This window comes from Anguilla anguilla, chromosome 3 (assembly GCF_013347855.1).
Source record: "Anguilla anguilla isolate fAngAng1 chromosome 3, fAngAng1.pri, whole genome shotgun sequence".
Taxonomy (NCBI): domain Eukaryota; kingdom Metazoa; phylum Chordata; class Actinopteri; order Anguilliformes; family Anguillidae; genus Anguilla; species Anguilla anguilla.
In genome coordinates this window covers 56,614,046-56,683,695 of record NC_049203.1, presented here as the reverse complement: position 1 = coordinate 56,683,695, position 69,650 = coordinate 56,614,046, and the positions used below count along the sequence as shown (strand labels likewise).

Genomic DNA, 69,650 nt, shown 5'->3' with positions numbered 1-69,650 from the left:
ATAGATGCTGATGCACATCGTTGTATGGCTGGACAAAAGTTTCCAATTAATTTGTGTGTGTGTGAGAGAGAGAGAGCGAGAGAAAGGGGGGGAGAGCATAGAGAGAATGTGCAGTTAAATATATGCACAGGAACTATTAGCTGCGTTGTCCGTAGAACATGTGGTGTGTTTGCATTATCCTCACAGTTCTTTAACAATACATAGTCTGGTTAAAATGTTTCTCATCAAATGGCCAGCTCAGCACTAACAGAGGAAGGGAGAAAGACTGGGGGGAGGGACATAATGCCAAAAGAGAGACATAGGGAGGGATGAGTGAGTCTGCCAACAGAGGTATGACAAATAATAGGTAGAGGCTGGGAGAGGAAGGAGGGAGGGTTCTCTGGTACTGTGTCCTAACATCACATAGACTTTCAGGTCTCTTGACGACTGAGCATTGGAGGGAGTCCTTGGCCAGTGAGACTAGAATGGAGTCGTGCTGACAGATTAGAATTTTCCACAATGTTTTCTCAGTACCTGAGAGGGGGGCCCACTATTTATACTACACAGCAAACAATTACAAAAGGTAAGACTTGCATGTAGTATTAACTATGCATGTAGTATTAACTATACAAATAAAAAACAAATAAAATCAGAGACCATACAGTGTATTTTGCTTACAGCATGTACATGCTGACCAATGACTGAACATGATATTGCGTTTCTACAGTACAGACACAGTAAAGTATGTGTCTGTACAAATGCAATAATCCTTAAAACAGATCAAGATTATATTTTTAAATGATGGTGGTGTGATAAGTGTACTTTTTTATTAGGTCCCTAGATGGTCACATTAATTAGTTGACAAATTAGCATGTTTCTAGGTTAACTGTGTTCTTTATTTCAGAGATGTATTCATTATCATTCATAAATATATTAATTTATTTTACAGCTAAATGACTGGGAAAATTACTGAAGGGAAAGACAGCAGCAGAAGAAAGGAGGTGAGTGCTGTATGAATCTTAATTTTTCATATAATGGCCTTCAATTGTCTCTATTATACATTTTTTTTCTTTAAATGTGACAAATAAATTACTCTGCAAAAACTTGCAGAACAAAATCTTAATTGTATATATGGTTTCCAAACAATAATTGTTTGGTTGAGATTTCCCAAAAACTATGAGAATCAGTGTGGGTTTATTGTCTTATTTTACTCCAATCCATCGGTTATCTGTGAGATAAATATGACATATATGAAATTATATTGTATTCTTCTTTTAATGACCATTCTTTTTATTTCTTTGACTTGAAGATCCAAAATTGCATGTTCTCTGTTTGCACATATAATTATTATTTGCACAGCAACCCATGTGTGCCTTGAAGGGAAGACCACTCATCAGTTTCACATAAACTGCAGAGACACTGTGAGTCCAGAATTGTGTTGTATGCTCAAATTAATTAGGATATAGTAATGCCAGTATTTTGTAACCTATAAAGCAATTAGGAAGAGTACTTCCTGCAAGGGTTGCTTTTTTGTATCAGGCACTGATACATATACACACACAACACATTTTCATATTTTTATTCATGAATTCATAAGTAACAAGTGTGACTAGTGGCTTACGTATGTAAGCCATACGTTATATTCCATTATATGTAAGCCATAAATACTTCAGATGTATAAAGTGCATTCATAGGCACTTCGTTTCCAGAATTCCTGTTCTACATGTAAAAACTTCTGCATGTTAAATCATTGTGTGGTAAAGAAAGTAATCTAAGAAAATGGGTTTAAATGTGACAAAGTAAAAAAGAGATGCACTCTAATTCTGAAAGCCAAGCTTCTGAATGATGGCAGACTTGGAAGGAATAAAAACTGGGGCAGAGTAACAAAGGGAGAGAGAGAGGGATGGATAAGTTTGGAGGAAGTATGGTTACTGATTGAATAGTTAATGGAGTGAGAGAGCAACTGAATCAGCAACATACACTCATACTGGTAGACAAACAGCATCAGAGATTGTGTAAGGCTAGAGGGAGGGGTGGAGGGGAGAGTGAGGGAGAGGCGTACAGAAGCAACTACCTATGGAAAAAATATAAAATGAGAGAAAATGGAGTGAAAGGAAAGGAGATTAAATACTTTAACACAACTTTCTCTCCAGGATCAAAAGGAAAAGTGTGAGCATATACAAGCCTTGGAAAGAAAACCAGACTATTGCAAAAAAGGAGACCTTGGAGAAGGCAAGCTTGGACCTCAGAAAAGGCTGATAGAACTAAAAGGGATACAAGAAAGTGGAATAAAGGAATGGGAGGATGAGACAGACCTTTCCAATTCAATGGAAAGGGATACGGCCAACGCTGACAACGGAAACAACAATGTCAGCAGAAGAGAAAGAAAGGAGTGTTAACTTGACCTCCTCTATCTACCCCTCACTCTATCCATCTTGCAGCATTGATGAATCCTATAAATACATCTTCCTCCCTCTATGCTACTCCTTCACCTGTGTCTTCAGCATCTCCCTAAACTCTGTAGTCCTGTACCGCTCCTTCCACCGCACCAAACGCTGGAATGCCTCCCTCATTTACATGGTCAACCTAGCCTCCACTGACTTCATGTATGGCCTCTCACTGCCTTTCCTGGTGGCAAGTTACATCATGCGAGACCGCTGGGTGTTTGGGGACTTTATGTGCCGCCTGGTCCGCTTCCTCTTCTACTTCAACCTATACTGCAGTATATTTTTCCTCACCTGCATTTCTGTGCACCGCTACTTGGGGATCTGCCACCCTATGAAGACTATTACTATGGAGACCAAACGGGTGGTCAAGGGGACCTGTGTTTTGGTATGGGCTGTTGTGTTCGCCTTGACGAGTCCAATATTCCGTTTTGCCCAGACAGGTGATCTCACAAGGGAAACGGAAGGGAGTGCTGGGGGCAATGGAGTTAGTAACAGAGTTAACACAGGAGTAGTGGAAGCCTTCCAGAACTGCTGGGATGATGCCATTGACAAGGAGTTTTCAGACTATGTTCCTTATGGGATAGTGCTCCACCTGTTAGGTTTTTTTGTGCCATTCACTATCATTGCCTGGTGCTATTCCCATGTGGTCTTGACAATCTTCCGAACCTTGCGTACACAACCTCCACTTGAGGCAGGTGGACGAGGAACAAGTTGGGGCCGTGGAGGAGGAAGGGAGGGAATGTCTGTTGTTTTGGGACCCCATTCGCCCTATGTCCACAGACGTCGGAAGTTCATCAAAACCATCATTACTATTACTCTATTGTTTGCACTCTGTTTCTTCCCCTTCCATGTAACTCGAACCATTTTTCTGATACTGAAAGTGACTAAGGGAGTGAAGTGTCACACCATGCGAATGGTCTCCATCTGTTACAAAATCACAAGACCACTGGCATCATTCAATGCATGGCTAAATGCTTTACTGTATTTTCTCACTAAGGACAAGGGGGGACCCTGTTGCCCTCCACCTGACCCTTCCCATCATGGCCTCCTCTGGCCACTTCGGATGCTGGGAAGAGCAGGAGATGAAGAGGATGGTGTTGGAGAAGCAGCAAACAATAAGGAAAATGAGTCCAAATCATCAGGAAATAATATCTTTTGAGTTATGCTCAAGAGGGCATGTAGGGTGGAACTTGTGATCCTCATATGAATGGGGAGTATGTTAAATGAAGAGGATTCTTAAGACCTCACAGCTTAGTTGTCTACTCAGGAACTCATTTGAAGAACTATGAAACAAAAGTCATGTTTTACTTAAGTGTATTATGTGTTAAACCAACAGTTGTTCCCAGTCTTTGGTACCAGATGAGTTTTATTAAAAGTAAAAATTTTAAAAAAGAAACTGATGTATTTTGGCCTCCATGACCAGGGTTCAGAATCTCTGAAACAATGGTATAATTCCAAAATCATCTGTAAAAATCAAATGTATAAAACTTGAGCACTGCTATACTTCAGGCCACGTAAATGCATAACCTTCAGAAATTATTGTGACATTTTCCAAAGACTGTAAACTGTTGTACAAGTAATAGTACCTATATTTAAGTTCAGCTTTTTGAACCATGTTGAAATGTGTAGTGTAATGTATTTCTTGTACACCGTTTACTTGCTATGATGAAATGGATTTTAATTACATAGGCTACATTAAACCTGTTGATTGATCTTATTTTGTTTCCTGACATGATTCTGTTTTCTGGTGTGATCACTGACGTACGTGAGTGAGTGAGTCAGTCAGTCAGTCCGTCAGTCAGTCAGTCCGTCAGTCAGTCAGTGAATGTAATTACAATCCAAATTGAGGGGTAATGTTAATTTCACTTGATCTTCCTAAACCCAGACATAGTCATGGCATAGTATAACTAAGTATTTGAAAGTACACAAGACACATATTTCCCATAATACAATATCCTCCAAAAACGGTGCTGTTTTTGTTAGTTCGTAACCCCCACTCCCTTCACTATATGAGGCAAAATGCTGTTGTAATCAAATTCTTTGAACCCTTGTGACATTAAAAGGCACAGGAACTGTTAGACCAACTTTGCCCTTCCAATAGCTTAAATAACTAATGACCCAGTGATCCATGAAGACCTCGACCACAAATATTATTGTTGCCTTTGCTCTTCACTGGTCAATGATTAAACTTCCCATTAATGTGAAATTGTGTTTCACCATATAGCAAGGCAATCCAAATCCAATCCAAACAATCTCTAAAATGCATAATGGTGTGTTATGTATTATGTGTAGTAAACATTTACATGCTGTGGTTTTAAGCACTGGTACAATGTGGTTAGGCAAATGAATGAAATGATATGTACAGAATGCCAATGCAGATTTAACTAAAATTTCATTTTAATTATCAAATCTGTCTACTAGTCCTGTCACTTTCACTAAGCATAAATTAAATATTTGTTTAGCTTTGACACACACACGAACACACATTTATGTACAAAAAAACATTCATTAAAAAACTTTTTTGTAATTAAACTTTGGTTAAGAACAGCAACAGATGAATCCGCTTTACACTATCAATATTTACCTCGTTTATTGCGCAGTACAAGAACCATCCACAAAGGAGTAAGTTTCACTTGTTTGTAACCTATTACGCGGTTGTTACAAAAAAAAAAACCATGCATCAGTCTTAGATAACAAGCGATTTATTGTTCATAACCTACATGTTGCTACGTAGAAACCAAAATACGCAATTGGTAAAATCTAGAGTGCCATGCTAATAAAAATAGGCTACGAGAAAACGCTCTCTGCACGCTATTTCCCTCCATTCATCTATGGCTGCAGTACTTTGACTGGTCAACGTGAGGTGTTGTTGTCCCGACAGCGAAAGACGAACGAATACATTTTTCTGCAGACGAGAAAAGACACATTAAATGGCTGATTTTTGGAAACCGTCAGACTTAGGGTCCTGGGTTTTTGTGAAGAAAGCCGCGAGTATAAGAGGAATCGGCTACTTGCCTTCATAAACTTCAACGTATGTGTAGGATATTTACGGACTTGGTTAGCTACTGGGGTAGAGTGATGTTTCACAACATTTAGCTAACGTTAGCTAGCTATCGAACATTGATTTGCGAGCTACCAAACTAGCTAACCACGAAAAATAGCTAGCTAGCTTTACGTTACCAAGCTATTCAACTTGCAAGCTAGATTGCAAAGTTAAACGGATTTAGCTAAACTTCACACGAGATTGTGGTTGAGTGGTATTGAGTTGATTTGTTAAACCCCGTTTCTGCCGTCGTGGTACTAGTTAATAAGTTATTTAGACTAGGTATCACTGAAGACCATACTTGGGTGCTTGTTAGCCAGTGTTGCCTTAGCTATGCAGATCGGTGGTGCTATCTAGTTTGCGTTTGGTTTCCAATCTATGTTTCCAAGTAGTAGGGATATTTATGTTCAGCATGAAAGTTAGGTATGGTTAATTGGTTACGCTGTCTTTCAGATCACTATGGACGGGTTGGTTAAATACATGGGAATGTTTAGCCAACAAGATGGCAGTAATGGAAACGAACTAGCTTGCTAACCAGTTGTCAGTGTAGCTGGCTAGCTAATATCTTTAGAGTTGGCGAGCTAGTTAATTGGTCACCTAACCTAGCTAGTTAGCTTGCTAACTATAGTTATACACTCGACCTTTGCTTTCAGCTTGGGTCTAGCTTCCTCAACCGAAAATGCGATAAGGGACGGAAACGGGGGGAGTGTCCCGCTCGTTTGGATATCTAGTGGTTCCGTTTGGACCGCTGGGTCTAGGTGAGGCCTGCAGGGTGGGCTTTCACTGGATAACAATCCACAGTACCTCGCCGGGTGCGTATGTGCTACGGTCGGGTTCAGAAGTTCCAGCAGACGCCAGGGCCCGGGGAAAAGGGATGGAGCGAATGGAAGTTGACCAATGCACGGGCGCGGCTAGTGGAGGCGGGGCTCTACGAAGGTCGAATAGCGCCCCCATGATCACTGGCGTCAGGTTGGTGTATGATGCGATGAGCAATTGTAGTAGGACAAAAATGGTTTAAAAAACATGGCACATTCTTTACACTATTCAGAACTTTAGATGTAATGATAGTTTGTCATGGCCACCACATACATTTGTGGTATATGGCCACGTTTACGGTTGATCAGTGACTATAATATGGATTTAATTCTTGCGAGTCTTCTTCTGTTTGCCTACTTGGTTATTGAGCCAGTAAGTAACCTATGAATGAAATCAAATCTGTGAAATTTCTTATGAAATATTGACAATTCACTGTGCCCAGTGCTTGCTGCATCCATTTTTACTTTATCTTTCTCTTCCCATTCTCACTCTTTTTGTCTGTCTGTGTTATTCCTCACACCTATCTCTTTATATCCCTCAATTTTTGGTTTCATCTGTCCAATCAGCGACAGTATGACGGTATTCAGCTCTGCCAGCTCGTCTCGATACCGCCGGAGCAGCATGTCCGTGAATCCTAGCTGTCCTGGACTGGTCAGTCGGTGTGTGTGTGTGTGTGTGTGTGTTCCCTATGTCACTTGGGGTGAAACGTTGTGGAGTGGGTGTGGGGAAAATAAATGAACCCTTTTCCATATCAACACAAAATAATGGAGTCCACTGTCCAAAGGTCTGTTTTGTCATTATAGGTCTTCCCCCTGGCCCCGTTCTCACTGGTCAGTGAGAGGTCAGATCACCAAAGGCAGGTGAGTGAAAATAAATAGGCTATTTAATATGGTATAGATGAGATAACATAGGCCTGGAAATCATAACGGACTGACAAATGTTTACATCTGTATTTCAGGATGAAAGTATGGAGCTCAGCATGAGAGGAAATGGTGCCAGAGAGAGGTACAGGCTAAGGCAGTGATATTTGTGTTATCAGTTCTTCATGGGTAAAGCTACTGTATGCTGGTACTGTGCCATGAAAACGTATTTTCCCCCTTCCTGATTTCCTGTATAATTGCATATTTGAATGGTTTTAGATCTTTAGATAAAATGTAATATCAGACAAAGGACCTGACAAAACGCAAAAGATGATTTACATTATTATTTCAGTTATTTAATGAAAAAAGTTATCAAATGCCCTTATCACCCTTGTGAAAAAGTAATTGCCCCCTTAATAATGGGTTGCACCACCTTTAGCAGCAATAACTCCAACCAGTCTTTCACATCGCTGTGGAGGGATTTTAACCCACTCTTCTTTGCTGAACTGCTACAATTCAGACAAAGTTGTAGGTTCTCAAGCATGAACTGCTTGTTTGGACCTTGACTAGGCCACTCCAAAACTTAAATTTAGTTTCTTTTCAGCCATTCAAGTCCGAACTTGGTTTTGTATTTTGGATCATAGTCTTGCTGCATAACCCAATTATGTTTCAGCTTCAGCATACAGACAGATGACTAGATATTCTCCTTAAGAATATTCTGGTGCCGAGTAGAATGCATGGTTCCTTCAGTAATAGGAAGTCATCAGGTCATGAGGCAGCAAAGCATCCCCAAACTATCATACTACTCCCACCACATTTGACTGTTGGTATGATGTACTTACTGTGAAATGCTGTATTTGCTTTACACCAGACATAATGGGACCCATGTTGTCCAAAAAGTTAAACATTTGACTCATCTGTCCAAGTGTTCTCCGTTTGGAGATTAAGGCTCTCGCTGTGTGGTTCAGTTGAATCCCAGAGCTATAGAAATGACTTTGCAACCTTTTCCAGACTGATATATTTCAACAACTTTTTTATTTCAACAATATCTTCTGGAATGTCCTTTGATTGTGGCATAATGTGCTCTGATGGTTGTGGTCAGGTTCAATACGAGTGAGGTTTAGATTCAGCAGGGCTGCCTGGAAATCGTGCCTGGTTGTGTTCAATCGGCTGAATATAATTAGAAATCAAATTGGGTTTATTCATTGATTGGGTAACTAAGGGGGGGGGGGGGGTTGTTTAACTTTTTTCATTGAATAAATGAAATTTTTAAAAATTAAAAATGTGTTTTGTGTTTACTCCGTTTCCCTTTGTCTGATATTACAACACCATTCATTGTGACAAATATGCAATAATAGAGGAAATCAGGAAGGGGACAAATAATTTTTCACAGCACTGTAGATCTGTTGGTCATAGCCCTTGCTGATGATGGAGCTGTGAGACTCTGGAATTACTAGTAAAGCTGTAGTATTATGTGTGTGGTTATGGATGCCACAAGATATAGATGCATTCCCCAACACTAATATGAAACATTGTCATCTCCATAATGGCTCTCTAAACATTTTGTGCTACTAGAGGCTCACCTAAATGTAAAAATGGTCACAATCCAACTCCATATGCACTTATGTCTTAAAACCCCAAAAGACTGCTACCTACATAGGATACTTGTTGAAATAAGGCTAAAGTTATATTTTTCCATATTTCTACAGTGTATCTTCTCTTATCCCCCTTCCACCTATAAATCCATGGCAAGATCACCTATCTCTGGTGAGTGCATTAATAAAATTGACATGGGAGTAGACCAAAGTGTATTGATTTTGCTTTTTAAAAAAGCACATTTATGACTCTTTAATTCCAGGGAATCAGTTCTCTGGACAGTGGTGTTACACCCAATTCATCCCCAAGTCCAACACGGAGGTACAGAAAGTAAGTTCCACTGTCAATTATAGTCTTTTTATTGATTGGTTTTCCTTTTGATATTTTTGTCTCAAACAATACACTGCACCTTTTAAAGACAGAATGTACAATCCTCAAAATAAAATTTTGGTGTTTTATTTGGAGTCCTGGTGTAACTGCTATGCTGGTGTGAGACTGCACATGCACTTCCTGATCTCTCCAGCAGGGCAGCGTTGAGCACTGCTGTGAGATCACCCGCTTTACCACCTCTCAAGAGGAAAGGTGAGCGCTCTGTTGCTTATTAATTCCAACTGCCTGATTTTTTTTTTTTTTAATAGTCCTTTCTGCAATGAGCTACTAGTTCCAGACAAAGAGATGTCTGTAATAGTTGCATAAAAGCTTTTGCTTTAAAAAAAAAAAAAAAAAAGCATACACTTATATAAAGACAGCCCAGCGGCTGTTATAGCAAAGTGCAGCTTGCTGTCTCAGTAAGATTATTTCTAACTGAATGGCATAACATGCAGGTTTGTTTTGTAAGATGTTAATGTGTATCTGTGCAGTGTTTCACTTATCCTGTAAATGACTGGCCTTGATATTGACTTCATCATTTGTCTTAATCTGAATTATACAGGAGGAGTCGAGTCTGATGCCCCACCTAAGAAGCTGTTTGTTGCTGGGGTATCTGACTCTCCCCATCACACTGGATACACAGTCAGGTCAGAACCTTTGTTCAGAGCCCGAAATGACTCGGTATTTACAGGTATTCCTCGAGATGCATATGGATGTGTTACTGTAAAATGCATCTTAATTAAAATTAAAATGGATAATTTTTTCCATGTACTTGATGTTATAATTGGGGGGTGCGTTCTCTTTTGTTTGGACACCCTAGCCAACTGAAATATAACTTAATTATTAGTACTTCAAATGAAGGAACTGAATGTTTAACTAGACCGTGCAATAATCATAGATACTGGGGGCCGTATGCTGCAGGCCAGCCTGCCTTGTCCCTTGAACACACTGTCGCGCAGTCCTTTTTAAAAGATGGCTATGGAGAAAAGTGTATCAAAACTGTTTTGTCCATTTTCACCTCATTCAGCTTGTAGATGAAGCTGTATGAGGTGTAGATTGCAGCTTGTATGTACATCTCAGCCAAAGCATTTAGCCCACTGGTATTCTTCCCTGTGATGAAGCTTCCTTAGCTAGGATTTATTTTTGACACATGGGCTTATCCTTGAAGATTGCTTTCAAAGACGGTTAGACAGAAGTGTACAAAGGTGTGCATATTAATAACTGGTAATAGTGAACTGATAAGTATCATCTATGTACCACCACGTGGTACCAAGTGATGGAAACACCCATAATGGTATTCCCGTATGCTGCAGTGTGCTACTATACATTTAATGTACTACTATACATACACATTTAATTTTAAAAATGGCTGCAGCTGTGTTTAATGCTGACTTGTTGACAAATGTTGGAAACATTATTATTAATGATGTGTTTATTGTGATGCTGTTTGATATGTTAAAAGGTTATGCGACTTGCAATGTATTTTCTCTGTCTGTTTTACATTTCTCTCTGTATGTCTGCCATCCTCTTTCTGTCATTATGCTCAACTCAAACCTTGCTCCCTCCACATCTCTTCCTTTCCCTCACCAGTGTGTCTCGGGCGACAAGCTCTCCTCCAGAGGCTGTGTCTGTACGTGCCACCACACAGGGGAGCCCCCTGTCACTTTCACCCCCACCTTTCACCTCCCACCACCACCCCACTATATAGACATTCAAACCAGCCGGTCACAGCCCATGATGAAGTGGTTATTGTAAACACAAAAACACATTTGACCAAACAACTGAGGACTTTGTAATGGTGGACAAACTATTATCCAAGCCAATCAGAGATTGCTGTTACACCTAGTAAAGGAAGAAGGGTATGGGTCTCTTAGCTCTGATCCATTCCAACATAAATACACAAGTCAGACCTGGACTGAAAGTCATGAAGAGATCTATTCATGGTAAAGATGTCTTGTAGAATACATAAGGGTTTATAATACATGGTGATTGTTGTGCAGTGCTTTAAAGAACTGAACTTATACCAGAGTTAAAATCCCATATGACACTGTTGTTGTACTCATTAGCATGGTACTTCATCGCAATTGCTTTAGTATATATGTCCAGTTTAAAGATTTGATTGTTTGTAAAAGTGGAAGGAAAATTACAATGATCTCATTATGAAATAAAAATATCATAGCGTGCATATGCCAGCGAATCAGTGACTATAGCAACAGTGACAGAATCTGAATGAAAAGGAGAAATGGGAAAATGAGTATGTGGGGACTGACCACATGTCTACATAGTAACAGTGTAGCTTTGGAAAACGAGCATGAAAATGTGGTCTATCACCATTTCCCAATGAAGTAGAACAGTATGAGCTCAAATGTTTAAATTCTCTAATTTGCATGAAATATTTAGTACTGTTTGCAGGTTTAGAATGGTGTGATTATACTTGACATGGACTCATGGCCAAACTGGGGTTTTCTAGGCTTTAACCACTTCCTGAAGAATAACATAAGTTCTAAGCATACATTTTGCTTTAATGCCTTCTGTTATACATGCGGTTTACGAACCAGTTCCAACCAGTTGTGAATGTAAATTACATGAAATATATTTGAAGTTCTTCCATAAATATGCAAATATGAATATAAAGTAAATTGAAGGTGATACAAATTATGTTTTTGCATTAAATGCATTTTGTAATATACATTGTATAAACATGACAGAAAATCATGAAGGGCTGGTTTCCCGGGCAAAGATTAAGACTAGTCCTACGCTAAAAGAAATATTCAACGAAGATCTCCATCTAAAATATTTTTTTAGTCTAGGACTAGGATTAATCCATGTTTGAGAAACGAGTCCTAAGTGTACATGCAGGACTTAAACTGCATAGCAGTTTGGAGTAATATGCTTATAAGCCATTGGTCATCATTTTGAATCCCAGGTTCTGAAACCTGGTTGTGTGTGGGTACTATACTTGTGTAATATGTAAATATTAAACATTGTAGGTTCACTTAAAGAAATTTGTCTGTTAAGTGAATAAGTAATTGTAACGTATGCAATCTCATGACATGTTTTCCATGAACCCTTTAAATAAGATGTTAAATTAATAATTTCTATTTTTTTCTCTCTGTATTTGCGTACAACTTCACAAATTACAAAGAGATGAGAAATGTTTTCTCGATCATTATTATCTGTTTTACATTGGAGACAGCCTGTTTGATATTTGAATCTAGGTTTTTGTTTCAGATGGATTAAATTTTGAATTCATAATACTTTGACAGGTATTTGTACAATTCATATAGACAACAGTGAAATTGCTTCAATTATAGACATTGTTCACCATTCAGTGTGCCTGTATTGTGTTCATGATCAAAACACAGAATGTGATTGCCAAACTGAAGTCTTTATCACACACACATTGAAAACACATGTATGTAACTCATATGAATCTGTAATTTTTTCATAGATGTGGTGTTAACCTATCATGAAAGTAATACACACACAGTTAAGACATTCTCTCTGTTTTTGGATCTGTCTGTGTTGAAATTATAAATCATGATCACAATTCTGTTTCTGCTCTGAGCTAATTAATTGCATTGTCTCACTATTGCTGCAACTTTATCAATGCATTCTGTCATTGTCAGAGTGTAAATAAAATATTGTGAGATTATAGTTTTTTTAAGTATTAAATGGGTTGTGGTCATTCCGTGGTGTAGTAATGGGTACCATAAGAGATGAGAGAACAATCTGTGCAGACACTAGTGGAGTTTTCATGATTGCACGTTAATGAAAACTCCTCTGGAGCATGAATTTCTACCTGTGCTGTTGATTGGCAAAAAATATACTAGACCTCTTAAAGGGCCATTTTTACTGGCCCAATGTTTTTTTATTTAGCTCACTACATATGCTTTGAAAGAGGTATTCATATGTGTAGAGACTTTTAAAAACCCCATATATGGAAATTCCATTGTTTAGTGTTGGAATGTAAGCACATTTAATTGTCTTTTTGTTTGCCACCAAAAGTGGTGCTTTTAAAGTCTTTGGGAGTTGTAAATAGATTATTACAAATAATTATAATCAAAGAAGTATTTTTATGACTTGTAAGATAAATACTATATATTCATTCATTTTGAGTTTTACATAATTGTAAAATTGATGCAAAATGTGTTTCATTGTAGTGGAAAAAATACTGTACACCTTTTAAATATATAAATATTCTATATTAATAAAAAAAATCTGTATTATACCTACAACTGTTTGATTGATTTCCTTAAAGTTGTGATGGGTCTGGGTTATTGCAAGTCAAATGTCCATTATATTTAATGCTTCATCCTGGTAGAATAGTGCAATTGTAGTTTATGTAACACAAAAATGGCTGTGTATGTTTTTCAACCTAATCTGAAATGAACAAAATCTACAGCTTTATTTGCCTGTGCTTCAGCGAAATGATCTATCACTACGGAAAAATAAGCTTAACCCTGTCTTCGGTAGTAAAAAAAACATTTTAAGTAACACAAATTTGCATCACACTGACTTTAGCTAAATTGGACATCTTTAATGACCCATTCCAGTTACGCGTCGACCAACACAAATTCTGGGCTATGCAGTAACGTTTTCGGGCGCCAGAGGGATAAAAATCAGTCAACAAGCGTTCCCGGTTGGGTCCGGAGATATTCAAAAGAAAACTGCAGTTACATCCCGTCCTGCACCGCGGCGGGTATAAACGGTCATTTTAATTAATCAAAAAATAAATTAAAATTATTGAAGCAATTTTATGATAAAGTAAAGACCACTATAATTGAAGCTGTTTAAAACACACATCAGACAGTCAGTAAAAAAATATAATTCAACTGTTCAAAATTTTATTTAATTTTTTTTTCCTACTGCCGTGTCACCGGTCTAGTAGTGGAGATGTGGCCAGACATTGGCGCCATTTTCAAACTGGTGTCAGAGAGAATGATAGCTAGATTGAAAAACACAAAATATGTTCATATTTGTTTGAGTGCTTTCGGACGTAAAGTTTTGGCATCATGTTCATAATTTTTTTACGTGGTTAGCAAATATGGGCTTTTAAAACAAAGGTAAGACTTTTTCATATTTTTATTTACCTTGGTTGCTTACTGGCTGTTGACACCTATTCTGAATAGATGGCAATAATTTATATTCAGTTAGCCATGGGCAGGAAGCTAAAGCTTTATTTAGTGTGTGTTAACAGGTCGTTAAATGGTGGTATGCGCTAATTGCTGTCATGTTTGAAATCTCAGAATAGGGCTTTGTAGCTAACGTTAGCCTACAAACGGTACGTTGGTAATGCTACCCAACTTCTTCGTTTGGTGTGTTTTGGCTTGCTACTGTAATATAATTTACCAGACAGTTTTTCTTAGACAGTTTTGCTACTTCGTGCGAGTTTAGAATATAGCTGTCGTAACCAAGTTCTGTTTTGCCAACATTTATTGTTAATGTTGACTGTGTCTGTCACACTTATCACACGTCTACACTGTGAACCCCTCCCCGTGTGCTCTGTAACCCCTCAAAATGAAGCACTCCACCCCTCTGCCATAACACGAATGAAATGGTGGTGGTTGCTTGCAGGCTAAGTGCATAATATAGCTAGCTGGACCAACGTTAGCTAGCCAACGTTGGTCGGCTTGTGAGTAACTTAAAACAGTCTCATTATGTAATGTTAGCTAGTTGCGCAGCATTTTCTGGTGATTTGTCAGGCCAGCCAGCGAACAGCATTGATCACCTTGACATGCACAAAAAGCAAAACTGTGACAATGTTAGTAGGGTATGACCCAGCCCACTCAACACTTGCAAATAAACCCAGCGCAAATGTACGTTTCGCGTAACCAACAAAGTAACGTTATTTCCAAATAAAAGATACTTTGTAGCTAGCTAACTAGATATGACGGCGATTCTAGAAAACATTTAACGTCACTTGAACACCTTAAGTAACAACAATTGTAATTTTAAAAAGTCAAACAAACAAACAAAATGCAATATGTCGAGCTACCTAAATAATCCTTCTAGTTTATAATACTTCATATTGCTGGATTTGAAAATGTAAGACTATTGTACGAGCTAGTTAGCTGAGGAAGACAGTATCTGAGCTATGGGCTGATAGTTAACATATTACATCGCGTAATATAATATAATTAATATAGCTAGTCTGAATCCAGTGGCTTCACACAATGTTGCCTTAAATTTGCCTGGCGCAGTCTTTGAAAAACATGAATAGCCTAGCTGGCTACCATCACAAAAAGAAGTTGAAAATGTCTGAGAAAGATTGTTCCCTGAAGACGTGGTTGAGAAGTAAGATTGGTATTACTCATTGTTTATCTTGAGTAACTTTATACGGTCAGTGTTAACTAAAATCACCGAATTTGTATTGAAATCGGTTGTCATAAAAATAAAATAATTTATACTATATATTTATTTGTAGTAATTGGTAGCGACAAATCTTCGAAATAAAATAATTAGGAAGAACCTAGGTCAAATAGCATATTTGAAACTGCTGCGAATATTTTCTTTCTCCATAAAGAATTCCAAGCGATGCTATTGCCTTTAGTCTTGCGATTGAATGAGGAAAAGGGGTGAATCGATCATTTTTTGCGCAAGCGTTTCATTACAACTCTAATTATTGGTATCACATGTCTACTTGGGTTTTGCAATCTGCTCAATGTCCACGCCATTAAATTTTTTTACTACTTCTGAATTTTAGTTAGTGTTTACCAAGAATAATAACGTTTTAATATGATTATGAACTTCTTGAAGTAGTTTTTTCACAGGTGTATGAGTATGGCATCATTCAAAATATCCTATGACAAGGGTATGCTCTCCATGGCAAGGGTTTAGCAAGAATATAGTTCATGGTATTCCCTTATTAACGACAAAAACTACAAACGCCCTGAAAGTATAGTTTAGTGTGGGTGAACTTTATTCCTGTCAAGCTTTCTTAAAATTGTATATTTTGCTCAACTGCACTGCAGTATCCTGCCAACATTATTGTTTGTATTTTATTGTTCATTATAATTACTTGTCCTCTTTTGCATCTTATTTATTAATATTGTTACATCCAATAGGCAATTTAAATGAATAGCTAATGATTTGAGGTTCCACATGTCTCTGTGTAAGTATAACTATGTGACATGCCCCTTTCTTGTATCCCAGCTCAGAATTTCAGGGGATGTGTATCAATTGAATGTAAAAGGAATGAAACAAAGAACTGGTTATTCATTTTCCTGGCGTGATGCATTCTTTATAACTGGCAATTATGTCAGTTTGAGTGTAGCCTGTTTTAAGAATTGTGCTTTAATAAAAGATTTAATAAAATTGAAACTAAATAATTGAACTAGTTGGATGTTATGTGTATCAATAGTATAATGTGTGCACCTGATGGTCCTGATTTTTAACATGAATTAGTAAGAATAATGCAAGAAAAATGAGTTTGCTTCTGTCCAGAGAATAAGGAAATTATTATTATTATTTTAGCTATTTTAATTTATCTTGCTGCATTTGTGGTGTAATAATGTAGGGCAGTTATTTATTTATTTATTTTTCTTGCTAAAATTTGGTGATTTGTCATTTTTATAACTGTTACCATAGTCTATTCAAATTGCTCAGTTAAACCTAGCATTGCAGCAACACAATTCAGGCATGTAAATAAGTGGTTTGCACAGAATTTTTATTGTCAGCTTGAGGTTTTTCCCCCTTATCATTTCCTTTCACTCACAGAATTCCCTAACATCTGTGTGTGTGCATGTGGATGGGTGATGCCTCCTTTTTCAGTAAAATCTTTAGCACCAAGTCAGCATATTCTGTTTGGTGTGCTTGGCCTAACTATAGACACTGGGCATATCAGAGAAGAGGGTTTGCGAATCGAGCCTACTTATTTATGACAAATTAATCAAAATTAGGTTTTAAAACAAAAATTTATAATAGCCTATTTTCATATCCTTAAATGGTCTTTGCTGTGTAATTTGATTTTCTTGCCCCATCGGTTTGATGAGGCCAAAATGAGACAGTCAAAACCTCTATTTCTGGATAGTGCCTGTGTGCATGTTAGCTAGTGTAGTGCAGTAAAAAGCTTGCCTTGTTGTAATACTAAAATACACAACACATTCCATATCTCATTTCCCTTTCTTGTTTCTTACCACAGTCTAACTTGTTCCCTCTTTGTTCCCCCCCTCTTGCTCTTTCCCTCCCTCTCTCTCTGTTGCCTGTATGAATGCCTTGGCAAGCGTACAAGACAGAAAGCGAGCGAAGGCTGCTAGCACTGGCGCAGTCGAGGCATGAAGCCATACAAATTAATTTTTTGCCCCAAAATGGTAGCAACGCCAAGCCCCAAACTTCACACCCTTCTAAAGCGACCCCAAGGGGACTCCCCAATTTTTTTTCATATTTTTCAAGCCCAGCGAAAAGCTTAATTTTTATTGTAGAAAGTGATGCCCCGGGAAAAAGGCTACAACCCCAGCTTTTTATGCCTACCAAGTTCCTTAGGCAGCTTCACTAGCTACAGCAAAGCAGAGGCTGCACACAGCACTGGACTCCTGCTTTTTGGAGGTGAATAGGGAGGGAATTGGAGCTTAGGGGTGCAGATAGGAGGAAGGGTGAAAGTTTATAGATACATTTTAGGGCTCTGAACCTCCAACTTCCCTGCCTCCACCCCAGCATCAGAAAAGGAAACCCCTAGATTAGACGGACGGGTGTCTCTTCTCTTGAAATTTGACTGGGAAGTCCCATTGTTTTTAGTTTTAAATAGAATTTTTTCCATTTTTATGTTGTTGATTGTCTTAGAATTTAAAATTTGTGTTTTCAGTCGCATACTTATTTTTTACATACTGATTTGAAAATTATCGTAGGCACAAGTCTTAGCAGTTAGAGTGAAGAAATGGTGGAATGAATCATTTAAAGCCTGTTGTTTGTTTGAAATGGAGACATGAGTTGGCAGTGTTTAGGTTGTGTTTTTTTTAATGGAAAACAACTACAACATATCAAACTTAATTCAGTGATCTTTTTCTGACTGGAATCATTAGAGGGTGGTTTGATTCTTTTGGATGTACATTGGGAGTAATCAGCCTCTGTGCTTTCTTTGTTTTTATTTCTTGATTTTTTATTGGTGATACTGTGGACCAAAAGATGAAAGGTAAGTGCAGCTCTTTTTCCCCTGTTGTCTCCCTTTTTCATTTCTATTTCAAAGTTTAACAACCTCAGAAAGGGTTGTGGATCGAAGTAGTTGGGCAAGGCAAGGCCAGCCTGTGAGATTTTTTTTTTTTTAAGTGCGTCTTGCTTTTCTCTGCTCTCTCTCCCTCCCTCCCTCACTCTCTCTCTCTCTCTCTCTCTCTCTCTCTCTCTCTCTCTCTCCCTCCCTCCCTCTCTCTCTCGCTCTCTCTCTGTCTTTCTCTCTCTCTCACGGCTGGTAGTTGAAGCACACACCGCCTGCAATAGTGCTGACGTGATCACTATACTCTTGGAAAAAAGTATCTGCTTAAACATCTACATTTGCATAACCTAATAATGATCCTCTTTCTAATGCCACTATCCTTAACAAGAACACTGAGTGAGTGTATTTGTGTTAATGGATCCATTTTACTTGTTACATATATTGTTCATGCATAGTTCTATTCAGTTATATTTTAATTATATAATTGTGCTTTTTGTTAATATATATTTTTTTTTATTGGGCTAGTTAAATGCTTATATTCTGGTCGTACTGGTCTTTTACGATAGTTGAATAGTAGACTGCTGGTATTGTGTACTAGTTCTTGTTTTTAGAAGAAAAGGGTGAAGAAATATACTTTTAAAAATGTAATTATTTTTTATGATAATTTTAATGTAATTCTCACCAATGTGGGTGGGTGGGTAGGTGTGTGTGCATGCCTTTGTGTTATGAAATATTATTTATGAATTTTAGCACACCACCTTGGGCGTGGTGTGTTTAAAAATTCTTGCTCTAAGGCAATACATTTTATTTCTTTTTAATCTTCAGAGCAATCATTGTTTTAGAATGGCCTATTTATTTAATGCAGGTCATTATATGATTTGATAATTTAAATGTCTATATAGTAAATTAAATTTCATACATCCTGTGATTTTATTAGCTTTTTGGGGAGCATGTTTTAATAGACATTTAATTTATAGAAATGCTCAGTGGCTTCTGTGTGTCAGGATGTCTCAGGAAGATTGAATGTATTGGTTGGTAATGCATAGGATGTGTACATTTGTGTGTGCCAGTGTGATAATATTCAGGCCTAGCAGTATTTGAAGCCCATGCCCATTTTGCTTTAACTGCTGATGAGTCCTTGCTGCCACTCCAGCATAGGCCTCTCTTTCTGCTTTTCCATGTCTTCTCAATTTCTTTCTTCTTTCAGTGTCTCCAACTATGGTGGTCAGGATCAAAGTCAGGGGTGTAAAGTGTGTTATTAATCAATGTAGTTTAATTTTACATCAGTTGATTGTGTGTTGTAGTGCATGACATTTTTTCTCTGTCCCTGTCTTGTTTTTTCTGTGTCACATAGTGACGTGAAACATGAAATGCATTCTGAGGACCTATTCCTCAGATTTTTTCAGGTACTTCAGTCATTGTGTGTTAATATAGTTATGTTAATAATAATAATAATAATAATAATAATAATAATGATGATGATGATGTTGCCCCCAACATACACCTTGATTGGGATTTTTTAAAATCAAATATTTTTCAACTTTATCCTTCAAATAAATATTATTTTCTCCTAGCAAGCATGGGACAGTGTTCACAGTTCACATACAAATTTTAAATATAAATAAATATATATATATATATATATCACGTGAAAAATATTTTCTTTTAACAACATCTGGACCAATAAAAACCACACAAATTTCCTTATTGCTGTTTCGAGTATATCATACTGATGGGTGTTTACTTTACAAAGCATTACCGTTTACGAAGCATTGCCATCAATGCTTTTTTATTTGTTCTTGGGTAGATGGACAGGAGCTGGACAGATACTTGGTTGTATAGCTAAATGCTGTCCTCCTTTTGTTTATCTAATTAGTGTTCTGAAACCCCATTGTAAATAATGTAAGTGTAAAATGGGGAATAATTTTTTTGGTGCTATTTTTAAGTATGTGTAATGTTTATGTGGTAGCTCTTAACATCTGTGTATCCTATATACTAGCAACTTGTGTGTGTTTTTAAAAAATGATTTTTTGCACTGCTGCTTAACCTTTTCTTCTGCTTCTTTTTAGTCTGAGCTTGTATGTCACACCCTCCATTTTGTCTGTTTCCCCACCCTCCATTTTGTGGTAGGATCATGTGGAGTCACTTATTAAGCTTTAAGGTACATCACTGTTTTGACAGGAAGTATCTCTTAAGAGCCCTAATATTAACAGTATATTAAAGCAAACTAAGTTTTTGTTTTTTCTTTGTTTCTTTGTTCTGTGTTTTTTCATAAAGTGGAATGAACAGCTCCCAGAGGTGAGTGGGCTCACCAACAAGTCCTCTAGCCACCTCTATTCTGCACTGTCTTTTAAAACAAGCATCTGGTCAGTATATAAAGATCTGTTCAGAAATTTAAGGATTCACAGTCACAAAGGTTTGTATGCGTGTGTCCAAGTTTGGGGGGAAAAGTATGAGGGGCCCAGTAACCCAAATAAAATGTTGAATATACAGGACTTTTGTGATGTGAACTGCATCTACATCATATTCATTACCTGGAAAGTCAGTTACTGACTGATAATTATTCCTATTTAACTGGCTGAAATAATTTGAACAACTTGTATGATCAACTGATAAATCCGTGAAGAGTCTTCTCTTGATCCAGTGTTGGTCATCATGCTACTCACCATCAGGTTCCATCTTCCATCCCACATTCCATCCTTTCTGTACTCACCGCCATTCTCCGTCCTTGGCTCTGGAGCACCCTCAAGCAGCACATCATGGTTTGCAGGCTCCATGGATACTTCCAAACCATTTTGTACTGTTAGTGGGGACCCTGGGAATCCCACACAACTGACCCTTGGCGTGCAGCACCTTCGGCTGTCCTGGCCTGCTCTTCCTGCAGCAGGCTCACTGCTCTCCAGTAGGGCATCTGATGGAATACTAACTCATATTGTTGGGCTAAATGAAAATTAGGACAGGGAGGTTGTTTCTTGGACAAGATAAATAGAAAAAAGCTGCCTTCATTTTGTCCAGTTTCTTATTTTTCTTATTTTTACACAGTAGTAAGGATTCAAACAAATGTTTGATTTGACTAAATTAAATAGACTATTTACCAATCAAAATCAAATAATACTTTTAAAAAATGTGAGTACTGATTATTACAAATGTTCAGAGAATTAAAATGTGGTTACACCACTTCAGTATTGGAGTGCTGTTTTATTTGTAATCATTGCCTGACTACCTTGGGAGAATAACTAATGCCTAACTTTTAGAAAATGATCAAATTCAATTAACTTTGACCCTTGTCTGCCTCTGGGTTTATGTGTTTTGGACAAATGGAAAGCAAAACCCATGGTTTGCCCAGAAGAGTACAACATTAGTCTCAGGCTCTGTCTCCATAGCAGCAACTTGTTCGACTGTGTGCCTGGCCGAAGCAGCACATCAATATTGGTAGCTGCCCCCTTTCTGGGCTGCCAGTATGGCTTGTGCTGCTCCAGTAAGGCCCACACATTCATTGCTGAAAGACATGTCTGCCAAAGTAACAGAATTGTTCAGTTAGTTTGTGCAATACTATGTAACATTGTACCACAGAGGAACATATCATCCTTCATTAATTTTCCGATGCCAATGTATATGTAGAATAGATTTGCAAATGCTTTTACTGTTTTTATTTGATGAAGCAATTAAATTCCATTATACATTTTCCCATGTATTCCAGGTTTGCATTTTGTCCCCAAATATCACACTGTTGTGTGCACCCCTCGTAGAATCCTTGTGTATATTTCTGATGTAGGCTATGGAAGTGTGTGCAAACAGAACCATTTAATGTTGAGATTAACCATAGGGGATTTTAAATGCATGATTACACAGAAACAAATATTTAAATATGCATGAATACATTTGTAAATTAGTCGCAGCACTGATACAATACAAAAAATCAAATAAAAAAAGTTCAAATTTGCAGTGCAGGTATGTGTGTGAGAGAGGGAGAATAGTAGTGTATTTGGCTTACAACTATCTAATGAGGGCTTTTATTAGTATTATAAAAACTTTTTATTACTTTAGTTTCTGAATGGGTTGAAATTCCTGTATCTACTCAGAAATGCATAGTTCGTGTTTCTTGAAAGTTCTCATTTAAAATGGATAAATTCTGAACTAGTACAACTTAATTGTTATACATAGATCGTGCCCTGATCTATGTCTAGCATCCTGGATCCAAATCCATCAGTGCTTGGTTTGGAGGATAAAAGCTAATTCTGAAACATTAGTTTTCAGGTGTATTTGTTCTTTTTTATTTGTTGTATAAATGGAAATGTGTAGATGCCTATAGTAACAGAAATGGCTTTATTATGGCTCATTATGGTTTGTGGGTTGTGAACCTACAATGAATGCATGTCCTCCATAAAAGTAAACGTCAAATATTTAGGTAAAACTGGAAGTTGTTATGGATGTTGTAATGGATTTTTGTAACAATGTTCAAACAATGAACTGCAGTCGGCTGAGTCAGATTCCCAAGTACTGCTCTGTATATTTTCCTTTCACTGGAAAGTTTACAGATTACTGTAATGAAGTGAAACTACCACAGCTATGAAAAAATGGTTCAAATGAGGGTCACACCTGCAGGATTGAAATCCACCTGACAAGACCTTTGTGAGCTACATATCTTGGGGCTCTTGTCTAGGAACTAAGTAAACTCAGGATTGAAGCAACACATACACTGTGTTCCCCTATGAATGGACTGTCCACCATTTTCTTTCTTTTTTTACCATGCTTGATCAGCAGCTGAGCAAATTAAGTCTAGTTCAATCGACAGAATATGCTGTGGTTTGGTTTGAAAATAACAATAATAATAATAATAATACTCTGCAATGTATTTTCCCTCATTTTACTGTGACCTATTGACCGCAAGCCAAGACAGCATGTCTGCAACTGATTTCAAGGTAGGCTAATTAAATTCTGGCATTTTCTAAATTAATGAGACTCATGCCCAGTGGGAAAGATACTCAAATAAACCGCTGAAGTGCTACAAAAACAACAGTGTCTCATCCCTTTAGTAAGAAAATCAGGGCACTTTATTTCCTGTTTAATATTTTAAATCTCTGGACTGACTTATCAATGGCAGTGAACCAATCCTTCTGAAGTGCTACTAGAAGCCATTTTGTGAGTTGTTAACTATACAGTTTAAGTACATATTAATTATATATTTTGGAATTCATCCTACTGAATGATTTGGGGGGGTCAGCAAATAAATTATTTGGTTGAAATCGTCCTGAACCTGTTGAGGGCTTTTTTCATACTTTATCATTCCTATTTAGGCTAACAGGGAAATGTGGGAGGATATTGCTGTTTTTAAAGTAATGTCTTACCTCACATTAATGTAATGAAAAAATGTTCCTCACAGGCTTTATTTCCAAACATATAGTTATTGACTTATTTCAATAAATGTTATCCAACATGTTGAGTACTACAAATGTGATTTGTGGCAAATCTTTGTACGGAGGGGTTTTATCGACTGAAAATTGTTTCCAGTACACAGGGAGTTACTGAAACACTTGACTATTTTGAATAAATGTAGTTTATGGTCATAGCTAGAAAATGGAATGTACCAGAATTAGTTTGATCTTTTTGTGGACTCTGGCTAAATCATGGTATGACACAAATATTTTAAAGACATTTCCCCAAAGATACAGATTCCTGACATTTGATAAGCAAAGTAAATGGCTGCACTAGAGGGTAATGTCCATGGCACATCAGCAAAGTCCATTTATTAGAGACATTCTACGGTGCCTTTCAGTAATAATTTTACCTCCATCTAAGATGAGCAAATACATTTAATGAGCATTATAGTATTAAAAAATATATAAATCATTTTCTATACTAGAACAACTGTTCAGCAAAAATGCCCACTATGCCCTTTGGGGTTCTTAACAGGTTTTTGGCCAAATAAATCTTCATTCATGATTCAGTTGACTTTAAGAGCCTCAGGACCACTACATGTATATATACACACAATATGACCAAAAGTATCTGGACACCCCTTAGTCTGGGGCTGTTTTTCGTGGTATGGACAAGGCCCCTTAGTTCCAGTTAAGGCAAATCTTAATGCTACAGCATATAATGGCATTCTAGATGATTCTGTGCTTCATCAACAGTTTTGTTTCAGCATGACAATGTCCCAGGGCACACAGCGAAAGCCTGGACTTCAGCCTCATCCAACACCTTTGGGATCAACTGGAAAGCCCACTGCATGCTGAATGGACGCAAATCCCTGCAGCAATGCTCCAACATCTTGTTATAGCGGAAAAGGGTGGACCAACTCAATATTAATGGCCATAATTTTGGATGAGATGTTGGATGTAAGGTGTCCACATAATTTTGGCTATGTATTGTAAGTGTGTGTATGTGTGTATATATATATATATATATATATATATATATACACACACACAGAGGTCACTTTATTAGGTACACATGCTTATTAACGCAAATAGCTTGCTCCTCCAAGCAGCAAATCGAGGCTGCAACTCAAGTGTGCAGACATTGTGAATAGGTTCAGTTTTTTGTTCGACCAAAAATAATGGGCAAGATGCATGAGCTAAGCAACATTGACTGTTGCATTGTCTGTCAGATGTGGTGGTTCTACCATTTCAGAAACAACTGCCCTCCTGGGATTTTTACGCACTACAGTCTCTACAGTTTACAGTGAACGGTGCAATAAACAAAAACAACCAGTGAGCGGAAGTTCTGCGGGAAAAAAAGCACTTTGTTAATGAGAGCGGTCAGAAAATGGCCAGACTTCTTCAAACGAGCAAAAAGGCCAAAAATGCCAAAATAACTGCTTTTTTACTACAGTGGTGTGCTGCAGGGCATCTCTGAGCGCACTGTATGTCAAATCTTATGGGCTACAGCAGCCGATGACATCACCAGATTCCTCTCCTTTTAGCTGAAAACAGGAAGACGAGGCCACAGTGGGCAAACGATCACCGAAACCGGACGACTGAAGAATGGAAAAGCATCACCTGGTCTGATGAATCTTGATTTCTGCTGCAACATGCAGATGACAGGGTCAGAATTTGACATAAATATCATGAATCCATGGATCCATCCTGCCTTGGGTCAGTGGTGCAGGCTGGTGATGGTGGTGTATTGGTGTGGGGAATGTCTCCTTGGCACACAATAGGCCCCTTAATATTAATTTGAATGGCACATAACTAAGCATCGTTGCTGAACATTGTGCATCCCTTTATGGCTGCAATGTACCCTTTTCCAAATGGATACTTCTTGCAGGATAATAAGCCATGTTTAAAAAGTGTACATCATCTCAAGCTGGATCCACAAACATGTCAGTGACTTCTGTTTACTCCAATAGCCAGTACTGTCCCCAGATCTCAATCTAACAGAGCACATTCTGGATGAGGTGGAACACGAAATTTGAATGTTTTGCCTTTTTGCATACATTGTCCTCTTTTTATTAGTTTTACCTGTGGTTCTTACACAGGTAAAACTAATGAACTGTTGCTCATTTTTTGTAGTTTAATGTTCATTTGCTGGAATTTTCTTCTTGTTATGCAACTTAAGTTTGATATTTCATGCTCATTTGCAGAAGTTTTGTTTGTGAGACATATTTAATAGGGTGGCTGTCAAATTGTCATTCAAGTCTGCACTTCTTAAAATTGCCAGAAGAGTCTCTTCCAGGAATACACTTTCCCCCTCTGAGGAATTTCTGCACTTCAATCCCTTCGCGCTAATGTTCACATTGAAATTCATTCTGGATAAGAGACTGCTAAATGGCAGTAAAGTCAAATCTATGGTGAACACATTTAATATAAATAAAATTAAACCAGTAAAAAATTGTTTAAACAACTAATGCATGAATTAATGTTTAAATGTTTAAACTAAAACATACAAAAACGACTCCCAAATTTCCCTGATGAAAAAAGAACATCCTCCATCAAATTCATAGCGTGCTACATCAGCCAGGGAACAAGGGTCTCCTTTGGCAGGGACTCTAGTGAACTGGGTGTCTGAACCATGCTTGCACCAACTGTGCATGCACTGTACTCTTCCAACCCAAAGACAGCAGGGAGATTTCAGTTATATCAAGTATTGACTGGCTTTTCAGTGTACAGCAAGTGCTTGTCAGTTCTTACAAAACTGATTGAGAACATTGTAGTAGTGGCAATTCTGTGAATACGAATGGGGATTGCAAGTTTGAAAAAGTTCACAAAACACTAACCAACACTTCAAAAAAAAAGCAGTTACTTGTAAAATGTAGTGTTTGTTCTATAAAATTTTACAATGTTTTGCTAAAATCCAGATTACATTTAAATGGAAAAATTCATTATTTAATATGCATAAATCTCAGAATTAGTTCAAAAGTACTGGCATTGAAGGAAAACAGAACTTCAGTTTTGAATATAAACTAAGTATGATAATACTGTTCTGTACCTACATGAAGAGAGTAATTGGGTGGTACCTACATAGCAAGAGCACAAAGGCTTTCATTGGTTCTGAGGCTCATGAACTCATTGCAGTTTTTATTACTCTGGAAAAAAGCCCCTTTATAAAACATGTACAGCATTATAGTTTTGGAATGTTTTCAAAATGACAGAATTTGAGCGAACGATTTACAAAAAATGTACCTATTGACTGGTGCTGAGTCTGTCATTAGTATAGTGCATTGGGATGTTTACTTTAAATACATACACACAACCATCCCTTTTGTTTGTATGCACAAAACTAGTTTGTAATTCTACCCATTGGTATTCCAGGTCATCAGTTGACAAATGAATGATAGATGTGACCCCTATACATGCTAAACATTTATTTTCCAACTAAAAAGAAGCTGCCTCATACATATGTAAATGAATCAGTATGCATATGTAATGTGTTGCCATCTGTATGTAGGTGTGTTTGTGTGTGTGTGTGTGTACACGCATACATGCACATACCGAACGACACCAAACAGGGTAAATAAAAAAAAGACAATGAGAGGATACAACTGATCTGAATCCACGTTGCACAATGGTAAGGGGAAAAATGTTTGTGAGTGGAATATTGCTTGGATAATCTCCATTAATTGCCTAAATTGTGGAGCTACAGCATAAATTTTCTGTCCTGTTACTATCAGTCAGTCCACCAAACAAGTCACCTCTAACCCCCCTCAATTCAGCCATGACTGTAGACTGCATAATGTCTGGAACAAAAAATGTCATTTTGTAATATTGGCTATACCGTCAATACATACACCTGCAAACACCTTCAACCAAAACAAAATTGTACTTCCTGATTTTAATATTAGGAAAATTTCTCTATACAAAAGAATCTACACAATTCACCACTGAATGTCTATTGGACATGGAAAAGTAGGTCCTGTAACTGGAACTGCACTGTTCACTGGTGTCAGTGTGCCACTGTCGGCTTCCCTATTGGGCATCATCTCCAGGGGGTGTGGTGGAGGTGGTCAGCGGGACAGGAGAGGCAGGTCACTGGAGTTCATGATCAGACTGGAGTCCAAACTGAGGCTCTCTATGCAAAGAAACACAGTATAATCACATTCACCCATCAAAACAAATTGTAGATTAACAGAAGTATATGTCCAGCCATGGTTAAAAATGTGCATAAATTTAAGTAATTAGATTTTATACAAAATATTTGAGTTAATTCTGTTTAGTCTAAATTACTTCGCATGTTATGGTGGTATAAACAGGATGATCATACAACAAAAACGCCATAATTTAGAAAGGCAAACATACCATTTCTTTCTGCTTTTTATTTCAGACTCATCTAAAAAGAGGTCCATAGCAGGTTTTGAAACTGAAACTGATTGATTTGTCCTTTATTTCAAGAAAATAGTTTGCAATATATGATTTTATACTCTTTATCAAATTAGGCTGTTACTGGTGCAGAAATCAATGCTGTAATGCTGGATACGTCTGACACCGTTGCCAGCTCATGTGCACGAGCTTGTCTTTGCAAAATACAACTTGGGGAAATTTGAGTAATAGCATAACAGCTGAAGATGTATTCCACCCAGGGAAACTTTTCCATTTTTTATTAAATTTATCCAAACTAATTCAAATCAAATATACAGGTAACGTGGGGCTTCAACAAAGAGGGGAGAACAAGTATTAACAAACAAAAACATCAAAACATGTTAGCCTTGCATTCTGTAATTTTTTTATATATCATTAGACATTCACCGCATACAGTAGTTCATAATGAAGATGAGGAACTATGTTTTGATTTATATAAGCATTTTTACAGTTTATAATTAAAGTGTCTCTTAGGTAGAGGTGGTGGTGGGGTTCATGCAGTTCAGAGTAAGAATGAGTAACTTTTTTTTCTGTTTGAAACTTGATTTGACTTTGTTTTCCTCAGTGTTATAAGAGTCTGTTATGGATATATAACATATAGGTCATTGTTTGTTAAATACAGCTTTTAAAAAGCAAATTACCTGTTGTTAAGCTGGATTATTATTTATGTGATTGTAAAACCATGACTTTAATACTTTAATATCTGAACAATAGCCATGCCAGTGATTATAATCAGTGTAGACATCATGTATTTTTGGCTTTTTTAAAATACAGCTTCCGAGTTAAACTCCGCCCATTTATGGCACATCCACTTCCAGTTTTAATCCGAATACAAATACAAACAATTTTGTTTGATGAACAAATATAGATACAAATACAAAGTGGCATCTTCCTGGACCCCTAATATATAAACACACATTCAGTGGCCACTTGATGTGGTACACCTGCACATTAATGCAAATAGCCTGCTTTTCCTAACAGCAAATCACGTGGCAGCAACTCAATACATAAAACATGCTGATTTGGCAAAGAGGTTTAGTTGTTTTCTCGACCAAACATTAGAAATGGGCAAGAAGAATGATCTAAGGGAGTTTGACCGTGACGTAATTATTGATGCCAGAGTGGTTCCAGCATCTCAGAAAAAGCTGCCTTCCTGGGATTTTCACACACTACAGTCTCTAGAGTAACAGAGAATAGTGTGATAGACAATAAGATTCAGTGAGCGGCAGTTCTGTGGGTGAAAACACCTTGTTAATTAGAGAGATCAGAGGAGAATCAGCAGACTTGTTCAAACTAACAGAAAGGCCACAAATGCTCAAATAAGTAAAATAGTGGTGTGCAGAAGGGCATCTTTAAATACACAACGTGTTAAACCTGGAAGAAGACAGGCTACAGCAGTGGAAACCCACAACAGGGCCCAGTCACAGCCGAAGATGAGGCTACACTGGGCATGTGATCACAAAAACTGGACGATTGAAGATTGGAAAAACATTGCCTGGTCTGCGGAATCCTGATTTCTGCTGCAACAAGCAGATCAGGTCAGAATTAGGCTTAAATGATATGAATCCATGGACCCAACCTGCCTTGTGCCTATGGTGCAGGCTGATGGTGGTGATGTAATTGTGTGGGGAATGTTTTCTTGGCACACATTAGACCCCTTGATACCAACTGAGCATCATTTGAATACTGCAGCATATCTAAGCACTGTTGCTGGCCATGCATGTCCCTTTATGGCCAGTCTACCCTTTTTCAAATGGAAACTTCCAGCAGGATAATATGCCAGTTTACAAAGCATGCATTATTTTAGGCTGGTTCCATGAACATGACCATGATTTTGGTTTACTACAATGGCTTGCACAGTTCTCAGATCTCAATACAAAAGAGAAGTAGAAGTTAGGTGTGCCTAATGAAGTGGCCACTGAATGTACAATGCACAAAAACACAAAACAGCAATTCAAACATTTAATTGTCTTTTTGCAATTCCATGAGTCTGTTCTTACCTTGATCAAAGTTGAGTTTTTTGGTGGTGGTGCCATCACCCAATCCTTCTATGTCCACCAAGTCACTATTCACATCAGAGTCATTGAGTGCACTCAAAGTCACATCTGCTGAAACACAGCAACAGGGACACCCAATGTAAATACACTGCCACGCAGAAGGCTGAACAAAAAGACACGTTAGGAAAACAACATGCAACAGAAGCAGAAAAATGCATGTTATCTGTTCATGTCTTTGGGTAGCTTCAATTTGTTGTGGTTACAATTAATCTTATGGTTTATAATGAGGCAACCTCAATAAAACATCCTTAGATCTAGCAGTATATTATATATAAATAATACAAATCAGACACAAGTAAAATTCCTACAACAAGTGATATGTATACATTAACTACCTCAATGATTACGAAGCTAAGTGCTTCGGGTACACAGGCACCCAAACGTTGTTCCATTTTGTAGTCTTACATTTGGACCTCGTGTACCTCCAAGTAGAGTACACAAGAAATGTAATGGTGACATAACAAATTGTCATTCAATCACACATTTAGCACTTAACATCAACTCCTGAAGCATTTGTCATGTATGCAAGTGAAAAACAGATCTGAGAAATGTGGAATCCTTTCACATTTCAAAACTTGCAAATTGCCTCTGTAGTATGTAAACATGTCATGTCTGACCAGCTCTCCAAGTTTTGATTTAAAATTTGACAACATTCCTGTTTATCCATTTGTGCCATTTCACTGCATTCCATTACTTTTGTTTAAATCCAGACAACTGCAGATTCCCAACAGCCTTCATCAAAGCTCTAACAAGCAATTTTTTTAGATGCTTTTCAAGTGCCTGCTTGAAAATCATGCATCAACGTGACAGCAAATAATGTAAAACTGTGATGACTGCTTGATGTGTATTGGCCTCCTGAAACTGCTAATTGCATTGTAATTATTATTCTATAAATAATTTCTCTTCAAAGACACATCCACCACAACACCTCAAAATGAAATAAAACAGCAAATCCCCCCAAAACCCCAACCCAAATCTATAGCCACCTGCAGTCTTCTGTTTCTTGATGGCTTGTGGAGCAGAAGAGGGGCCTTGAAGCCCTGTTGTGACAACAACCTGAGCGGTGGGCACTGTGATGATTGCAGGGGGGGGCGCAGACGAAATGGCAATGGATGCCTTCTTGGTGGGCTTCTTAGGAGATTCAGAGATGGGTACTCCACTGTCCTCATACAGCTTCCTCTTCACTGTGGTCTTGATCTGAGCTCTGCTTTGAAGGGGGGAGAGAACCACCAAGGTTGACAGGAGTACAGACCAATGAAAGCTAGAGGGATTAGGATCAGAGAGTATTGAATTTCTAGCACTGAAGTGATGGGCCAAATGTGACCCAATGAAGACACTTTTGGCCCACATGTGTAATGCTTGCACATGCAGATATGTCAAGACTGTGTCTCAACTGGCATTAATAAAAACTGCTTGCTGTTCCTATTTCAAATGGTTTAGGTTGCATAGTCACATCTACAAAGCCATGAATGTGTTTCACATAATATGGTAAACAGTCAAGCATAGCATATAATGAAGTCATTACCAAAAGGATGTTTTCACGAGGGATACAAATGTAATGAAGGTTTATTCACTTTGATCACGTGTCATAGCGCAGTACATTTGTTCTTAAATAATTTTTCACTAAACTGTTCATTTTATGTTAGAAAGCTAGCAATGTCAAGAAAATATTTATTGTTTATTAAAGACAAATCTTTATTAAAAGGCTTTATTGCCAACACCCCTTGAAAGTGCATTCTGGTGTTGGTCAAACTGTGCTTTTTGCTGTGGATTGGCTATTGACCCAGAACAGCATTTAAAATTCATTATTGTAATTACAGATGAGAAATAATGGCCATTTATGAAGCTGCATTAGTGCTTTTGCAATGCAGCTTCATGAAAATTAGATTGCTTTGGGGCTCATATCACTGTTAGTCTCTTTCCTGATTTCTCTTGAATTCAAAAATGAAGCAAAGACCGTTTTTTCAATTATACTCGATGCACAGCAGTTTCAGTCATGTCACTTAAACTATAGGGTAGGCAATTTCATGAAAATGACAAAAAAAAAGTGAAATTCAACTAATTTCATTTAGCAGACCCTTCTCAACAAGAGTAGGACAGCAAGAGAGGGGCTTTACAATGAAAAGCCAGGTTAGGAAACAAAAGATGAGAGACTGAGGGAAGAAGAGAGACAATAAAAGCTGAGAAACATAGTGTTCTTACACAGTGCGCTTCTTGATGACAGAGCTGATAGTGCTTAGGTCGTCACCAAAGCGCCTGACGGCTGACCGCAGCATGTCAATCTCAGTGTCCGTCCACTTGGCTCTGCAGGAGACAAAGCGAGGTGGGGTCGTCACTTTGATGCTGCACTGGTCAAAATTTGTAACCCTCATCGGGGTGCGGGGTAAAGTAAATCCCAAAGTACCGTATCTTGACCCAAGAGACTATTGCCCGATCATGTCAGTTTTCCAAAGAGAAAACATTTGAAGTGTTTTATTCATTAGTAACTTATTTCCCATGGCTATGAAAAATATAACAGATACAAGATACAAAAGCCGCGTTTCCACCGAAATTACCCGGAACTTTCAGTCCCAGGAACTACTTTACCAGGAACGAAAAGGTTCCTTCAGCCAATGGTTGTCTGCGTTTCCACCGGGGTCTAAAGTACCGCGAAGATTAGGTAAATTAGCCCACTGACGTTGTCGTCGGTCCATCTGTCATATGAGTTCTTCTGTAACCCCATACTACCACCGAAGTAGCCTACATTATTTTCTAATAACCGGGACAGCCCGGAGGGGTTTATTCCACTTATATACAACGGGTTACCAACAATGACTATATATGGTTACTTTTGTATTTATTGATTTTCATATATCCTCTCAAACACATTCATTAACAGCAGAAAACATGCACACGTTGTAAACAATTAGCTGTTTTATTACTTTCTCGTCGTCAATTCCATATAGGCTAATCGCAAAATGACAAGAATAGAACGAAAACTCGGACTTGCGTGAAAATGTAAATTAGTAGTGGTACAGCCACCGTTTGCTTTCCTTCGAAGTTACTGCTAGCCGAGCAGCGACGTGTGCCCTCCAGATGCGAACCATGCACCATAAATGAGTCCATAGTCTTCCTGGTCTTTTCGTGGAATTGAAAAATGGCAGTAAAATTACGGCAGTCTGAAAAAGCTAAAGGGAAGATTACTAGAATTAACCTGTTATTTTACCCGGATAAAAAGTGCGGAAGGTGATTTCCAGTTTGCTTGTACTGTATCACCAATGTTAATCGTGCAGAACTACCGCATACCTCACATAACTGTATCAAACGTTTTGAGTCAATTACAACGGGCTAACAAAGAAAATCCGGAAGAAAATATTCAGCAACCGAATTAATCCGTTTGAATGTTTTGGTAGCCTACGTAATATGCTGTCCCAGCACGAATGCTTAGCATTTTATAAAACGAATACTAAAGCAAGAAAAGAACAGAAGAGCACACGTTATAATTCCAAGACGTTGACAGGTTATAACCAAAACTAGGCTACTGCGCCGCATAACATACAAGTTTGATTTGAAGTTATTATGAAAATAAATTGGTTTGCGCTGCATATTTTCAAACATGGCGGGTAATGGCGGAAAATAAATACAACACAAACGCTACGAGTACTCGACCAATCAGAAATGTTCAGCGCTGCAAGCTCCACCCAAAAGGTTCCTGTACTTTCGGAAAGTACTACCCCCCGAGCAGGAACGTTTTGGGGGGTAAAACAAAGCCCCCAGAACTAAATTTAGACCCTAGTTCCTGCGGTGGAAACGCACTGAGTTCCTCAAAAGGTTCCTAGTTCCGGGGTATAGTTCCTGCGGTGGAAACGCGGCTAAAGTTACCTCATGAAGGCCACCCAGAAAACTATACTGGTAGGTACAGATTACTTTGCTCTTCTGTGAACATGCTTGACTTGAAGAATGTGATTTGCAGGCGCACTATGCAGACAAATACCATGCTGGCTTTGTCTATGCAATAATCCTACTCCAGGGGCGAAACAGCTCAGGAGGTAAGAGTGGTTGTCTGGCAGTCGGAGGGTTGCCGGTTCAATCCCCCACCCTGGGCATGTCGAAGTGTCCCTGAGCAAGACACCTAACCCCTAATTGCTCTGGTGAATGCAAGGCATCAATTGTAAAGCGCTTTGGATAAAAGCGCTATATAAATGCAGTCCATTACCATTTACTTATATAACATAACACTACATAACACTTATAGTGTTCAACATTGAAACTATGTTTCAGCGTAACAGATTATTGCTTGTGCTGCTGCACCTTGGGTAACATACCCTGTTTCTCATGTGTACAGTTTCTACAAACTAGCCAGCTCCTTATTCTTAATATTGAATGTTCTGCCTCCCCACTGTTCAAGGCAAGACCATTTTATGTGTATACTGGAATACTCATGAAGGGGTGTGACCAAGTGTGATATTATGGTACGGAATTTCACCAACCGGAACCTCCTGAAATTAAGTATTAGAAAGGATGGAAGGAAAGCAAGAGCTGCTGACCATCTGGGTATTCCATGTATTTTGTGACTTGTGACTGCAGTTTTTAACTGTATTCTGGCTCTTCAAAAGAATGCAGTTTAAGACACACCACTGACCTTCCCAGCATTGGACTGCTCTTATTCAAATTCAAGAGAAAGCCCCACAAACTCAACATTTGAACTATGCAGACCAACAGCAATATAAGCCCAAATTGTATTCAATGGCCCAGAGAGCAAAAAGAAAGGATGTAAGCTTTAGAAAGGTGTGCTTGTATGAATCTGCACCTGTGTCTGTGATGATGATTCACTCACCCAGATGGACTGGAGTCTGCCACCGGGTGCAGCTGCATGGTGAGCTCCCCAAGTTTAGTGAAGGCAGCACCTGCAGCTGAGAAGATCTCCCCAACCTGCGACAGACATTCAAACGGAGGAAGAATCTCAAGACAACAGTACTTTCAGTAGATTCATAATGCAGTAGAAAAAAGTCCTTTAATCATGGCCATGTGAAATGAATGAAGAAAAATTCAGACAACAGAGGTGGAAAATACAGGGGTGAGAATGTGTATCTCCTGCCCTGTTTCTGTCACCTATGGACAGCTGATTTCACTGATTAATTCTACCTCCTGGCTGAAGAATTACGCTAATTAGCAAATCCAGATGACAAAATACTAAGAAGTATTTCTTATTTCCTGAACCTGAATCACCTCTGGATGACAAGCACTAGATGACACTAGTCACTGACTACTGTCCAATTCAAGGTGGCTACAATCGTGGGGAGTTTCAGGAGTATTTTCTGTGATTTTTAGCAGCATGCAGTTACACCAGATGTTCTTGCAGTCAATTTTGAACCTGAAAAGTGAAGTTGCAACTGTTTAGTTGCGTGGTATGTTGCCGTTACAGTGCATGTGTCTGGTAGCCATTTAGTATTCCAAGCAAGGATTTCATTCACCCGGTGTATTTGCCACTGTTTAGTTGCGTGGTGTGTTGCCGTTATAGGACAGGCGAAGAGCAGTGCTATACGCTTACCTTGGTAGAAGCTGATGTCATTTTCCTCTGGAATTAGCTATGATGTGTTTCCAAACTGGGTATTCGGCACTAACTAGCCAGCTGCTGACCGCCCGTCTTTGTTTATAAGCCAGCACGCTATGGCAGATATCTATTTAGCAAACTTAGCTACCAAAATGATTAACGTTAGCTACCTAAATGCTTCTCATTATTTAGCCAACTACGCAAGTTCACTGCATTACGGTAACGTTATTAAAAAGCTTCGTTAAATAATCAGCTAGCTAGAAATCTATTTTGTATTAAACTACCAACTGCAAAGGCATAGTTGCAGCGCTATCTATGTATTTAAGTCATTCTCTCTCGCGTAACAACATGCTCAGGCCTTTCACGACCCAGTTGGTTTGCTAGAGTTAAAAGGCGCTAGCCTTCGTCTAAAATTTGACTACCGTTTGCTTTAACTGGCTGTCCTCTGCGTATACACGACACGCGGTTTGTACTTGCATAATGGATTTGAAAACAACACACATCTAATGTTATATTCAATGATTGTGAAACAGACTAATTACGACTACTGGTACTGCTGAAAAACGGAAATCCGAGAGTGCGCGCTACATTTCGCAATTGTTCATTGGTCTAAAACCTACCACGTGAAATTTACCATTGGTCGGGGCCCCTGTCATTCAATTTATGTAGGCTGTTTTATTCCGAATTAGCGCTTTATTGTATGGCCGAGTCGAGTAAACAAATATCTGAGTGAATGAATTCATGGCCTACTTCCGCATATATTTGATTGATTTCGACATAAACGCAACAACTTAAACCAAAATGCAAACAAAATTACAATAGTAACTTAAGAAAAGACCGACACTGCAAAATTTAGATTTAACAAAATGCAACAGCAGCGGAGGAACATGCTTGTCAGTAATCCACACTGGAACAACGGTTATGAGAAGGACATTTTTTAAAAGGAAACCCACCGAATCCGGACAATTTTAGTATTTTGCATGTTTCTTAAAGTGTTTTGTATTCTCAGCAAGTTTTTGAAAACATTGACATAATCCAGCTGCCTTCCTAAATATGTCTGTATGGCTGTATCCACTGGAAAATCCAACTAAATAGCCTACCCTGCTGTTTATCCAAAATCCGAGAGGGCTACTGGCCCAAGCTGGAAATGTGCATTCTTACCCAAAATATACAGATTGCCCCCATGTATCAAAGCAAATGTTAAAACGTATTAGCCGGCCTAGGCCTCTGCCTTAAAAATGAAGACAATATTGTCTTATATTCTTTATTTATATTTATCCAGAATGGTTGCAGAATAAATAACCGCTTCCCAATGGTAACTAAAACGTAAAGCCTATTTGTATACTCCACCTCACAGCAAATAATCATTAATAACAACACATTTCAAGTATACTAAAATGTCAAATGTATATATATATATATATATATATATACACGACATCGTTATCAACACTATTGATCTGGCCCCCTTTCAGAAGAAAAGAGTATTTGTATAAGACATAAGTCATTGCTTAATTTTTTGACGGACAAAAACTTCAAATGGCCCACTGCATCCAGGCTACAACACGGTCATTTTTAAAATTCCAGAAACACTGCCCTGCTCAGCTGACCATCTCCCCCATCACATGAGGAGTCACGCGTAGACTGTACCATGTTGAAAACGCCGAAGGGAAACTCATTTCAAATAGTTCAGTTCTGTTAAAATGTGTACTAAGCCTGCGTGTGAATATTTTTTTTTACTTTTTTGTGTTGAGTTGCTGAGTGCTTTATAATTAAAAAATAATTAATGTATTTTGAAAGACAGTAGTTTAATAGAAATGCACCCGCGTTTTTTGTGTTGGTGCCGTCTGTATTGTCGGTCATGGAATTGTCAGCCGACTGCTACCTGAAGTGGAATGAGGATTGTCTGTAATTTACTAAGAAAAAGTAGCTTCTTGCAGCTCTGAAAAACGATGGTCTTGTGTGTGCTTAAAGAAGAGGCGCGTATGAAGTAAACCATTACATTTGGAACGAGTAATTTATTACACCTCAGTTGTTTTAGTTGAAAATAAACCAGCGAAGCATGGCATCTCTTTTATTTTGCGGACCTAAGCTTGCCACATGTGGTATAGTGATAAGCATTTGGGGAGTGATTATGCTGGTAAGGAAATTTTTGTAGTATTGCTGGAGTTCTACTCCCGAGTTTTTTGTAATGTTTTCAACTGTTATTTAGCTACTAATTGGCAAATGCGCACTTAATACATCTGGTACAGAGTCCATAAAAAGTAAACATTGTTGTTAGAGATTATTTTACCCATCTGGTTATGCAACTTAATAAATGTTCATGCTATAATGCTATGTCTGGGACTCGTGAATTGTGTACGAGTCGACACATTTGCAAGTGACTGTGGTAGGCGGCATCAGCCTGTTACTTGTGTGGTTTACTTGCATACCCTGTGTGTGCTGGCAGGCTACCTAGATGTCTTGCATTCACATTAATACCCTACCAACTTGTCCTTATGAGTGTTTAGAAAACGGATCTGCTTTTGCATAGTTGTACTGCCCCATAATGCATAGCATACTCAGTATAGTCCTTGTTACAAACTCTATAGTAATATTAGGTCATATTTAGCAATAAATAGTGCCAGGTGTGAGTGAATCTGGCTAAAAAAACAATGACATTATTTTGACTCTGAATCAGCTGCTGTGGAGCTAGGATATGTACTGAGGACATTTGGCCTGATTCGTGTTATTTTTAGCTGAAGTTCTTGCTGGCATGAGATTTCATTACTCAATTGTGATTACTGCATCTTGTTTGGCTGGAGATTGACATGCCTCAATTCTGAGCAGGTATTTTAACTACCTGTTCCTTTTCTTATCTGGCACCTCTGCTTTCTCAGGCAATGCTGGGGATTTTCTTCAGTGCCCACTCTGCTGTGCTGATTGAGGATGTGCCCTTCACCGAGGAGGACATGCACAATGAGTGAGTAGATTCAGTTTAGGTTACTCACAAAGAATCTCACATAGGCTCATGAGATCCACACAGTGGTGTACCAAGGTGATTGGTGTGGTTTCACTTCCATTAGCTTTGCCAGCCCACAAACTTCCTTTTATGCCACATGTATTCATCTTGTTCATCTTTACATTTGTTATCAATGTGGGCACTTTATACATTTTTGTTATCCTTTCTCCAGTATTGCTAAACTCACCCATTCTACCCACTCTGAATTTCTAACATCAATTTTTTCTCTGCACCCCTGCAGCAAGAACCCTATTCAGACAATCTACAGCCTATATAACCAGGTTGGCTTCAACTGCTTCATAGCAGCAGGCATCTATGTTGTAGTGGGAGGTATATCCCTCTGCCAGGTCCGACTCAACAAGCGCAATGAATACATGGTGCACTAGACCACCCCCTGCTGGAAAGAAGTCAAAACTGCGCCACCTCAGACTGGAAAGCTGAAATCCAAGCATTTTGTAGTCTGTGTTCTGGATCACTTAGGGTAGTGGTCCTCTGCATGTCCTGAGTGGCCCAGAGCACATGTTTCAGCTCAGTCACTAAATGCTGCAACCCCCCTCCTATGAATGCTTTTTTGTTTAGATTTTTCAGAATACAAACACATTTTTACAACAGTTTCTGGTCTTAACGTTGAATTTCATTAATCCTGCATGCCTTCATACTTGACTGTCATGCATATTGATTATGTTAAAGTGGGGGGACACTTACTATTCCATACTATGTCAAGTACTGTGAAATACTCTTGTAAAGGCTTTAGCTGGTTTACACACATTCATCTAGAAATTGTTGCTGAATTATCAGCTATGTCTGCACGTAGTCAAAACCTAATTCCCAGCTTCTTCATGGTATGAAGTAATTTTTTTACACCACTGGATGGACTTGATGCACAGAAATTTCCAGGTTAAATACATTTATTTAAACATTCAGTTCACTTGTGTTTCTGTGAGATTATTTATTTTAATCATGTTTTATCCTGTCTCATGGTTTGTTTTTCCAAATGGAAGTTATGTATGATTAGGAATGGGAAGATGCTGTGATTTCAGTGTAAATTTTTCTGTTTGACACAACATGATTTTGTGCATGTACATGAAATAATTTAATTGTTATTGTGGAATACTGTATTTTGGTTTTCATGTTCTTGCTGTAAATTAAGAATGATATGGAGACAAGAACACTGAAACTTTGTATATAACAGAGGGAGTGTGTTTGATTTTTCATCAGTGTTAATATAAATAGGATCAGCATAATTATTGAATTAATGTGTTATACAATAGTTTATATTGACAGTTCTGCTCCCTGCTTAAATTATTGTATTCAAATGTATTGCATATGATTATCTGCCAGAGCCTTTGAACAATCCCATTAAATGTCAAATATTATAATAAGTAACAGAAGTAAAAATGTTGATTCTGTTTCACGACAGTCTTCTCCAAATTATTTAGTCCTGTGCCCTCTTAGTACAGTGAATGAATTATGTCTGACGACCATGCTCAAAATATGCTATTTGATATTACTCATTAATAATCCAGCATGTGGTCGTGCTAAGTCTGTACAAGATGTCATACCAAATCGATGTGAATTTCTGTTGCTTGGAACTGTCAGCATTCATGCCTGTGGTGCTATGGCTTATTGTAATGTCACTTTGTGAGACTGCAGGCATAAAACTCCCTGTGCACTGAACATCAGGAGGTATGTACAGCATTCATGTTTATGACCAGTCACTCCTAAAATAATCAAAATGGACAGAAATCAGAAACATCTTTAGTCTCAGAAATCATAGATTTTTATGTTGCTTGTTGTTCATGTGGAAAACTACATTTCTTCATGGTTATGGTTAGTGCATGCATATTAACAAGGTACATGAAAGTGACCAGGCAGGGATTGATTTAGAGAAAGAGATTAGATTAGCCATATAACTGAAAGTGTTGTGAATCTGAGGCTATCCAATTTATTTCCTTTCATTGAATAAAGCTGACTCGAGAATGTAAATGGTAATGCTTGATTTTATGGTCCTCATTTCACTTTATTTCATTGACCCTACATACTGTACCTTTATAAAGGACTATCATACATATTGATTATGTTTAGGTGGGGGGCCAGTTACTATTCAGTCCTATAGAAAGTACTGTGAAATAGTCCCAAGATTGTCTAAATACTGCAGACTGTCAGAGGGTAACAGACAAGGTAATCACTTTAATTTAAAACTCACATAAGGGCTTTGATGGCTTACCAATACTTCTTTGGAAATTGTGGCTGAATTATCAGCTGTGTCCTGTCAGTTTACAAATCTGGGGCTAACCAATTGATTTATTTTAACTGAATGAATGAATTTGACTATGGAATCTATATGGTAATGCTGTTCTCTATGCGGCTGGGACACAAGTACAGGTACTGCAACTCCAGACCTTCATTCTTCTTCATGATCTTCTTCTCTATGTCATGCAGCTCCTGTTGGAAGCTTTTTATCAGCTCCTGTGCCTGAGGTTCAGTAAAGTGCTCTTCCACATACTGACCGATGGGGATCTTGCAGGTGCAATGACAGAGACACAAAGCAAAAGAGTGAGTCAGAAAATGTCTCTCCAGTAAAAGTACTCACCTATTTTTAGGAACAGCAGTTCCATAGTTGGTGACATTCAATTGTATTGCTATTGTAATCTGTGTGTCCTAAAAACTGTCTTGTAATCCAAATTATGATTCATAGGCTTGGTGTGCTGTAGTGTCATGTTGTTGGTTTACCGCATCAGGCTGGGGTCGGCTCAAATGCCAAGCAAATGCCATCTCGAAACAGGTTTGGCTCATATCAGGGAGGCTGTTCATGATCATCTCCATGGTGACTGCATCCTTGTCAATCGGAGGAGGGCAGCGCATGGTGCAGGGGGTGTTGGGAACCCAGGCACACCAGTCAAACTAAGTTCAGAGAGACATAGTAGCACATAACATTTTAAGGAATTCTTTTTTTAAATTGTCCTTTTCAGCCAATTTCAAATGGCCTGTCACATTTTGTCGGCCTGCCCAATTACTGCACTCTTCTCTTTCTCCACACTCCTCAATTGTCTCCCACCACCTTCAACCCTCACGGCAGATGACTTTGACAGAAAGGTAGCTGACGTCTGCAATTTCATCAAGATGGAGTTCCCCGATATAACTGTTAATCCTCTCACCAGACAACCCTCCCATTCTCCCCTCCCAATGCCCCAGGCCTCCCACTCTTCTCTCCTCTTGCAGAGGATGACCTCTCTCAACTCCTGCAGTCCCACCATCCAACTACTTTCTGAAGGCACCGCACCTACCTTTTATTAGTGGCAGTGTTTGTACGTCGCCGGCACTAACCTGTTTGTTATTAGTGGCAGCTTGTGTACGTGCGGGCACGAACCTGTCCGTTATTTGTGGCAGCATGCTGTGCAGAAGCGGTGAAGATCACCACACTCAGAAGGGTGATCAGCTCCTCCCTGCTCGTCAGCTCACTTGATAAACCTGCAAAGAAGAGTATGGGAATGAAGCGACTCATCGGGCACACCAACATTTGTAATTCTTTATCTTAGTAGAAAGTTCTTCACGTAAGACTGACCAAATTTAGGGATATGCTCATATCCCTCCTGAGTAATGTCCTGTACCCAGGCCTGAAGCTCAGAGTCGTGGAGCACCTCGGCGTCACTGGCATAATACAGAGACACCACACCTGAGACAAATCTGAGGGAAGAAAGGATTAATCAAGGGAGGGAAAGGAGAAAACGGCTCTTTGTGTGTTAGTAACCCAACTGTTTTGATAGATTGGTGTGACTGGACATGTGCAGTCCATTTAGAGATGGAGTAGAGCCCTTTTAGAATCTGTCAACACTCCTTGATGTGTATATATATACCCAGGCAAGCTTCTGGGTAAAATTGTACAGGACTCAAGTGTATTTGAATTGTCCTCCATGAATTAATTTTCACCTCTCCTACAGGTGCTGTTCTGACACTCTCTGTACCTTTAGATGAGTTGGTGATTTGACCTTACCTTTTTACCACGTGTCTCTGTATGAGTGAGCATGCACACGTGTGTGTGCATGTGATTCTCCTGCTGTGAGTCTTAATCATTTGGGAATATACCTGTGGATGGCATCCCACATCATCATGCTGTCCTCCATGTAGTGGTAGCCTTTCAACTTTGTTACACCACGGTCATGGAAATCAAGCTTTGGTTGGAGGGATCTGTATGTCAGAAACTTATACTCCCGCTGAGCCAGGATCATAAGTCCTTCCCCACCTGTGGATGCCACCTATGAGACAGTGAAGAGGGATCATTACCACCAATGAAGCACTTCAGTAGTCTATGGAAATAGAGCAGTAAATAATTAAAAACTAAATAAAATCAATGTTTGGTGTGACCACCCTTCGCCTTTAAAACTACATCAATTCTCTTAGGTACACTGTCCTGCAGTTTTATAAGAAAATTGGCTGGTAGGTTGTTCCAAGCATTTTGGAGAACTTGCCACAGTTCTTTTGCAGATTTTTGCTGTTTCACTCGCTTCTGGCTCTCCAGCTAATCCCAGAGACCCATGATCTAGTTTTTATCTGAAAAGTAGTCTATTACTTAAAATATTACTTCATTTAACATAATACAAAAATGTATCTGTAAAATTCATTTTTTGGAAAATTCATGTTTGGAAATCTCAAATTTGCTCTTTTCTACTGAAACACTAATGCAAAAAATAAAAAATGAACATCTAAGACCAAATATATACTATATATTATATTTAAAAATCTAGGGTGCCTAAGACTTTTGCACAGTACTGTATGTTCTAAATGTGAAGACAGTATTGGTAAAAATATAGAAAAACCAATCACTCAGTGTAGAACTACTGCATAAGGCAGTGATATGTTTGAATCTGGCCTCTGTAAATGAAAACAAACCAAAAGGAAATACAATACAACCAGAGGCAGGAACTCAGACATACCTTTGCCATGACTCCGTCAGAAGACATGAGCTGAATCCGTCCTCGAGCGTTTATCTCCAGGGTATAGCGCAGATGAGGGCTTAGCAGCTTTGGTTGCAGGCAGATTGAAAGGGAGAGAGAGGTTCTGTGTACTGTCATGCATTGCAGCACAACATGTCTGTATGCATTTGAAAGGTTTTGTGGCTTTGTACATATAATGCATATTAGATTTGATAACATTTCAAAGCTCAGTACAGCATACTGTAAAAAGCAGCCAGTGTAGGTTGCAACGAAGATGTACAAACCAGCAGTATGTTCAACAAAATGGCAATTACACAAATAAGAATAATTCTTCATTACTGATGTTTTGCAATGAGACCGTACAAGTCTCTTGTTTCCAGGGTCTATACACTGTGAGAACAGGTCCGTGGATGTATTTAATATTTATTCCCACCCTTGGGCAGTCTCACCTTGTAGATAGGGTGCACAGCAGGCACCTGGCGGTGTGTAGCTATACAGAACACTTCTATCAACAGGTGAGTACGCAGCAGGTGAGACAGCACCTGGAACACCTGGAACTCTGCATGACGAACCCAGATTTTGGCCAGGAGCCAGGCCAAAGGTGGGTCGCTAGGCAAGAATATAGGTGTGTCCACACCTGAAGTCTGTCCCAACTTGGAATAGATGGGGAAAGGGGGAATAGCATCAGTTTCAAGGTGCTTTGTATTAATACAGTTGTATAGGTGTATATTAATTATAAGTGATAAGAGTGTCTCTGCAGTCTACTCTGGGACATTCAGGTATATGAACATAGTAGCGTGTAGCATTGTACGCAAGTGATACTTCAGTCACTACCTATTAAGTATAGGACAGATTTTAAAGTTATGCTCCTGACCTTAAAATCTCAGCATGGACTTACACTGGTGTATTTACAAGCCTACACAATCACTCAAAGCAAATGTTATTTAGTGGAAGCATTTAAAATAACTAAAAGTGGTGTGGTCTGAGTCTTCTACAGAGTCCCACTGAAAGGGGCCTCTAGTGGCACAGTCCGTAGAGCGCTATCTACATGCTCAATAACAGTCAGAGCCTAAAAAACCTACCAAAACATATCAGCTAATGTCTCAATACTTAAGTCAAATATAAAAATTCACCAGCCTGACTGCAATTCCCAGTCAGGCTTATAATATGTTATTGTCTAAACATAGAGCTGAGGAGATGTGTAGTCTTAGAGTACTCAGGGTTACCATTCTGTCTTAAACTTGGACATGCCAGTTTGTGTGTGCATTGTGAACTTGGACATGACAGTTTATACACACAGTGTAAAGTCAGACATGCAGATAAGTCCATACAGTGTATTCTGGGACATATGGGGCAAGTGTATGTGAGATAATAGAACAGGATCCTTTTGGGGCACCTGTATTGCCAGAGGGATGAATCCACGCTCAGGATGGTCATAGAGGAGACAGAGGGGAGCAGCCAAATACTGTTTCACGCCTTCTATCACATTGGGAGGTATACCATCCAAAATGGCGTAATCCACTTGGTATATATTTCCTGCCTGCAAATGGGGATCAAATCACAACCCTTACATACATTTCCAGTGAATGAATAACAGAGAAAGAACATTACTTTCTTGCTTGGTTTGAAATGTTCTGTTCTAAAATACTTTGGCAACACTAGATCACCCCATCATGATAATAAATCCTGTTGAACTCCTTTTAATCCCATATTTGCACGGGTTTCTAGCTGGTGGCCGAGTTTCCTCCCAGAATCCAAAGACACGCAGTAGGCTAACTGGAACCTCTAAAGTTCCCATGGGTATGAATGTATGAATGTGTGAGTGAATGGTATTGATGCCCTTCGATGGATTGGCAACCTGTCTGGGTTGTATTCCTGCCTCTCGCCCACTGCATGCTAGGACAGGCTTCAGCCACCAGGACTAGGAATAAGCATTTATGGATCGATGGATGGATTTGGCCAGAGTCACAAACATCAGTACACAGAAACAGCAACTGAGCACTGAAGCAAACAAACCTTAATCTCTTGGTCCAGCGAGGTGTGTTCCCCCAGAGTGCTCTGCACCATGTCTGCTGTGACAGGAAAGTTTGCTGGCACCTCAGAGCAGCGTCTGATAAAGCGTGGGTTTGGGCCATTCAGGAACTGGTAGCCAAAGAACCAGTCCTCTGTCCAGTGGTTCATTGCATACTCTAACAGACATAGAGAAAGAGAGACAGAGAACTAAGGTGTGGGCATTGGAAGGAGGAGGAGAGGGTCTTGTAACAATGAAATAGGATGGCAAGTAATTAAAAAATAAATTCAAGTTCAATATTATAGAAAGGGCATACCTTTTATTTTATGCTCCCACACTGATGTTTGCATACTGTACATACATGCTGTATTTTCTACTATGCACTTCTCAGAAAACAGTATTATTCAGTTAAACTAAATTCATTAATCATAACTGTATTCATTTTATTGAAGTGAATAGTGAAAAATGAAGCACAATCTCTGCAAAAATGTGACATAATACAACATAACATAAAATGCTTATAATAGCCAACAGGGGTTATACACAGTTTCCAGTTAGAAAGAGATTTCAAAAAAGATATCTCCTGTATTACTGAAATATTGTAATTCTGTAGTAAACAAAGGACAATATTCAAAAACATATAATTTGACCCTATAGCAGTGCATATGTTAAATTGTTTATGCTACCACCAGAGAGGAAGGACTCAAGACTCTTCTCGAGACTGTAAGACCCCGGTCTCTGTCTTGTCTCGGACTGATAATGACTCAGCGTCAAATACTTTTGTCTGGTGACTCAAATTTAAAGTCTAGACTAAAATAAATTATTATTACTTTTATTTATTTTAAAGCCAAGTGAAATGATGCATTTTTAAAATATACAGTACATTTGATTACCCTTTCCATGTAGGTGTGACAAGTATTGCATTTGTAACTTTTTTCATTTGTATAACTTTAACTTTTGATTGTAACCGTTAAGATAGTCTTGGTGTCATACTCATATTCTTAAATAAATATGCAGTTTTTTTAGAATCATTATATTGGTGGTGGAAATATTGAGGAGGAGAGATACAGAGGCATCACTAGGGGGGTGCGGGGGCTGCACCAAGTGACACCATCAGAGGGGGGTGACACCGAAATGACAGGCAAAAATTTTTTGTGTAGTGTTTTGTGTAGCGACAAGTTGAAACAGCAAAGTTCTGACGAGACACGCTTTGTCATTTGAATGAATAATAACCCCCCCCATCAACAACATCCAACAGCAACTCCCCCCCCCCCCCCATCACCGGTTGACAACATCAGGTGACACCGACGGTTGACTGCACCAGGTGTCACCAACCCTAGTGACGCCACTGGAGAGATACACATATCACCTTTGAAAAAATGATATTAAAATCATCATAGTAAAAAGACCAGTTCACCAGAAACAGGACTTCTAATTTTCCAATATGTGCGCTTGAAGTCATCAAGATCATCCCAAGACTCTCCAAATTTTATGGATAGTTCCTTCAGGGCCAGCTCTCCCAACCTGGAGAAAGAGACGAAGGGAAAGTATGTCAATAGAGGAAGAATTTATTTTATTACATAAATTGAATGAAATACTGTGGTATGTTTCAGAACATGCAGGGGGAGTCCTAATAGTCTATTCTTTATTATTTCCTTTTCAAATAGTACATTAGGACAGCATACAAACATACAAATGTGAAGCTATTCCATATATAACACCAACAAAAGCAGCAGCTAAAACAAAGCAAAAAATTACACATTGCAATAAGCAATACAGATCACACAGTACTACAGTGTCCTATCATACAGTATGCATAGCAAAGACATAGCAATGTATTAGGCACCATTCCTAACATAGACATTTTAAAGCCTGCATCATACCAAACTATATTGAACAATATATAACACTCCTTTGTGAAGCGCATAACATAAGATAGCATCCTAAAATATCACAAAGTGTAATATGAAATCAAGCCATGAAACAGAGAACAACACACACTTGTCATGGGAGAGGTATAACATGACTCTGCAGGGCACAGAAAGGTCAACATTTACCAGACTGGGAGAGTCATGCATATTTTAGTTCATATAATTGTGATACATTACAAGGAAATTTAACAATAAGGTGAACAAGAATACAGAAGGGAAAGTGTGACTACATAAGAAGACTAGAATATATTAGGTGGGAGTGTGAATTAACAGTTTCTAATTGGTGTCTAATTTATTTCTATTGACTTGACTCTTATATAAACTGTAGTTCAGTAAAATCTTTGAAACGGTTGCATGTTGTGTTTATATTTTTGTTCAGTGTCGTTCCCAGTCCTACACATTAATAAAGGTACTGATAGGCCTTTGATGAATAACTTTTTTGGATCTCAGTCAAAACTTAGTGGTACATTGCTTTATCTCTGCAGTGTTGTGTGAAGAGTCTTGCATGTAGACATGGAACTTAATATATCTTACAGCCCTTTATTGTGCTTTATTGTGGTGGTTCAAGAGAAGAGTACAGAAGTGGCTCACGCGATATACAGTGAAGATTTAAAGTCACTTCTTTTCTCATCATCAAAACGCACATCCGCAGGGAGGTCTTTCTCTGTTTCAACATCAATGCATTTGGGCATATCTGGGGCAAATGACTTCCACCTGAAGCGATAAAAATTCCCAGTGAAAAGTACACTCACAAAACAAAAGGCACACAATATACATAAATGAGTATGTGCATGGACACATGCACAGGGCCAACAGTACCTACGTAGTACAAAAAAACATCCATAGCATCTGTATGCAACACCTGACTCCAAACAGCAATTGAATGAGTCTGACTGACCGGTATATTTTCTGTCTTTCTTGCAGCTCTCTTGCTCTGTGTGCCAATAACAGTGGTAAGGAATCATCACTGAGCTTCTTTGCTGCAGAAAAGGAAAGATATAATTTGCAAAATATGAAAATAAAACACAACTGCACTCTTTGTCATGAACACTGCGCCTTGACACAACCTGAAATTGTGCATAATTTCAACCGGTAAACAAAGTTATTGAGATGATTCTACTGCATTGGGAGTGTTGAAAGCTAACTTCACACCAAAAAACTAAATGCAATGTTTTGTCCGTTTTTTGACTCAGTAATGACACGACAGCAGTAAACACAGATCTCATTCTGCTGTGTGTTTGTATGTGGGGAATTGAGTCAGATAAAGAGATATGAAAAAGCAGATTGATAGCTCTACTTATGTTCTCTTTTACTCATCATGACATCTCAGTCTGTCAGTAGTCTTTCAGTTTTAACATCCTGATCTCTCCTTCTCATTTGTGCCCTAAAATTTACCAGTGATCTTTCCCCCACCCCCAAGTGTTCTTGTCCATTTGACATATTCTTGTTCTGACCTGTGCCCTCTCGCAGCTCCAAGACCACATCTCCAGTGAGCCAGCGGTAACAGGGGAAGGCAAATACACCGCTGCCATCTGGAGTCTTCACAGTTACATAGCGACAGAAGAAGCTGTCCTCCACCCAGTGGCTTTGCTTTTCTAGGCTTACCAGAAGCAACTGGCCAAGGGAGGCATCACTGCACACTATGTACTCATCTGTCTGGGAGTGAAAAGAAAAAACATCAACGATAATAATAATAAAGAGCTCGAACATAAAAGATTACTGAGATGCACACATAGCTGCTCACACATATATACATACAGCTCCTCTACAGAGATCCAGACCAAAATTGTCCAGTATGGTCCTCTCACTTTTGCCCTTCTTGCCCACCAAGGTCACATACACGCAGTTTCTGGTTCCTGAATACTTAGAAGTTCCAACTGCCACAGTTACCTTGTACTTCATCTGTCGAAAGTGAACACATACTGCCATATTAATGTATCATTTACATTTATTAACCAAACAGCATATTCTGATACTTTAAAAATAAAGTCAGTGAATGATTATAAAATAAACACATTTTTTCCCACGGTGTGCAGGAACTGGCGCCGTGGGCTGTTGATGGTAAATTGTGGCTCACTCACTCACTCACTTACTCACGAACGACCTTTCAGGGACGTTTTGTGGGACGCATGCGCATGTGGTGCTTCATTTAGTAGGACTCATGTGCTGGTGGTACGGCAGAACATTTTTAAGCACAGCTTTGTCGCCTAACGTTACTTTAGCTAACCCTAACATGTTCGCGTTTCGCCTAATTTAGCTAACCTAGTTAACGCGTACGGATGCTATCCTGCACACATGAGTACGAACTAAGGACACACAGCTACAACCACCGATATAGATGTATGGACACACGGAGGACAACAAATAACGTTACAGAGGTGAGGACGTGCCATAGCTAGCTAGCTATATAGTTAAAGATGCGCCGTGGGTCTGGACAGCGTCGTGCTTGTTCGTTTAAGCACAATAAGCATTCATACATACTGATATTTCTACTCTGTCTAGCTATTAATAGTATGGTAATGTGAGATGCAATCATTATACAAGTATATCCCAGCTAAGTGGTTCCATTCGAGGCTACCTGTGGTTAGTTTTCCTCTTCAACCTGCCAGTGAAAGACACTCACTATTAATGGAACAGGACAAGCTACTTAGTAGTAGCAGAAGAAAACTGGTCCAGGGTTCACTTGGACTATTTTTAAGGTTTTAATCTGCAATACAGTACTCACAATACTGGATCCAATTTGAATTCATAGCTGCACTTACAAGCATGTTCATTAATGTTTTAATTAATTTCTGCTTGCCAAAATACATTTTCTCTATTTCAGTAATAAAAGGTGTAACTGAAGTGTTCCCATTAATGAATACAAAATCAGAAGAGAGACCAAAATATTAGTATCTTTCTAGAAATATTTCTCTTTAATCTTTGCAGTCTAGAAATCTTACTTTAATTTGTTAATCCTTTATTTAACCAGGTAGGTTAACTGAGAATTCAATTATCTTTTGCAGTGACAACCTGAGAAATTGAGTAGGAATGCAAGGGATTGTGTCAATCAAATCAATAACAGCCAGTCAAAAATCAGGAGTCATTAGGGGGCCAGACGGAAAGATAGTGTTTTTGCTTGAATTTGGCCAGGACACCAGAGTTAACACCCGATCTCTAAGTGTCATGGGATCATTAACGACAATAGTAAGTCAAGACATCGGTCTACTGGCTCATCTGCCTGACTCATATATCCTCTTTCTCTGTGACCACACTGTCCTCATGAATGGTACTGAGTGGATTAACATGGTACTCAGAAATACAGAACACACTTCTGTGACATAAAACCACCTGTGAACATTTATATGTAATGAGAAAATAAATAAATATCAATAAAAATAAAACATACAGAACATTTCTTTGAGGATTTTGAAACTAAGTGTTGCAGTCATGCCTTCCTTGAAGTGAATACCAGGAAACTTCTGCATAGTGCATAAATGATGAAAACAATATGACTACAAGTAAATACAATCTTGTGCAAAAAAAAATAGGCATTTCTCTATGAACTGTGTCAACTTTGCTGAAATCAGGAAGCAAATCTTTTCTGACAGATGTTATCTCCCTCTGTATTTTGATCAACAACTGGAAAATATGGTGTTGGTTTGTTTGCTATATATCTGCATATGTACGTGTGGATTCAGCTTACCTTGCAGCTTCAAAAGAACACTCAGTTGAGAAAATTGCCAACGTAAGAAATGGAACGGTCTCTTAAACCAGTAACAGCAGCTTGTTTCAACCTCAACCTCATGGAACTATTCAACTATTCATGGAAAATGGGGGTGGAGTAACACTTTAGATGTTTGCAACTGCCTGCATAAGCAAATGTAATGATCACTCCTGGTTCCAAACATCCAGTGGAATAAGATTAACAAAAATAAACAAAGGTTAGTTAAAACAGGTTGGCTTTCTGTGGATGCTCATTCAGGTGACCTTTTTTAAAACCCACGCTTGACAAAGCCTAAATGATGCCACTTTCACAACTGCATTTCACACTGGCCATTTCGAAAACAAATACCACAATCAAAGCTTAAGCAGGATCAAACATGCAACTGGAAATTTGCTTTTACAATGTATGCTAAACAGAGAGCTAAATATATTTTTTGTTTTCAGAATATATATTCAAATACACATTTAAGGAAACATGACATCTTGAATACAGTATTATGCAATGAACAGTATTATAATGAACTGCAAAGTTGCATTGAGAAAAGTCATAAATCATGATATTTTCTCCAAATTTGGAAAGAGGTCTCATATTAGAATGATAACTAGGGTTCGATTCCAGATCTTGGGGTTCGTCATCAAAGACTATCGCTTTATATGGAAATGCCCGTGAAGAGGATAATGGCAATAACTAGTCTGCTTGTGTCTGAGAACTATATAGAGTCTGACATTAAAGCAATGACAATGCAGCTATTTTTTTAACATGAGGGGTGAAGTATCATATTACCTGTCTGACTCATGTTACATCAGAAAGATACATTAATGGCCAATTTGCATTGACGTTTCAACAGAAGGTGGTAATTCTTTTGCTATTTATTTGTGTGGTCAAAGCATAAAACATTTTTTTTTGCTGTTCTAACATTTTTAAAAATGTATCATAACTCTGCTTGGATTATTAGGATCATACTATACTCTCTTTACCTTGCTTTCTTGTACTGCACAATAAAGTGCTTTATTACAGGCTCAATAGCCCCAGTCTAAACCCCACACCCTCACCTCTCAGTGCAGACAGACAGGTGTCCTGACTGGCTAATGCATCGCCCTTCCTCTGCAGTGAGACTGTCCTCCCATCACCCATTCTCAAGCCCTTGTTGCGACGTGGCCCGGTCTTCCCAGCATGTCCCAAAAACTGAAAAAAGTTCTCTCTGATACTGGGAGAACATGCCAATTGTATTTGAATGATGGCACAACATAATGTCCTTAATACATTTATTTACATTCAATTCATAGGGACAAAAGCTTTGTATGAACACTTCCATGCAAAGTGTTCAACATTCAAATTCAACAGCATATGTACAGGGACATTGTATGGCAGATGCTTTAAGTAGTACATACAGGACATGGATAGTGTCCTTGAAATTTTCTGTTAGTAGTCAGGAAATAAATTGATTTAAGAATTACAAGACTGCATTTTATCTGCATAACATGACAAGAATTTATTTTGAAACTTATAGAGGAACTGGAACATACCTGAGGGTAGAAAACAAAAATTATGCCAGTTGGAAGGCACATTAACTGAGCATTTCTTGCTCTGCGCAAAAAAATAGCAATGCCATCTGGTGGTGTCTTAGTTTAACATCAAAACATCTGACAACCTAATGCTGTTTTACCTGTTCTGTATGGGTGGGGCCTCCCAGAAGCACACCAGAGGAGGCCCAGCGACACCTGCAGAGCACCGTGGGTAATATGGTGCAAAGAAAAAAATGGCATACAAACGGATGACAAACACTATTCACAAGTGGTGTGTCTCAGTGTATGCATGTCTACATACAGAGAGAGAACTTGTGCTTGTGTCCATGTGATAAAGTATACATATGATTCTGGCATGTACTGAGGGTTTTCTGAGTGCAGTGTGTGCGTGAGGGTACACACATAGTGATGACAGCAGACAGGAGCCCCAGAGTGTCGCTGTACTGAGGGCAAAACCAGCAACTTCAGACACCCTTCACCAGATATGTTGTGCGACAAGAGAGATACACTCTGTAGTTCCATAGTTTCCATGGTGGTTACAGACACTTCCTGCCACTTGATTAGGCACACCTGCTCTTTAACACAAATAGCCAGCTCTCCAAACAGCTAATCACGTTACATTACATTACATTACAGGCATTTAGCAGACGCTCTTATCCAGAGCGACTTACACAACTTTTACATAGCATTTTACATTGTATCAATTTATACAGCTGGATATATACTGAAGCAATTTGGGTTAAGTACCTTGCTCAAGGGTACAACGGCAGTGTCCTTACCCGGGAATCGAACCTGCGACCTTTCGACCTTTCGGTTACAAGCCCAGTTCCTTACCCACTGTGCTACACTGCCGCCCCATGTGGCTGCAACTCAATATATAAAGCATGCACATATGGTGAAGAGGGTGACTTGAAACTATTTAGGAAACATTGGGTAGCATTGCTTTGGAATACAGCTTCTTTAATTTTAGTGAGGCAAGACAGCCTATATTTTTTGCAGTACAGTAACTTGGCGTCATTTTGATATCAATACTTTTGATGGCAGGCCTAGATTTTGCCAGTTTGAATGAATTATAGACAGACAGTGCTTTGCATGTGTGAGTAACTTGCCATTTTTGTATGCTGAAAACATGTTTTTTATGAAGTACTAATACACAGATGACTATTTTCCAGCAACTATTAGACTAACTTACCTCAAAAAGGTCCCAGTGGAATAAATCTAACATATTGTGAGACAGATGAAATATTACAATTCAAAAGAGCAGAAAAATTCAATGTGTTCAGATGAAATCTGGGAAAAACTGCATAGGAATAAAATTATGGGGGTGGGGGCTTCTTTCTGCATCTTACCCTAAAACTCAAATCTTATCAGGTCAAATGGATGGCTTCTTAACTGACACTTTCAGTGTTTGTAAAGGTCCGATCCACATGTCCACTGTTTTTCGTTCATTTTCCAGATAATCTTAAATCTTAGATTTAAATAAAAAACCATATGTTACATTTAACTAGATTCTCTTGAAGATGGAGCAGAATATATGCAAATATTCAATTCGATTTCCATTACAAATGCAAGCTTAAAATATGCAAATTGCCCCCATTTATCAAAGCAAAGTTGTGAAACATTTTACATATGTGCTGACAAGTGTCTTTTTAAGTTTATCCAGAATGGGTACTGTGCCAAACACGCCTGCCACAGGTCACCGAAGTGGCTTTCCTAGGGGCCCTCCAGCACAGAGACACAGGGATGTGATGTTCCAGTCCACATTTACTTACAAGGTTGGCAAGATGTTACAGCCAAAGTGAGCAGATGTAAAACAGTCATGACCGAGGCTCCCGTTGTGTGGGTGGGGATGGCAGATTTAACCTGTGCGTACTGATTACCTCACTACGCACAGGTGCAGCCACTCCTGTTCCTGGGTCAAATTATCTAATTCTTAACCAATTGGCCAGGTCTAATTAGCTTGACCCAGGGCAGGTGTGGCTTCTTAAACCAGCCATCCCCACACCACAGGTACATAATAGATAATAGATAACAGCCCATTGCAAACTAAAATGTATATTTCTATGTGTATGCTCATGAGAGGTTAGCACCTTGCAATGTAGCCTCTATATTGATATTTTCATGTCTGTCCTCAGGAGACTGCACGTGATGTCACTGACCGTTATTTTAGGGTTTTTCTTAGTATTCATTCGTCATCTGTCATGCAGTTGCCTTCCTTGGCGGACCTTTACGGTATATACACCACTGGTGTCTTTCTTTTTCAAGACTTACTAAACTGCTGTACTTGATAAACTAATTTTCTTTACTGCGGATGCCCTTTCAATTCACTTTTTTCAAAATCCACTTTGCACAAAGCCTTTTTACAACATGATGGCACTTTTCACAACTGAATTTTATATTACGCACTGGCGTTTCCAAAACAAAAACTTCTGTTAATGAAATTTTAGCTAGGATCAAACATGCAACAGGATATCCGCAATTTGGTTTTACAGTGTATGCTAAACACGCAGCTAAATTTCACGATTTCAGAATATATAAAAAGCTATGTAAAATTTTACAACTGAAAGAAAATATAACAGTGAAAACAGTAATTACATTAACAGTAACATTTCATTACATAATTACTGTTTTCATTGTCATGTTTTGCCTGGCAAATGCTATATGGCTAATTGTGCATTTCTCTACTTGGCACTCGGCCAGAGTATGATCAAGGTTCAATCTAGACCGTGGAGCTCGCCACCAAAGACTCGTGCTTCATATGGAAATGCCCTCTAAGAGGATGACAATAATTAATGAGCTTTTATTTATATACGTAAAGTTGTTCCTTGATGATTTAATGACTGAATTCATTTTGGTGGGTATGGCAAGTCTGTAACAAGGCATTGCTTAACAAAACTGTACTGCTATACACATCTATATGCACATTTTTTCATTTATTTTTTTATATAAAAGGGTGAACAAAAAAAAAAACAGAACAAACCGACATAAAAAAAACGAGGCAAAAAATAAACATGATAGTAGCCAATACTACACTAACCGTATTAACCCACTGTGAATAAAGATAGCCTGAAACTTGGTAGTTCTTTTTTATCCTAACCTACGCCATACATTACTGAACCAATTGTAGTCCAGCAAGACCTTGTTCATATGATACGTTACAAGGTAGCCGTACAATAGGGAATTAATGGCAAGAAAATCCCAGTCTATTCATTATCGTCCAAGCTTTTATGATGCAGATCCATTATTCTTAAGTCAGAGAAAGTTTGTAGTGAGTGGCTATACACTAAAACCTGCCATCCTAGTAGTATCAGAGAACCATATTGAGCATAGCTGCTATTCAAGCAATTCTGTCCTTGCTTTATTGTGAGGGGTGATGAAATGTCAAATTACCAGTCTGACTCAAATTACCTCAACCAGATAAATTAATGTCCAGGTTACAGCGACGTTTGCACAGAAGATTTACTTTGGTCCACACAAATGCCGCACAAATACTGTTATGCATTAAGCCTGGAGATATCTCTTTTTTTTAATTTTTTTTTTTTTAATTGATTGCTGAATGAACTATCCACCAAGCATTCTATATCTACAAACTCATGTAATTGAAAACTGATTAACCCAGGTGGAAAGTGCATTCAGTCCAACAACTCCCATAAAAACATACAGCGGTCTAGTCCAGTCCTATCAATGTGGAGACAATGAGCTGTATCAGCATAGTGTCCATCATACAAACCCAATATAAAACTGTAAAACCAAACCAAATGAGTGAAACGGTGCCAGAAGACAATGTATTTTGTAACTGACCATTTTACAACAAGACTTGAAACTGTGGCCCTCGAGGAATAGGGTTGCAGTCCATAAACTGACATTGGGTTCAGGGCATGTGTCTGGCCATGTCCAGTCTGATCCAACCCTGTAAGGCTCTGCCCATCTTAGGAGTGTGTCGTGGAATGGGCGTTGTCATCCTCATCAGGTGGGCAATCCACAAAATCAGCCAACATGGAAGCCATAGCTTCCTCATCCAGCTGCCAAAACAATGTCAGAGCAATATTTTAAAATCCTTTTCGCATTGTGGTTAGTAACAGTTTATTTGAGCTCACATGTTGACAAAACAAGGACAAATGTATCGGTCAGTCAGACCTTTATCAGTGCCGAAAGGTATAAGGCTATGTTCATACTGCCTGGTAAAAGTGACCCAATTCCAATTTTTTGCTCACGTGGCACAGATCGGATATGTACGATGAACATGTAAACATGATAAACAACATGGAATCAGATATTTTCAGATCTGTTTTGGGTCACATTCATATGTGGAAAGAAAACTGCCAATGCGACAGCCATCAAAATGCATAGATCAGATGGGTCATTGCGATTTACATGTCATTCAAAATCCAATATTTTCATACTTTTTTCACATTTGAATGACACGTGATGTATATTTACATTCACAACCACTCTTTGCTGGTAATGGTAAATGTTAAAAGTTAAAACAAAGGATTAAGGCTCAGTCCAGTGGCGAATACCAAGGTTACGTCCTTTTAAGTATGTGGGGCGAAGAGTCGGAATAGGCCAAAATACAGGGGATGTTCATTGTGGACCTAAGACGCTTCGAAAAGCAACAGCTTGAATCTAGTGCAAACAACATTCAGCTACACAATTATCAAAAACATAACAGAGCAATCCAAAGCCAAATGCTTGCTATTAATGAACAGAATGAAAACTGGTCATAAAAAAATGAACATGAAAAATAAATGTGGCCAAGTTAATACTGCACTTGCCTTTTTCTTCTCAACGCTCTGCTCCGCCCCTTCTACCTCATGTTCTTCCCGCTTTCTCTTCATCCCCCTGAGATCGTCTTCACCCTCCTCTTCCACGTCATCTTTCGCTACAGAGGCTCTGCCCTCTTCACCCTGCCTTGGAGACCTCACTTCCTCCACTGGGACATCCTCATCTTGCTTGGCTTTCTCTTCTTCTTCAAGTCTGGGCTGCTCTGATGTCAGCTCCACCCCTTCCTTCTCCTCAGCCATCCTGACTTCCTGCAATGACTCCACTTCACCCTCTTGGTGAGAGACGGCCGTCTCATCCACGGTAGCACCATCACCTTCTTGTGTGGGCCCTTGCTCCTGTGATGTCTGGTCCAATCTTCCAAGCTCGACTCCTGTCTCTTTTTCAAATTCACTGGCTTCTTCTATGACCTCCTCAGCAGGTCCTTGGGGCTGTGAATCTCCCTTGCTTTCATGAACAGCTACATCTTTGTGCTCTCCTTCTTCGATTTTGTCCTTCCCCTCCTCAGTGACCCTGACCTCTCTCTCCCCTTCCTCCTTTAATCCCTCGTGCCCATCCCCCTCTGTTGAGTCTAGGGGCTGCCTGTAGACACCATGGTCCCCTTCCAGTCCACGGCCTACCCCCTCTAACTCTGCATCTCCTTCTCCCTCTCTCTCCAGGCGGAAGATCCCCATCCCCCTTTCATCGGCTGAGCTCATCAGTACTCCTCCTTCCTCTCTGTTCATCAAGGCCCGTCGGCTCTCTCCCTCTAATGGGGGCAGCCCTTCAGGCTCCTCCTCCATTTCCTCTGCCTCGATCATCCCCTCTTCCTCATCCTCATAGTCGTCAAACTCCTCACCGTAGTACTCATCCTCCTCTTGGAAATCACTCCCCTCCTCCTCCTCTTCCTCATCCTCCAATCCTTCCTCTTCTTCCTCATCCTCCTCGCCAAGGTCATCCTCGTCCTCCATTTCCTCATCCTCCTCTTCCTCTTCATCTGAACTGTTGATATTGATGACTGTGAGGTCTTCCTCGCTTGGCATCTGTTGTTGTTGCTGCTGCTGCTGCTGTTGCTGTAGTTGTCTGCTGGACTGCGCCATTTGATTCTGCAGCTGCATCTGCATGGGCAGCCCTAACTGCGACGGCTGCCCAGCTGGTGATGGCTGCATTAGCATCTGCTGCAGCTGTGCGCTGGGGAGCGAATCCCCCAGGCCTACAGGAGGAGGTGCCAGTTGAGATGCTGTGGAGTTGAGCTGTGGCACAACAGACACAAGCTGAGCCTGGCTCTGACCAGGGAAGGTGTTAATAGCATTTGAGTTAGCGGGCAGAATCTGGTGAGGCATGGAGGCGGGCAACTCATTAGGGAGTGGGCTGCTCACAACTCCGGTGTCACCCGCCGCTCCTGTACCCACAGTTGCCACAGCTCCCCCCGGTGGTGGCAGAGGCTGCGTGCTGGCAGCGTCGTGCGATTCAACCATCAGCATCCCCTGAGGGACGATGACCACACTATCATCGGAGTCGCTCTCCAGAGAGATCTCCACATCTTCGGCCTCCTCTTTATCATAGCGCACGAACACAGGCCTGTGGCCCTCAGGGGCCCCCAGAGCCGCTAGCTCGCCTGGCTGGGGAGTGGACAGCAGCAGGTCACCCGGCGTGGGGGCAGAGCCAGCCTGGGGAGGCAGAACAGATGGTGGCAAGGGAAGATGGTTTTCCAGGGGACCCAGAAGTCCAGTTGGACCCAGACTGAGGGGGTGCCGAGCTGGAAAGGGTGCCCCTTGCGCGGGGCCTCCCAGGAGGGACGGGAGGGAAAGCGATGGGTTTTGGGAAGGCGTGAGCGTAGGGGCTGTAGCTGTGTGTTTGAGTGTAAGAGGCGGGAGGGGGGGAGCAAGGGAGGGAGTACGAGGATGGAGGAGGGAGTTGCACACAGTCAGGGCTTCGGCACAGAATGAGGATACCTGCGCAAGAAAGAGTGAGAAAGACAAGAGGAGAAAGGAGAGTGAGCGAGCAAATATAAACTGGCCTCCAGCTGATCTGAATGTTTATTTTAATGAAGTTAAAGGGAGATAAGGGAGATACATGGACTGGACTGGACTGGACGTGTGCGTGCGTGCGATGCGTGGAGGGTGCACTGCCTGCTCACCGACAGGTTTCGGTCCTTCCGGCCGTGGCTGAATATGGACACTGCACAGGTCAGGGGGGGTGGCCAACGTGGAGGTGGAGCCAGAACCATGGCCAGCAGAAGACGATACAGTTCCCGCCGAGGGGGGGCGTTACCATACTGACCGCTCACCCCTCCCACCTCACCCCCACACTGCAGCTGTTGTTGCAGTCGCACACACAGGGGCAGCACAAGGTCCTGGAGCCTCTGTGTAAGGAGACAGTGCCACAAATACACATACAGAAAGGCAATAGCATACAACCGCTCATTTGTGTGACACAGTAAGAGGTATATACACAGATAGGCATATATATATGTTCACACTTACATGCACACACACACATAGACACTGTACTACATACCTTGTGAATGTCCTCCTTCAACAGAGTACCACTGGTCAGGATGATCTGTCTCAAAGCTGTAACAGGGCAGTCTCATTCTCGTCAATATATCATTAATGGACAATCATTACAAAATATTTCAGTGTTCTTCCATTTTTTTAAAAATGTATCATAATTATGTGCTGTGCTTGGACTATTAGGATCTTACTATACTCTATTTACCTTGCTTTCTTGTACTGCATAATAAAGTGCTTTATTACAACAGGCTCAATATCCATAAGGTCAATAGCCCCACTCTAAACCCCACCCCCTCACCTCTCAGTGCAGACAGACAGGTGTCCTGATTGGCTAATGCATCACCCTTCCTCTGCAGTGAGACTGTGCTCCCGTCACCCATTCCCAAGCCTTTGCCGCGACGCGGCCCTGTCTTCCCAGCATGTCCCATGAGCTCAGAAAGGGCCGCCTGTCCCACACGCAGCTGGTGGGAGAACGATGATAAAAGTTGGAGAGGAAGGGATGGCAATAGTTTAAAATTATTACTTTTGAAACTTAAAAGGGGAATTCCATCGCAAAACAACATTAACCTCATGCCTTAATGGTAGATGCTCTGAGTAGTACATACAGGACATGGACAGTGATGTTGACATACTCTGTTGTGCAGTGGTCAGGAAACAAATTGCTTTAGGAATGGCACGATTGCATTTCATCTGCATAACATGGCAAGGGCTTATTCTGGAACTTATAGCAACTGAATGAAAACTGTGGGTAAAAAAACAAAAATTATGCCAGCTGACAGGCACATAACTGCATTTCTTCAAAAGACATCCTCTTTGCACTGGGAAAACAACAGCAATGCCATGTGGTGATGTCTCCGCTAAACCAATCAAAACATCCGACAGCCTAATGCTGTTTTACCCATCCATGCCATAAAACAGAAGCACACTGTCAAAGCACATTACATGCTTTCTAAATTAGCCATTTAGGGAGGTCTCAACAGACTCCTCTGCCAATCATGCCTCCTCACCTTGACAGCGTCGGCCCCTGGTGTGATGTCGCCCAGTAGATGTGCCATTAAGAGTTCTGTATGAGTGGGGCTTCCCTGAAGCACGCCGGAGGAGGCCCCAGCCACTCGTACCCATAGCTCCAGTGTCTGGTATAGTGACACCCGCACAGCACTATGGGTAATATGGAGAGAAGCAAAATATGGCAATAGATAAACAAATTATTCACAGGTGGTGTGTCTCTGTGCATGCAAGTGTAGGTACACGGAAGCAAAAGAGAACTTGGGCATGCAAACACCGGAATGATTCTGGCATGTGCCGAGTGATTTCTTTCCTAAGGAGGCCTGTGTGTGCACATGGGTGGGTGTGTTTGCATGTATACTACCTGTAGGCCCTCTGCTGTCCGAGGCTGGCCTCAGGCAGGGGGCTCCAGGCAGAGAGGGTCTGGGAGAAGAGCCGAGTCAGCACACTGCAATACGGCACCAGCCCACTGCCAACACTGAGACACAGGACAAGCAAGACGGCAAATCAATTCACTAATACAGTAGGCGGGAACTGCAGATTTAATATTCAGGAGGTGTACAGTTGTGTGTGTGTGTGCGCGTGCGCGTACTCACGTAGTGATGACAGCAGACAGGAGCTCCAGGGTGTCGCTGTGTACTGAGGGCAAAACCAGCAACTTCAGACACCCATCACCAGATAAATTCTGCAAAAAGAGAGACACACTCCATGCTTCCATATTTGGATACATTTACCTACCACAGGGCTGAGTTTTCATAACACAAATCATCAGCAGACCTGCCAACCTTAGGAAAATATTTTGAGTACTACAATGGTTAGTGTAACGCTTAGTTCACGTGATTTCGCACCACTTCGCTTTGCACGCACACACAAGGCTTTCGTCATAATTCTAGTTTTGACTGTTGAAGTGATCAGGCAAAAATTGTATAATTTGACCTGATTCTAAAATACCACTTGCACTGCACTGGGCTATATTATGATACACTTGCAAGTCAAAAGTTTGAGTACGCCTGCTTAAAACAATTTTTTCATGATTAATATTTAATTATATATGTATGCTTATACAAACTGATAACCATCAGTTAAGTGAATTGCATTCAATTATTTAATAAAAATGGAAATAATTTGTTTTGTATATTGTAACATGTTTTCATTTTCAAGTATTTACAAAAAAAAAACTTATGTTGCGATGTAAAACACTGTTAATTATGAATAAAACCAAGTTTCTGTTCATGATTTCCATTTTTATTTAATAATTAACTAATTGAATCAGCTTATATAGGCACACATCATATAGGCCTAATGAAAAAATTAAAAAAAAAAAGTATTCACTAGAAAAATTATCTAGGAATGTAGGCCTTTGTAACTAGAGGTTTAGCTAAATTATTACCTGAAGCTCCTTGGTGGCTAATGTCAAAATCATAATTGCACAATGTGCAAAACGGACGTTTTGAGATGCGGAGGCACGGCCATTGCTCCTGATATTTTGCGAGGAACTTCTGGGGGGCATGGACTCGCTTCTTTTTAGTAGGTCTGCTGCTCTCTTTCTCTCTCCTTGTTAGTATCCTCGTCATCTGATGTCATGATTATTTTCTAACTGCAAGGCTGGTCGGGTGACTGGCTGCAATAATGGGAATTATTTGCTACGTTAGCAGTCTATAATCAAACACTCGTTAGGAGACATCAGTTATTCGCACGTCTCCTAACGAGGCTAAATCGTATGCGAGCTACGGATAATTATATACACAAATTTATCTCATTAGGATATACCCCTTGAAATGCATCATCTCGTAAAGTTATGTTTTAACGTTTTATATGTTAACATTACGGTCACATTTTTGTGCTTGATTATTACTCCCCACTTCTCATTTTACCTCAGCAATGCAGCGTTACGCCTCGGTGGATAATGAAGTACCGCTGCGTATCAGTGGATGTTGAGTGGGTCGGGGAGGGGTTACAGAACCACAAGCACAAGGTCGTAGCATCTGGTTCAATCCGAGGGATGTAGTTTAAATACCGAATAAATGTACGGTATTGTTTTGTATTAATTGGTTGTTTTCCGTAATTAAATTACAATATATATATTTTTTTTTTTTGCGTAGTTTCAGCTGGCATTTCGTACCTGCGTATTTTTACCAAGAATTGCGTGGTTGGTACACAAAATGTGTGCAGGTTGGCAGGTCTGCATCAGACAGCTGTTGAGTGCCACAGATTAAGGAACTCACAATGCTCTTGCAGCTGACAGCCAGGGCTCGACACACCAGATTCAAAACATTCTGAACAGGAAGGCGCACTGGGGACACTGGATCCACACTGTGACCGAGAGAGAGCAAGCAGGTGAAATCCCGTGCTTATCCACACGTTTATGGTTTTGTAGACCTGTGACATTTTCACAAATACAGGTTAGTACTTAAGAACTAACACCAAATATTGCAGTGATCACACCTGTCGGGCATGGAGATGTCACTAGAAGAGTATTGTAGAAGCACGATATTCTGCCCCTACAAGTCATTCTGCCACAACATGCTCAGCCTACTGGCAACAATGACGTAATGTCACTGCATCGTTCAGCAGAAGTCCAGGGTGTAGTCAAAGCCACAACAATCAATAACTGCTGAAGAAAATGTATAATGTAATTTGTTAAAAAAAAAAGAACCATCAATTAGCATGATAAAGAATACTTCCATCGAACTGCCTTCAAATTACATTTAATGCCTTAATTTCTTATGCCACCACTTAGGCCAGTTTTTGTGATTTTGACCCCTCATCCTCGCATAAGCATGTATGTGAGCATATACACAAGTGCGCACTCTCTGAGGGTGCTTGTATACATGTGTGTGCACGTGGGCGTGCAATACCTTAGTGTGTATTTGAGAGCCAGGCACACAGCCCGGTATCTATGTCGGAGCTGGACCACTAGCAGGGGATCAGCTTCATCCAGCGGGGGAAAGGGCAGCTCAATGCCTGGGCCCTCGTACTGCACTGTCCTCTCTGCCACAAGCACACAAACAGCACACAATCCCATCAATCTCACCGTCATTCTCTTCTCTTACGTCATGGATTATTTTCATCTCGTGAATTGCAACCCATTCAGAGTGCACACACTCAGTCCTTCTCCTGATGAAGGATCTGAGCAGCTAATAAAATGAATGGTGAACTGAATGAGGACTGACCACACTCGGCTCCCTGGTACAGCTGGCTCAGTATGTTGTGAGCAGATGCCAGCAGGCAGTGAAGCTGGTTAGCCCACCCTTCAGCCCTTCGACCACCCCCTCCCCTCTCCAGCACCCCGCCCAGGCAGGGCAAACGGCCGTAACACTCGCTGGCCACCTAAGAAGGGACAACATGAGAGGACAGGAAGCAAGGTGGAGATTGAGGGGTTAAAATGTTTATACATCTGACTGAAAAAACTGAGAAAGAGCAGTACATTAAGCATTTGATTGTGTTCCAGTGCAATAACCTATTTACTCTTTAACACCAATGCCAGTAGGGAATCCTGCATTGAACTTGAATTGGAATACAGAACAAGAATCAGAAATACTCACCTCCTGCACTTTAGGGTTGTCAGATTCCATTTTGGAAAGGAAATAGGCACCTAGTTTGTCCTGTTAGGAGAGATCACATAGTGTTAAAACAGAACCCAGGAAGGTAGACTGAGGTTAGAGTGCTTTACAGTATTGTTTTAGCACTGAAGAGCCCCTTCTTCTCTTACTTACCCTCAAAGATCCACAGGCTCGGGGATAGAATGTCATGCAGGCTGTCATCCCCTCCATTGCTGCTAGGTGACACTGTAGCATAGTCAGAAGACGTGCACACACACATTCAATGAAACAGGTGGGAGATGCAACACAACCCAGAACAACTGATGACCCAACAGACATTGTCACGGTATAATAGAAATAAAATTTTATTCCAATTTCTCTTCGTTACCCATGCAGTGTCTAAATTTATATATTATGAATTCATATGCATTTTGTCAATAAATTATTGTATGTGCGTGTATAAATAAATGTATGTCTTTTTTTGCTTTTTTATTAATTTAAAATGCTGCTCCATATAAATTATAGAGAAGTATTGCTTTATATAATTAATAGCAAGTGATGCTGGCACATGACTTTATATATCGGGGGCTATTCATGAACCACTTGCTGAAGAATGACACAATATGTGTCAAGTCACTGTGTGAAGTAGTGTGCTTACCTCAATGCTATCACTTAAAATGAGTATAAAACATACTTATATACAGATATCTGCAGAGAACTGAAGACAGGGATCTTAAAGACCCACTGATGACCGTCTCTATGGTTTACCTCCGACTTGAGGCCTAGCAGGGAGGTGAGGATCCCCAGGATGGAGTTGAGACCGACCTCCCTGGCAAGCTCAGGTAGCTGGGAAGAGTACTGCAACAAGTCTTGGAGCACACTGACAGCCAACTGGACAGAAGGGAGAGGTGCCTGGGACTACAGGGAGACAGAGACATGCCTTAGTCTATATAATATAATTTTTAAGATTAAAATGGAAATAATTCCTGTAGCAGTGAGAAGCTAGTAGCTACTTTCCCTTTTCCAAAACTGAGCCAGCTAAACTCCGACTAGGACCAGGTAGGTTTTTAAATTTAACCAATCCTAACAAAGCACACATCACACCACATTCACCAGCTAGATATCTCATTGAGCAGCAAGTCAGTAGAATCAGGTGTGCCAAATTAGGGTTGAAATGAAAACCTTCATGATGGTAGAACTCCAAGAACAGGGTTGGCCAACCCCACTATAGATAATAACAGTATTTTTATACTGTTTCATGAGATAAAAATGAAGTAAATAATAAACTAGTAAAAAAGTAAACCATTGCCCAGACCTCAATTGTTCAGTGTTCAGCATGAGCATTGTGCACAATTTTATAATTTTTAACATTTTTTAAATCACTCTTCAAAAAGCAGATGCATAATAAACATACGGTTTAGAACTGATGTTCCAGAGTCTCAACTGCCAAAAAAACTTAATTTGTTCTGTAAAACCAATACATATAGCTAGGCCATCCAGCAGACCAACTTTTGCTTATTTTCAAGTCGCAAGGTGCATTGGAAGATGAGACAAGGAACATGAGATTTATGACTCACCTGTATGACCTGCTGCAATGAGCGCAGCCAAGACAGGCAGTGCTGCTGGAAAACCTCACTGGAGCTGTCCTTCACCAACATGGACAGCAGACACAGGCCCTCAAACCTACATCACAGACACCTCTATGTGGACCAGATCCAATATACTCACATGGAGTGTGGTACTTCACTGTCAATTGTATGATCTTCTGTACATCACATTAAATATTATGTTAAATAATATAGTAGGGCAGAATACCACTGCACATGTCAGCACCCTACAATACTCATTTCTGTATTGACAGACGACAGCGCTCACCTGGTTTTGCTGGAGCTGAGTCGAGCATTGCTGAGTCCGATGAGACCCCCAGCTGCTCCAGAACTCTGGTGACAAAGGCGAAATATATCCATATTCTCACATGATAATGTACTTACTCCATAACACAGATGCAACAGATACACCCACATACACACATATAGTCTATTTTGTTCTCAAATACATTATTGAATGGCAATTATAAAAATAACGTTAGCCAAAGACGTAGCTAATGAACTAATATTCTTAGTATAACTATATTGCAACTTAGTTTACCATCAGCATCGTCAGCTACAACTACCCAATGCAATGTCAATGATCACATGTGAACCCCACAGAGTAGCTACGGGGTTAGCATGCAACTAAAAAGTCAGATTGCAAGCAATACTAATGCCACTACTAAACTGGTATACAGTCAGTTCGACGACAATCATTCCTACGCAGCTAGGTAGATCGCTAAATACATTCTGATAGCACAGGTGAAACGGTTAATAAATCAGACGATAACACAAAGAAGGCAGCAAAACCATTTACACTAGCAAGCTGACTACAGGCAGGCAAGACGTCGAGCTGATAGCACAGATCCTCAGGTAATTACAAGCTAGCTCACGATCATCACCTGTGTGGAGATCCCGCCATGCTCCCGGTAGTTCGCCAAAAGTGATGGCAAGTACTCGGGCCGTTCCTCCTTCAGAGCGGACACTAAACCCTCGGTCAGCCGCATATTACTCGAACCATGCAGCCAAACCGCTGTAGCCATCTTTTCGCCTGGCTCTGCAATTACGTCACTACTCGCGACGTCAAGCAACGTCACCATTGGGCGACGTCTGCCTCCTGTATTAGTGCAGATGTTTTTCATTCATTACTGTAAACTCATAAGTAAAAGCCAGTATGTTTTAAAGATTTGAACTTTTTAAATTCTTATATATTTTGAAATTAGTAAGGAAAGAAAATTCTGTAATGTATTTTCGTGTAATCCAAGTATAATTTCATATAAGGCATGTTTTGCGTAGGATAATTATCAGGTACTGTTTTATGTAGTTTATGACGTATTTCCATTGCATATCTACCTGATATTAATATAATAGAAAATAAAATAACCAATAATATGATATGAGAAATACTTCATTTTACTGTAGGTTTACAATTGCAATCTACTGATTTAAGTTCTAATGCACAATGAAAGTTTAGTAATAACAATGTCAGCAGCCATACCACTCTATAACTTGCTCTTGCTTGGCTTAAGATAAGGGGTTGAGAATAGTACTTGGATATGACTGCTACCAGCAAAACTAGGTTTCTGCTGGATGTAGCCTTAATGGGCCAAGGTGGCAGTCTCCCTTCAGGCAGAGTGCCAATGCCTCAGGGCTGCAAGGGGAACACTGTGCTGCATTTACAATTTAGTTGATAAAGCCATACTGCACCTCCAGCGATGTGTAGAGTATAGCTTGGTATTTACTGCGCTGTGTGCTCGCCGAAAGAGGCTTTCGCATGGGTGGGACAAAATAAGGTCCCCCTGCAAAACACCTGTCTCAGTAACAAGTCAGCCTGTCTGAACTAAACCAGTGTGAAGGCTTGTAACAGTGTAAGCTGTCTAAGACAACATTTAACTTACCTCTCCAAGTGGAGTCAGGATACCCCTGAAATTATTATATAACACCAAATCAGAAAAGGAGATGAGAGTCATGTACCCATCATTATTTGAATTTGAGGGCCCTGCCTTCTGGGGATCAACATAGTTCCTTTTACCATCACTGGACCTTCTGCAGAGGGGTGAGCTTAATGCATCTGCTCCTCAGGTTCACAGAACCAAAGTGGCAAATAAGACTCAGGTCTTAGACTTCACAATCAAGCACTTGGCCAATTAGTACACAACTGGGTGCATTGTCTAGGTGGCTCTACAATGAGTTACAGTGCCTATAATGTGTCTACCTTTAAGTAAATAGGAGTGGTACAAATTCCATGGCCTGTAAGATGGCCCTCTTTGGTTGCGATGCAGCACAAAGGCAGAAGGCAATGAGCCATGGTGCTCCCCAGCAGGGAATCTAAAGACTTTGGGTACAGCACCAAGACAGAGCGGGACATGGGGCCACCATTCTGGCTATCAGACTAGGCCTGCATGCTGATCAGTAGGAACTTTCTGTTGCATGGTGCAGTCTGGTTTGTGAAAAAAGATTGATAAACTCAGCTTAAGAGACAGTCAACTTGATGGCTGCATAGACATTGTGTTTTATTCTGTTTGATTTAGTACTGCCGAGACAGAATTCCAGTTTGTGAATGGATGTATTCGAGTGCCTGTCATGTTCCTTGCTGTATAACAAAATCAGTGCTATGCAAACACTGTTTATCAAAGAGAGCTAATAGAGCTAATAGAAATTGACTGTTAGATATAAGACTGTGTGGTGAATTAAGTAAAACACCTGTATGGACTGTGATATAAGGCACCATGAGAACTGTCATCTATATGTGACCATGCCTTGGGGATGTTTCATGGGCCAGCCAGCCTGGGTCAGTTTAGGAAATTATCTGTTGCCTTTTTTCCTGTTTGCAGGTGTTTTCAATAAAGGAGAATTTTCTATTCTACATCTCCACATATGACAATTCAACAACAGAAAAAGGAAATATGCAGTGGGCTAATCCAAACATTTTGATAGAGTTCACTGCTGGGCCGAGTTGCACATATCTGTGTGTGTGTGTGTGTGTGTGTGTGTGTGTGTCAGTACGTTTACTCTTTTGAGGTACAGGTTCTGGCTCTAAATCAATTTAAACTATACAAAAATTCCCTTTCAGTCACTTCTGAATTTCAAGGTAATATCAATGAATTCAGAATGTGAATCAATAAAAAAATACATTCAAAAGTGAAATACAAGCATAATAATAAATGCATCCAGGGTAATAAAACATAGCATAATTCTTCATATCCATTCATTATTATACAAAATTGGTGCCAACCTCAAGCTCCTTCAAGACTGCTCCTTCCTACATGTAGGCTTAAATCAAACCTACATCCCTGTCCACCCACTGCGATCTGGGGTCACATGGTGTTCTCAGCCCACACGGACACACATCTCCATCATGTCTGTTCTCAGTTCTTGCCCCCTGGTGGTGGAATGAGCTACTCGTTCAGATCGGCACTGTTGGGATACTTGCCATCCTTTATCGTCATCTCCCTTCTTCAGGCATCATCTTGGTTTCTCTTT

General features: G+C 39.7%; 6 protein-coding genes and 1 long non-coding RNA gene across 21 annotated transcripts; 4 read left to right on the top strand and 3 right to left on the bottom strand.

The window, feature by feature from the left end:
- The first annotated feature begins 105 nt into the window (after nucleotides 1-105).
- On the top strand, nucleotides 106-4,143 carry si:dkey-6n21.13 (P2Y purinoceptor 3). Of its 3 annotated transcripts, none has more exons than XM_035409077.1 (4): nucleotides 106-562; nucleotides 929-980; nucleotides 1,339-1,400; nucleotides 2,133-4,143. In XM_035409077.1, the coding sequence occupies exon 4, from the start codon at nucleotides 2,284-2,286 to the stop codon at nucleotides 3,583-3,585; it is 1,302 nt and encodes a 433-aa protein (XP_035264968.1). In that variant the 5' UTR covers nucleotides 106-562; nucleotides 929-980; nucleotides 1,339-1,400; nucleotides 2,133-2,283; the 3' UTR covers nucleotides 3,586-4,143. The 3 variants fall into 3 exon arrangements, with proteins under 3 accessions (XP_035264968.1, XP_035264969.1, XP_035264970.1); XM_035409078.1 differs by having other exon boundaries at nucleotides 1,289-1,400; XM_035409079.1 differs by lacking the exon at nucleotides 1,339-1,400.
- A 1,034-nt stretch (nucleotides 4,144-5,177) lies between these two features.
- Nucleotides 5,178-13,269, top strand: LOC118223691 (protein FAM122A-like). 4 transcript variants are annotated; one of them, XM_035410577.1, is made up of 9 exons: nucleotides 5,189-6,438; nucleotides 6,852-6,936; nucleotides 7,089-7,145; nucleotides 7,244-7,290; nucleotides 8,855-8,912; nucleotides 9,004-9,071; nucleotides 9,268-9,323; nucleotides 9,673-9,757; nucleotides 10,701-13,269. In XM_035410577.1, the coding sequence occupies exons 1-9, from the start codon at nucleotides 6,344-6,346 to the stop codon at nucleotides 10,816-10,818; spliced, it is 669 nt and encodes a 222-aa protein (XP_035266468.1). In that variant the 5' UTR covers nucleotides 5,189-6,343; the 3' UTR covers nucleotides 10,819-13,269. The 4 variants fall into 4 exon arrangements, with proteins under 4 accessions (XP_035266466.1, XP_035266465.1, XP_035266468.1 ...); XM_035410576.1 differs by having other exon boundaries at nucleotides 5,197-6,438; nucleotides 9,265-9,323; XM_035410575.1 differs by having other exon boundaries at nucleotides 5,178-6,438; nucleotides 9,673-13,269.
- A 6,411-nt stretch (nucleotides 13,270-19,680) lies between these two features.
- On the top strand, nucleotides 19,681-21,945 carry LOC118222799. The gene is made up of 2 exons (XR_004764329.1): nucleotides 19,681-20,419; nucleotides 20,536-21,945. It is a non-coding gene; the product is annotated as an uncharacterized LOC118222799 (long non-coding RNA).
- A 4,803-nt stretch (nucleotides 21,946-26,748) lies between these two features.
- Nucleotides 26,749-36,489, bottom strand: zgc:92664 (uncharacterized protein LOC436695 homolog). 7 transcript variants are annotated; one of them, XM_035409742.1, is made up of 6 exons: nucleotides 35,643-36,489; nucleotides 34,929-35,023; nucleotides 32,315-32,416; nucleotides 31,099-31,319; nucleotides 30,056-30,160; nucleotides 26,749-27,768 (listed from the first exon to the last, which is right to left on the bottom strand). In XM_035409742.1, the coding sequence occupies exons 1-6, from the start codon at nucleotides 35,661-35,663 to the stop codon at nucleotides 27,704-27,706; spliced, it is 609 nt and encodes a 202-aa protein (XP_035265633.1). In that variant the 5' UTR covers nucleotides 35,664-36,489; the 3' UTR covers nucleotides 26,749-27,703. The 7 variants fall into 7 exon arrangements, with proteins under 7 accessions (XP_035265633.1, XP_035265631.1, XP_035265634.1 ...); XM_035409740.1 differs by having other exon boundaries at nucleotides 30,056-30,163; nucleotides 35,643-36,267; XM_035409743.1 differs by having other exon boundaries at nucleotides 31,099-31,316; nucleotides 35,643-36,264.
- A 949-nt stretch (nucleotides 36,490-37,438) lies between these two features.
- On the top strand, nucleotides 37,439-40,638 carry rnaseka (ribonuclease, RNase K a). The gene is made up of 3 exons (XM_035409747.1): nucleotides 37,439-37,785; nucleotides 38,525-38,607; nucleotides 38,888-40,638. Exons 1-3 carry the CDS (start codon nucleotides 37,708-37,710, stop codon nucleotides 39,030-39,032), a joined length of 306 nt encoding a protein of 101 aa, XP_035265638.1. The 5' UTR covers nucleotides 37,439-37,707; the 3' UTR covers nucleotides 39,033-40,638.
- A 3-nt stretch (nucleotides 40,639-40,641) lies between these two features.
- On the bottom strand, nucleotides 40,642-50,284 carry alox12 (arachidonate 12-lipoxygenase). 4 transcript variants are annotated; one of them, XM_035409737.1, is made up of 15 exons: nucleotides 50,248-50,284; nucleotides 49,281-49,424; nucleotides 48,977-49,178; nucleotides 48,421-48,502; nucleotides 48,114-48,236; nucleotides 47,009-47,115; nucleotides 45,597-45,769; nucleotides 44,977-45,120; nucleotides 44,030-44,233; nucleotides 43,581-43,667; nucleotides 42,733-42,902; nucleotides 42,212-42,333; nucleotides 42,017-42,117; nucleotides 41,380-41,550; nucleotides 40,642-41,166 (listed from the first exon to the last, which is right to left on the bottom strand). In XM_035409737.1, exons 2-15 carry the CDS (start codon nucleotides 49,422-49,424, stop codon nucleotides 40,987-40,989), a joined length of 2,010 nt encoding a protein of 669 aa, XP_035265628.1. In that variant the 5' UTR covers nucleotides 50,248-50,284; the 3' UTR covers nucleotides 40,642-40,986. The 4 variants fall into 4 exon arrangements, with proteins under 4 accessions (XP_035265628.1, XP_035265627.1, XP_035265630.1 ...); XM_035409736.1 differs by having other exon boundaries at nucleotides 50,101-50,272; XM_035409739.1 differs by having other exon boundaries at nucleotides 50,146-50,267.
- Nucleotides 50,285-55,571: 5,287 nt separating this feature from the next.
- Nucleotides 55,572-67,253, bottom strand: pelp1 (proline, glutamate and leucine rich protein 1). Its single transcript, XM_035410914.1, has 17 exons — nucleotides 67,070-67,253; nucleotides 66,454-66,518; nucleotides 66,156-66,261; nucleotides 65,347-65,496; nucleotides 64,753-64,824; nucleotides 64,582-64,641; nucleotides 64,210-64,366; nucleotides 63,895-64,027; nucleotides 63,262-63,349; nucleotides 61,633-61,721; nucleotides 61,401-61,514; nucleotides 61,039-61,189; nucleotides 60,330-60,492; nucleotides 60,036-60,091; nucleotides 59,656-59,880; nucleotides 57,530-59,470; nucleotides 55,572-56,776 (listed from the first exon to the last, which is right to left on the bottom strand). Exons 1-17 carry the CDS (start codon nucleotides 67,208-67,210, stop codon nucleotides 56,684-56,686), a joined length of 3,804 nt encoding a protein of 1,267 aa, XP_035266805.1. The 5' UTR covers nucleotides 67,211-67,253; the 3' UTR covers nucleotides 55,572-56,683.
- Between the last annotated feature and the right edge of the window lie 2,397 nt (nucleotides 67,254-69,650).

What these genes read in the sequence shown, in the direction of transcription:
- si:dkey-6n21.13 (XM_035409079.1), top strand. Translation starts at nt 2,284, where the DNA reads ATGAGACAGACCTTTCCAATTCAATGGAAAGGGATACGGCCAACGCTG.
- LOC118223691 (XM_035410574.1), top strand. Translation starts at nt 6,344, where the DNA reads ATGGAGCGAATGGAAGTTGACCAATGCACGGGCGCGGCTAGTGGAGGC. An exon ending in ATCCTAGCTGTCCTGGACTG is followed by an intron (nt 6,937 to 7,088) that starts GTCAGTCGGTGT and finishes TTGTCATTATAG; the next exon opens with GTCTTCCCCCTGGCCCCGTT. An exon ending in ACCACCTCTCAAGAGGAAAG is followed by an intron (nt 9,324 to 9,672) that starts GTGAGCGCTCTG and finishes TGAATTATACAG; the next exon opens with GAGGAGTCGAGTCTGATGCC.
- zgc:92664 (XM_035409740.1), bottom strand. Translation starts at nt 35,663, where the DNA reads ATGACATCAGCTTCTACCAAG. An exon ending in TGACATCAGCTTCTACCAAG is followed by an intron (nt 35,024 to 35,642) that starts GTAAGCGTATAG and finishes TGTCTGTCGCAG; the next exon opens with GTTGGGGAGATCTTCTCAGC. An exon ending in GTCATCAAGAAGCGCACTGT is followed by an intron (nt 31,320 to 32,314) that starts GTAAGAACACTA and finishes CCCCCTTCAAAG; the next exon opens with CAGAGCTCAGATCAAGACCA.
- rnaseka (XM_035409747.1), top strand. Translation starts at nt 37,708, where the DNA reads ATGGCATCTCTTTTATTTTGCGGACCTAAGCTTGCCACATGTGGTATA. An exon ending in TTTGGGGAGTGATTATGCTG is followed by an intron (nt 37,786 to 38,524) that starts GTAAGGAAATTT and finishes CTGCTTTCTCAG; the next exon opens with GCAATGCTGGGGATTTTCTT. An exon ending in GAGGAGGACATGCACAATGA is followed by an intron (nt 38,608 to 38,887) that starts GTGAGTAGATTC and finishes GCACCCCTGCAG; the next exon opens with CAAGAACCCTATTCAGACAA.
- alox12 (XM_035409735.1), bottom strand. Translation starts at nt 49,451, where the DNA reads ATGGCAGTATGTGTTCACTTTCGACAGATGAAGTACAAGGTAACTGTG. An exon ending in GAAAGACAGAAAATATACCG is followed by an intron (nt 48,237 to 48,420) that starts GTCAGTCAGACT and finishes TTATCGCTTCAG; the next exon opens with GTGGAAGTCATTTGCCCCAG. An exon ending in CTGTGCACCCTATCTACAAG is followed by an intron (nt 43,668 to 44,029) that starts GTGAGACTGCCC and finishes CTGCAACCAAAG; the next exon opens with CTGCTAAGCCCTCATCTGCG.
- pelp1 (XM_035410914.1), bottom strand. Translation starts at nt 67,210, where the DNA reads ATGGCTACAGCGGTTTGGCTGCATGGTTCGAGTAATATGCGGCTGACC. An exon ending in TGCTAGGCCTCAAGTCGGAG is followed by an intron (nt 64,825 to 65,346) that starts GTAAACCATAGA and finishes ACTATGCTACAG; the next exon opens with TGTCACCTAGCAGCAATGGA. An exon ending in GGAAGGACCGAAACCTGTCG is followed by an intron (nt 59,471 to 59,655) that starts GTGAGCAGGCAG and finishes TTTCTTGCGCAG; the next exon opens with GTATCCTCATTCTGTGCCGA.